Source organism: Rhinolophus sinicus, chromosome 12 (genome assembly GCF_057876585.1).
Source record: "Rhinolophus sinicus isolate RSI-liver-muscle chromosome 12, RSI-T2T, whole genome shotgun sequence".
Taxonomy (NCBI): Eukaryota; Metazoa; Chordata; class Mammalia; order Chiroptera; family Rhinolophidae; genus Rhinolophus; species Rhinolophus sinicus.
This window is the reverse complement of record NC_142512.1, coordinates 37,571,144-37,639,082: the sequence shown is the minus strand read 5'-3', so window position 1 is coordinate 37,639,082 and position 67,939 is coordinate 37,571,144. Positions and strand designations below refer to the sequence as shown.

General features: G+C 49.9%; 5 protein-coding genes, 1 non-coding gene and 1 pseudogene across 11 annotated transcripts in view; 3 read left to right on the top strand and 4 right to left on the bottom strand.

Moving 5' to 3' along the window:
- Positions 1-2,507: 2,507 nt before the first annotated feature.
- LOC141569022 (U6 spliceosomal RNA) lies at positions 2,508-2,599 on the top strand (annotated as a pseudogene).
- Positions 2,600-22,882: 20,283 nt separating this feature from the next.
- LOC141569049 (small nucleolar RNA SNORA1) lies at positions 22,883-22,990 on the top strand. Its single transcript, XR_012492443.2, has one exon. It is a non-coding gene; the product is annotated as a small nucleolar RNA SNORA1 (small nucleolar RNA).
- Positions 22,991-29,745: 6,755 nt separating this feature from the next.
- Positions 29,746-43,564, bottom strand: OSBPL7 (oxysterol binding protein like 7). 2 transcript variants are annotated; one of them, XM_019740659.3, is made up of 23 exons: positions 43,425-43,564; positions 41,945-42,095; positions 41,730-41,855; positions 41,518-41,571; positions 40,819-40,932; positions 40,394-40,504; positions 40,163-40,280; positions 39,398-39,501; positions 38,939-39,031; positions 38,722-38,854; positions 38,537-38,631; positions 38,262-38,357; positions 37,430-37,567; positions 36,740-36,833; positions 35,877-36,124; positions 35,540-35,677; positions 32,965-33,028; positions 32,773-32,851; positions 31,741-31,885; positions 31,488-31,632; positions 31,276-31,402; positions 30,943-31,065; positions 29,746-30,779 (listed from the first exon to the last, which is right to left on the bottom strand). In XM_019740659.3, the coding sequence occupies exons 2-23, from the start codon at positions 42,017-42,019 to the stop codon at positions 30,671-30,673; spliced, it is 2,529 nt and encodes an 842-aa protein (XP_019596218.3). In that variant the 5' UTR covers positions 42,020-42,095; positions 43,425-43,564; the 3' UTR covers positions 29,746-30,670. The 2 variants fall into 2 exon arrangements, 1 of the variants encoding a protein (XP_019596218.3); XR_002138080.3 differs by lacking the exon at positions 29,746-30,779 and having other exon boundaries at positions 31,276-31,358.
- Positions 43,565-45,175: 1,611 nt separating this feature from the next.
- MRPL10 (mitochondrial ribosomal protein L10) lies at positions 45,176-51,586 on the bottom strand. Of its 3 annotated transcripts, none has more exons than XM_019740686.3 (5): positions 51,468-51,586; positions 49,110-49,279; positions 47,242-47,406; positions 46,862-47,006; positions 45,176-46,098 (listed from the first exon to the last, which is right to left on the bottom strand). In XM_019740686.3, exons 1-5 carry the CDS (start codon positions 51,517-51,519, stop codon positions 45,842-45,844), a joined length of 789 nt encoding a protein of 262 aa, XP_019596245.3. In that variant the 5' UTR covers positions 51,520-51,586; the 3' UTR covers positions 45,176-45,841. The 3 variants fall into 3 exon arrangements, with proteins under 3 accessions (XP_019596245.3, XP_088658348.1, XP_088658349.1); XM_088802222.1 differs by having other exon boundaries at positions 45,707-46,098; positions 49,110-49,294; positions 51,468-51,534; XM_088802223.1 differs by lacking the exon at positions 51,468-51,586 and adding an exon at positions 51,199-51,419 and having other exon boundaries at positions 45,707-46,098.
- Positions 51,587-51,698: 112 nt separating this feature from the next.
- Positions 51,699-56,296, top strand: LRRC46 (leucine rich repeat containing 46). The gene is made up of 8 exons (XM_019740684.3): positions 51,699-51,961; positions 52,062-52,167; positions 53,485-53,593; positions 54,383-54,429; positions 54,709-54,818; positions 54,996-55,065; positions 55,379-55,518; positions 55,808-56,296. Exons 1-8 carry the CDS (start codon positions 51,952-51,954, stop codon positions 56,176-56,178), a joined length of 963 nt encoding a protein of 320 aa, XP_019596243.3. The 5' UTR covers positions 51,699-51,951; the 3' UTR covers positions 56,179-56,296.
- Positions 56,297-56,349: 53 nt separating this feature from the next.
- Positions 56,350-60,001, bottom strand: SCRN2 (secernin 2). Of its 3 annotated transcripts, none has more exons than XM_019740679.3 (8): positions 59,916-60,001; positions 59,369-59,542; positions 58,902-59,083; positions 58,160-58,359; positions 57,488-57,703; positions 57,180-57,345; positions 56,911-57,091; positions 56,350-56,662 (listed from the first exon to the last, which is right to left on the bottom strand). In XM_019740679.3, exons 2-8 carry the CDS (start codon positions 59,540-59,542, stop codon positions 56,504-56,506), a joined length of 1,278 nt encoding a protein of 425 aa, XP_019596238.2. In that variant the 5' UTR covers positions 59,916-60,001; the 3' UTR covers positions 56,350-56,503. The 3 variants fall into 3 exon arrangements, with proteins under 3 accessions (XP_019596238.2, XP_019596241.2, XP_019596239.2); XM_019740680.3 differs by having other exon boundaries at positions 56,526-56,662; positions 56,911-57,059; XM_019740682.3 differs by lacking the exon at positions 59,369-59,542 and having other exon boundaries at positions 59,916-59,984.
- A 7,458-nt stretch (positions 60,002-67,459) lies between these two features.
- SP6 (Sp6 transcription factor) overlaps positions 67,460-67,939 on the bottom strand; it is a 3,842-nt gene continuing 3,362 nt past the window's right edge. Inside the window, exon 2 of the mRNA XM_019740581.3 lies at positions 67,460-67,939. This exon is cut by the window's right edge and continues 851 nt beyond it. Coding sequence (XP_019596140.3) covers positions 67,602-67,939 — 338 coding nt within the window. The 3' untranslated portion in view covers positions 67,460-67,601.

Here is a 67,939-nt window from a genome sequence, read left to right as displayed (position 1 = left end):
CAGTGTATTAGTGGGTGTGCTGTGGGGCTCACTGGCAGTTTTCCTGGTCACTTGAGCTGTGCACTCCAGGTGTGTGTGTGAGTGTGTGCCCTCCTCTGGTAGCTGAGCCTTGGTTGCTATTTGCATATCAGTGGGAGGGATTCACCCTAGGGCTCGTTGGTTGTGAGGAGCTTTGGTGCAGGGGCTGATACTACAGAGCAAGATCTGCCTCGGCGTTCTGGAGCCTGCCCAATCTGCCCCTTGGGTGTGTTGTCCTTGGAAGTGGCTGGTTGATGCTCCAGCTCGTTTTGAAGCTGGCCACTGGGGGCGCCAGCCTCAGGGCTACCTGGGAGAGGACTTGCTGCAGGTCAAGTACAGCTGCAGGCCGTGCCCCACTCATGGCCTCCCAGCAGGAGCCACAAAGAAATCCACAGATGACCTCCACCTGTGCCATGCTTGGAATTGCCTTGAGAGGCCAAGCCAGGAACCAAGGCAGGCTGCTGCTAGTACCGGGCATAGAGTTGCTCAGCCAGTGGTACAGGACACCCTCAAGCCAGATACCGCTTGTCTGCGTTCCATGAACCTTTGGGAAACCCTAGGAAATTCTGCAGCATGAGCCAAGGCAGGCGGTTTGTATGAAAAAGCCACTGGAGGCGGCTTGGGTGCGCCAGAAAGTTGGGCGGGGCAAGTGAACGGCTTTAGCCAGCTCGATTGAGATTCAGATATGGCGGCCGCCTGCGTCTGCATGCTGGGAAGATGCAAGACTCAACAAAGAAACAACAACCTCCACCAGCTCTTCCATCCAGGAGAAAGCTGCCCCTCCAGCCCCCGTCCTGAAGCCAGACAGCTCAGTTCCCCACCATATGTCCCCGCCACCTCTCCAGGTGCTGCCCCAGTGCTGGAGCTCAGAGCCAGTGATTATGTCGGTAAGTCCTTGCGCGGTCCCTTTAAGAGGAGCACCTAGGACTCCAGCTGCCCTCTGTCTCACTCAGTCACAATCTCCGCTGGTTTTCACAGCCAGAAATTATGGAGACTTCTCTCTCCAGCACTGGAATCCCGGGCTGGGGAAGGGCTGGGACCCCTCGCTCCTCCAGGGGGACCTCCGCAGCCGAGATATCCCTCCCAATTTTTAATAGTCACACGCGAGTGTGGGACCAGCCTCATTCGCATCTCTGCCCCTCCTGCCAGTCTCAAGGTGGCTTCTCCTGCATGTACTTAGTTGTAGAGCTTTGGTTCAGCAAGATTTTAGGTGATTCTCAATACTGGTTGTTTTGTAGTTCAGTTGTCATTTTGATGTGGTTGTGAGAGAAGGTAAGCACCGTGTTTACCTACTACACCATCTTGACTGGAAATCCCTTCTCATATATACTTTAAATATACTTGTATTAATTGAAAAGGGAAGTTTTTCTTTTTCTTCTTGCAGTATCTGCTTTTTTTAAAGTTCCTTTTTTCACTTTGTTCATTTTGGACTCCTTTCACATGGGCATCTTTGCTCAAATATTTGGTGACTCTTGGAGGTTTGTTCATATTTAAGAATGAGGAATAATAATAATACACTAAAAGTCTACATAAGAGCTCTTGTGTGTATATGAGGGGAAGGGTTAATCAACCAGGGGGGCCTCTTGTCAGGGTCATATGAAAGGATGATCAGATGGGAAAACTGGCAATGGTATATTAGAGCTGCCTCATAGCAGCTTGCAAAAGCTGAATGTGCACATATTTCCTAACTCTGCATTCAGTGACATCATGGTGGTAGCTTGAAATTGTCTGTGGGAGTATTTACACCATGGAAATCAGCAAATGCCACAAGCAAGGGCACACTTCCTCTCAGATTGCTGGTTGTTAAACATTTAGTACCACACCACTGGGAACTGCCTTCTTAGGTTGGGGCCCCCACAATGTTAGTCTATAGAGAGCTTTTCTCCTGAGCTATTATTCAGTTCTGCTAAGGAGACTTACAAATCTCTCCCTGGTTGACGGCATTCTAGGATTGGGATATAAGAAGGGAAATTGGGGGTCTAGTTTTTGCTTTTACAAACTTTCATGTAAACTTTCTGCTTTCAGCTTTGCCTCAGCCCTCTCAGCCACTGTCTTTGGTATCCCCAAGTCCCATGTCTATTATTCCTATTTTCTTCAGAGAATAATACTCTGTTCTTTTAGGTGGTGTTGGTAGTGAGATGATTGCTTGGCTACTCAGGGTGGGAAGCAGTCATGAGCATCTTGATATCTCTGATTTCAGACTTTTAGCCAATCTGCCAATTTTCAGTAACATGCCTCAACTCTACCTTCCACTATGCCTGATATTCCCAGGCCTGAGCCTTTTAAGGGTTATTTGGTGGTAAGTCAGTCCACTCATTGTTAATCCTGTTTATAGTAATTTCAGGCTGTTCTTGTTCCATCTTGCTTAATCAGATACTACTTCCCTATCTGCTTTCTATATTCCAAAAATTTGTTGAAATTTATTGTCTGCCCTTTCCTCCTCTACTGTTCTTTTTGCTTCTGTGGTTCCATATATTAAGAAAATTCCTGCGCTCACTTTGGCAGCACATATACTAAAATTGGAACGATACAGAGAAGATTAGCATGGCCACAATAAAAAAAAGAAAATTCCTATATTATTAAGTCTTCCATTATTATTATTATTATTATATTCCTATAATAATAATATTATTATTATATTCCTATAATAATAATATTATTATTTTAGTAACCATTATACAAATTTTTTTTTTTTTTTTTTTTTTTTTTAACTGGGGAACAATGTGTTTCTCCAGGGCCCATCAGCTCCAAGTCATTGTCCTTCAATCTAATTGTGGAGGGCGCAGCTCTGCTCCAAGTCCAGTCACTGTTTTCAATCTTCAGTTGCAGGGGGCGCAGCCCACCATCCCATGCGGGAATTGAACCGGCAACTTTATTGTTGAGAGCTCGCACTCTAACCAACTGAGCCATCCAGCTGCCCCTCTGGAAGCTCAGTGGCAGCTCATTATCTTCAATCTAGTTGTGGAGGGTGCAGCTCACTGGCCCATGTGGGAATCTAACTGGCAACCCTATTGTTCAGAGCTCGTGCTCTAACCAACTGAGCCATCCAGCCGCCCACAAATTTTAAACTAAATACCCTTCATCAATTTTGAATGAAACCTTGTAAATCTTTTTAACCTTCATAAGCTGACCTCCACCCTCCACCCCTCGACCCCCATTTTAGAAAAGTTTTATTTCATTTTGTCTTTGATTGCTTCTCATCCAGTTACTGTTTATTTTGTTTTTCAGAGGCATCTGTAACTCTTTGACTTGATCACTACTCTCTATTTCTTTTCCTATTACTTTATGTTCATCTTTTAAAACTTGTATTCTGTATTCTGGGAGGGATTTTCAAATTTATCTTAGTAATGGAGTATTAATTTGGGGATGACTGAAAACTAACTTCTAAAGAGAAAATGATCCAGAAGCTTAAATACCTATATTTATGATTTACTTGAATGCCTTTGTGAATGTATATAGTTCTAGCTGTGTCTTAAAATGTTGTTTTATAAGAGTTAATAATAACAAGAGTTATACATAACTGGGCATAAAAGTAACTATTGGGGTCAAGATGTGAAACCAGAGATTCACACTAAAGATTAGAAACCAACGATTAAACACTAGTTTAATCTTTTCTCAGACTCAGCAAAACCCAGCCGGTTTGAGTTACTTATATCTATTACCAGAGGTTCCTCCAAGCAGGGAAAAGTGACACAGGAATTGCTTCAGGAAATATCTGAAGAAACACAACTGCCTATGCTCATATCCTTAAGTGACAAATATCCTTATGTGATGAAAGAGAAATTGTGGCATAGATATATGGCTGAATCATATCCAAACACACCAAATCATAATGGATTTTCACTACACTGATTTGGTTTTCCCTCAGTTCAGTTGTGCTCTTCAGAGACTTCATTGGAAGTTTAAATTCTGCCATTGAATTTTAATCTCCTTTTCAGTTCTGTCTTATCTCATCCTGACCTATTTATTTATTTATTTATTTATTTATTTATTTATTTATTTTAAGGAGGGCGCAGCTCACAGTGGCCCATATGGAGATCAAACCGGCAACCTTGGTGTTATCAGCACCACGCTCTAACCAACTGAGCTAACCGGCCACCCCCCTGACTTATTATTTTTGTATCTCAATTCTCTCCTAACAGATTTCTTTATTTCATTGAGGATGCTGAATAGCTCCCTGGAATTTTCTTTTGGATCTTGAAATGGCAAGATAATTGAGTGAGGCAACTTACTGTGTGGGGTTATTAGCTATAAATTAATTACATGAATAGTTGAACTATATCACTTTTTGGGCACAATAATTTTGTCTTCAGACCATACTACTTTATGAAAACTCTACCCACACCTTCTTCTTTCCAGGGATTAAGCCCCTGAAGGTCATCTTTATATGATATGACCCTGCTCCACCTCATACGTCATCATAGCTGATTGGAAAAGGGTTGACACGTAAAGGAATTAGGGTGGAGAGTCATTAGTTAGTTTGGGGTATTTCTTGAGTTTGGGTCGTATAAATTATGGTGCAACAGGGCAGCCAAGTGTATGAGAATGGAAAGAATGCAGTTTGTGGAGAGAGGAACAGAAGAAGATGTGCAAAGAGATATAGATAAAATATAAGAGAAGGAGTGAGTGGTAGAGCAAGAATGAGAGTGAGAAAGAACTTTCTGGACCCAGTTCCTCTTGAGGTCCTACTGAACTTCCTCTCTGTCCTCTGAGCCACACCCATTGTGCTCACATTTTCCCTTTAGTTTGGAGTGGGAGCCTGGGACTACTACGAGAACCTTGTGACGACATCCCTTCCCAGTCATAATAAGCAAATCACAACATTATGAGTAACAGGATGAAGACGATGCTGCACATTTTGTTCCTGTCGTGGGAGAACTTGTATCCAGCTCATCCCAAAGTAATATCAGACGATTAGGAAACAAAGTGAAAAGGTGTGGGGGTGGGTTCGCCTGGGGGACAGAGACCACATCCTCATTTTACCCTTGTGGACATTATTTTCTGACCCATCAGAAGGTTGACCCTGCCATTCCTAGGTCTTGCTGAAGAATTAAGGCGCAGGTTCTGTATGTGTAGCAAAAGCTCGAAAAGCTTAGCTGATGGGCAATTCCTGATACGAAGTTAAAGGCAAGAGAGAGCAATCAAAGCTTCTAGCGTGGTGGTGAGGACCACAATCATAGTCTGAAACGAAGGGTCATATCTAGGACGTACCTACTCTTCATGTTCAATACCAGCCAGAGAAATCTAGGACTGCAAGTGTGTGAAAAAGAGGTGGGCATTTGGATGGATGTTGTGACCTTGGGGGAACAGTAGGTTGCCTTTTAAAAAGGACAGGACTGAGTGAGATTCACCAAGTTCAGCCTGTGGGGCTGACAGCAGGTTGACAGGGACCAGAGGCCACTCTCCAAGGTAGCCCTTGAATATTACCAGGTCCAGGGAGCTTTCTTGGATGCTATACCCAGTGACTTTATTGTTTTGAAATGTTATACTATGAAACTTTTCAAACATACAAAATATACCTCAGATTTAACAGCTAACATTATACTATGTTGCTTCATCTATTTTTTCAGACATATTTTAAAGTAAATTATGAATATCATGATATTTCACCTCCAAATATTTCAGTCTGCATTTCTTAAAAATAAGGACACTTTCTTACATAACCACAGTGTCATTATCGCACCTAACAAAATCAACAGCAATTGTTAATAAGTTCCCATACTAAGCCCTTGTTCACATTAACCTAACTGTGCTCTAAATGTCTTTTACAATTGATTTGTTTGCACGGTGCCCAAAGTCCACACCTTACATTGGTTGTTATTCCTCTTAAACATCTTTTAATATGGAATAGTGCCCCTTTCTTTTCTCTCATGCTGTTGACTTTCTAAGAAGCCAGATCAACTGTTCTGTAGAGGACTACCCCACCTTCTGGATCTGGCCAATTGCTTTTTTATGGTGTCATTTGACTTGTTCTTCTATCTCATTCATTTCCAACAAATTATATATATAAGAAATCACATCAGAATTCACAGTCTGATTGTCCAGCTAGAACTTTTTGACCAACTTTATAGTGAGAAGGATTATAAATGAAATTCAAGCAGATACTGATGTCATATTTTCAAATATGGGATGCCTATATAATATATAACCTCTACTTGTGTTCACAGGTGGGCCATCTACTCACCCTAAATTTAAAGGTCTACTAGGAAAAGAAATACATTTTTTTTCTTTAAGCTACTCTACTTGAGGTCTCTTTGGTACAGCAGCTTAACCTATTCTAGTCAATACACCCTGCTTCCCACTAAGTCATCAAGGAAAATATGTGCTTGAAAGATAATGGGTAGTCATTATCATAATGCCATTTGTTGACTAGTCCATTAATTCCCCACTGATTTGCAATGCCATCATTATCATATATGAAATTCCAAGGTACACATGTGTATCTTTCTAGATATTTTGTTCCTCTTACAGTCTTGTGCCACATAACGATGCTTCAGTCAACGACAGGCCACCTATATGATGGTAGTCCCAGGAGATTATAATGAAGCTGAAAAATTCCTGTCATCTAGTGATGTCTGGTTGTAATATCATAACCATTGTAACATTGTAGTTATCAGCTATCATAATGTCATAGTGCAACACATTACAAAACTACTTGCCATTGTTTTACAATTGCCTACAATATTCAGTACAGTAATATGCTGTGCAGGTTTGTAGCCTAGGAGCTGTAGGGGAACAGAATTTGTCACCCTATAATATGTCTATTTGGCATAAGGATTATTTTAGGCTGGTTAATTTTAAGAAACAGCAGACAAATTTACAATTCGTAAATTGTAAGGGAAAACTCCATTACAATTGTAAGGGTGTCTCCCTCAGCTGTACCAGGAAGAGGGGGTGACCTTATCTCTAGAAACTCTTATCAAAGGCAGAAGAGAATAACTTAAATCTGCATAACAACCTACCCTTCTTTACTGTGCTTTTCCTGGTAACCTCCCATAATAAACAACCTGCCAGCAACGTCTTCTTTTGTCTTCAGCTGAAGATGGTTTTTAAAGTAGTGGCTTCGGCCATTTGGGGGAGATACACAGTTTTTCTGGGTCTCTCCCATGTATATGGGAGGTATACATGTTATTAAACTTTTGTTTGTTTTTCTCTTTGTTAATCTGTCCTTTATTACATGTGGTCTCAGCCAAGAACCCAGAAAGGTAAAGGGCAAAGTAATTTTCCTGCCCTACAAAGCAATAGGCTATACCATATAATTCAGGTGTGTAGTAGGCTATATCACCTAGGTTTGGATAAGTGCACTCTGTAATGTTTGCACAATGAAGAAATCGCCTAATGGTGTGTTTTTCAGAACGTATGCCCATCATTAAGTAGCACATGATTGTATTCATCTTTTTGTCTATTATTAGGCCAATAATATACTTTCTAAATGAAACATTTTACTTTGAGATAATTGTAGATTCACATGCAGTTGTAAGAAATAATACAGAGAGATCCCATGTACCCTTTACCCAGTTCTCCCAATGGTAACACTTGCAAAACTATGGTACAATAGCACAACATGGATATCAACATTGACATAGTCAAGAGACAGAACATTTTTATCACCACAAGGATCCCTCATGATGTCCTTTTGTAACCACACTCACTTCCCTCCAGACCCCATCCCCTCCTTAGCCCCTGGGGAATACCCACTACTCTGTACTCCATCAATTTTTGCTTCATGTTTTGAGGGCTTTGTTATTAGGTGCATATATATTTGTAATTGTGTTTTGTTTTTTTTTAATATTTGTAATTGTTACAGAAACTTTTGTATAATGTCCTTCTTTGTCCCTTGAAACCTTTGAAAAAAGTTAAAGTTTACTTTGACAATTATATAGCCACCCCAGCTCTTTTTTGGTTACTATTTGCATGGAATATATTTTCCATCCTTCCACCTCAACCTCTTTATGTCCTTATATCTACAATGAGTCTCTTGTAGACAGCATATAGATGGATCATATATTTTCACTCCCCCTGCCAATCTCTGTCTTTTAATTGGTGTCTTTAGATAATTTAGACCATTTCCTCTTTTCTATAAATTTTCTCTCAGCACTGCTTCATACCATAAATTCTGAAATGTTATCTTTCCATTTTCATTTAGTTCAATGTATTTTTTAAATTTCATTTGACACCTGAAACTGATAAAAAAATAATAATTACTTACAAAAATAAAATTTCCTTTGAGACTTTCTCTTTGACACATGGATTATTTAGACATGTGCTGTTGAGTTTTCAAGTGTTTGGAGCTATTCCTGTTTATCTTTATGTTATTGTTTTTTAGTTTGATCTCACTGTGGTCAGAGAACACATTCTATATGATTTCAATTCTTTTAAAATTGTTGAGTTGCTTTTATGACCCAGGATGTGGTCTATCTTGCTATATGTTTTGTGGGCACTTGAGAAGAACATGTCATCTGTTGTTGTCAGTGGAGAGTTCTGTAAATGTCAATTAGATCTTGTTGGTGGATGGTATTAAGTTCTTCTGTAAACTTGCTGATTTTCTGTCTAGTTGTTCTACCAATTGTTGAGAGAGGGATTTTGAAGTCTCCAATATTATTGTGGATTTGTCTATTCTTTTATATCAGTTTTTTATTCACATATTTTGTAGTTCTGTCCTTTGGTGCATACACATTTAGGATTGTTATGTCGTCTTCATAGAATGACCCTTTCATCATCTCTGTTTCTGGGAATTTGCTTTGCGGTCTACTTTATATGATATTAATTTAGCTACTTTTACTTTAAAAAAAAAAAGATTTTATTAGGGAAGGGGAACAGGATTTTATTGGGGAACAGTGTGTTCTTCCAGGACTTTTTTCCAAGTCAAGTTGTTGTCCTTTCAGTCTTAGTGGTGGAGGGTTCAGCTCAGCTCCAGGTCCAGTTGCTGTTGCTAGTTGTAGGGGGTGCAGCCCACCATCCCTTGTGGGAGTCGAGGAATCGAACTGGCAACCTTGTGGTTGAGAGCCTACTGGCCCATGTGGGAATCGAACCGGCAGCCTTCGGAGTTAGGAGCATGGAGCTCTAACTGCCTGAGCCACGGGGCCAGCCCTACTTCTACTTTCTTTTGATGTTTACATGATATATCTTTTTCCATCCTTTTGCTTTCGATCTGCCTATAGTGTTATATTTGAAGTGAGTTTCCTGTAGACACCATATGTTGGGTCATATTTTTTTCATTCATACTGCCAATCTCTGTCTTTTAATTGGTAGATTTATACTATTTACAATTAATGTAATTACTGATATGTTATGGATTAAGCCTGCCATTTCATTTTTTATTTTAGAATTGTTCTTTTTGTTTTTTATTTCTCTTGCTTTCTTTTTCCTGCCTTCCTGTGGCTTACTTGAACATATTTTAGAATTTAATTTTGATTTATTTATAGTGTTTCTGAGTATATGTCTTTGTATAGTTTATTTTAGTAGTCACTTTAGTTATATGTAACTAATCAGGGACAATCAGACTATATATATATCTTGTCACAATCTACTAGTGTTGTCATTTTGCCAGTTAAAATATAGAAACTTTACCTCCTTATATGTCCCTTTACCCTTCCCATTTTTAGTATAATTGTCTTAAATACTGGGGTGACCAAAAAAATATATACACATGACTTGTATTCATCTTTTTTTATTGGTATATATTGAGTATTACAATTTTAATCCCGTTCTTTTCCTTTCTTAAAATGTGTATACTTTTTTTTGGTACCCTCTGTATTTCCTCCATATACACTTAGAACTATATCAGGAAGTGTTATAATTTTTGCTTCAACCATCAAATATAATTTAGAAAACTCAAGAGAAGAAGGAAAGCTTATTGAATTTACTCATATTTTTGTTTATCATGTTCTCCTTTCTTTCCTGATGTTCCAAGTTTCCTTCTTTTGTAGTATCCTTTCCTTTAGTTGTTTTTTAAAGAGTAGGTCTATTTTTCTTCATCTGGGAATGTCTTGATTTCCCCCTCATTTCTGAAGGATATTTTTGCTAAATATACCGGGTGGCCAAAAAAATGTGGACATGTTGGTCAACGTTGCTCAAGCAGTAGTTCGCCGTAATCAGAACTGTCTGGATGCTAATGGTAACCACTTTGAGCACCTCTTGTAATTGCAGAAGTCAAATGTGACTTGTATTCATCTTTTGTTATCGTTATATATTATTACAATTTTAATACAGTTTTCCTTTCTTAAAATGTGTATATATATTTTTCGGCACCCTCTGTAGAATTCTGGGCTGACAGTTCTTTCTTTCAACACTTGGAAAACATGTCACTTCCTTTTGGCCTCCGTGGTTCCTGATGAGAAATCCACTGCCATTTGAATTATGTTTCCCCTATAAGAACGATGTTATTTCTTTCTCACTGCTTTCCAGACTTTTTCTTTGTTTAGTTTTCAAAAATTTGACTGTGATGTGTCTTGGTGTGGAACTCCCATTTGGAGTTCACTCAGCTTCTTGAATCTGTAGGTTTATGTCTTTTGCCAAATTTACAACATTTTCAGCCATTATTTCTTCAAGTACTTTTTCAACCCTGTCTTTCCCCTCTCCTTCTGGGACTCCAATAACAGGAGTGTTAGATCTTTCATTATAGTCCAACAGGTCCCTGAGGCTCTGTTCATTTTTGTTTTCAGTCTATTTTCTCTCTGTTGTTCAGCTGGGTAATTTCTATCTTCTAGTACACTGATTCTTTTTCTCTTTCCCTTCTGTATTTTGCTAATGTATCTTTGAGTTTTTTTTATTTCAGTTATTATATTTCTCAGTTCTAAAATTTCCATTTGGTTCTTCTTTATGTCTTCTATTTCTTTGCTGAAAGTTTCTACTTCTTTGCTGAAAGTTTCTATTTCATTGATGACTAGGCTTCCTGTTTTTTTATTTGTTTCAAGCATGTTTGTTGAAGCATTTTTATCATGGCTGCTTTAAAATCTGTGTCAGATAGTGTTAACATACTTGTCATCTGTATTAGCATCTATTAATTTTCTTTTTTCATTCAGTTTGAGAACTTCCTGGTTTTTGATATGACAAGTGACTTTCAACTGAAATCTGTACATTTTGGGCATTATGTTATAATATTCTAGGTCTTATTTAAACCTTCTGTTTTATCTGGCTGCTTCTGACACTGTTCAGGCAAAGGTTGACACTCTCATTACTGCCAGGTAGAGGTGGAAGCCCAGGTTTTCCACACCATCTCCTCTGACCCAGAGGGAGGTAGGACACTACTCTTAGCGGGGATAAAATTCCTAACTCCTTATTCAGCCTTTCATTGACAACACTACAGTGGGCTGAAGGAAAGGAGGGTCAGTTGTCTCCTTACAGCCTGCCAAGGAGGGATCTAGACTCCTCACTTGGCCTTTGATGGCAGATATTGGATTTAGGCCATGATTTTTTTGGTGGTGTTTGGCTCTAGTAAAGTGACTCATGTCCAAAAGTTTCCTGCATTGCTAAGCTGCCTTTTTTTCTGGTCTTTTACCTCCTGGCGCTATAAGCTTTTTTGTTCAATATCATCATGAAAGAGCAAGCTCATGTCCCAGCATTTTCAGCAAAAGTCCTGTGATTCACTCTGTTTGGGCTGCCATAGATCATGGGCTCATCCCTGAACAATTATTTTGGCTAAGGAGATGGGAACATACTGATTGGCACACCCCTAGATTTGAGGGTAGAAAACAATCCCAGATTAAATCTCTTGGCTGAGAATGGGAGAAGGATGCTGGGCAGTGAACCCCAGATGTCTATATACAAAGGAAGGATCTTAACCTAAAGCCTAGATGGGTAGTCAGAGCCCCCAAGCCTGTTGCTAAGAGACAAACCGCAAGAACCAGGGTCAGAGTCAAGTTTCGTGACTGGGCAAGATTTCTGGCATTGGTTACTTGCACATGGCATCCCTAGGAATTGAAATGGCAGACAGCCAACTAGGATTTAAAGGAGTTATGTCACCAAAGAAATCCCAAGCCTGGCAAGCAGGGGCCTCTGATTGCTCAGCTCTTTGATAATTCCAACTCTAACTATGCCAGCAGGAAGTGGGACACTTGAGCAGGACACCTCCCGAGAGGGGAATTCTCTTTAAACTCCTCTCCGGTATGGCTGTGGAGGACAAGATAAATCTAGGCAGCGGCCAAACTCAGGGACAATCAGACTTGCTAAGAGACATCTGATTTCACTGCCAGAGCAGTGAGTCTTTGCAGGTCCTATCCTTCTGCTTGTGGTATTTTTCAAACTGTGACCACATTGTGTTTTATTTTTCCTTTCCCCACTCTTTTAAAAAATACACGTTTAATTTTTTTATAAAAATAATGAGCATTCATTTTCACAACACCAAATAATATAAAAAGTTATAAAGTGAAACCTTGGTCTTTTCCCAGACTCTCCCCCATTGGGTCCACTCCTGCCCCCTGGAGGGTTACAGCATTAAGTTAGGTATGTATCCTTTAGAGGTTTTCCTACATACATACGAGTAAAAACATACATCTAAACTGTGCAAGAGAGTCAAATTGAAAAGGTGAAGTTTCCCCCATTAACTCTGAGGCCTATCCCTGAGAAGAAATTATTTTCAACCATTTATCTTTTTAGCCCTCCTGATAGTACTTCCATAATGCCTGAAAATATTCTAATATCTTTGTACCTAATTCATGAAGTTTAAACAGTATCTCCTGATTCCTTGCAATGAAAGATGATGAATTTAAGTTGCTTTCACTGCTTCTCTTCTTTCCCTAATCCCTGCCATTCAGATATTTATGTCCTCCTCCTATTGTTTACTTGTAGGGCCTTAAATGATGTATTTAGACATCGACTTCCTGACTTCTTGAATTGTTTCCTGTACAAAAATGACTATTTAGTTCTCATACTTGATTGATATTTTGGCTGGGTATAATTTCCCCTCAATATCAGTTAGGATTAAGCATCGCTGTAAATAAGAGACCCAAATTATCAATGGCTCAAATAAGTTGAAGTTTACCTTTTTCTCATGGAAAAGACTAGAGGGGACTAGGCTCCTCCCAGTGTTTTTACTTTGCCTCACATAAGATGTGATTCTTGTTCTCATGGTCCAAATGATGGCCTCATATTGGCTCTCCAGGCAGCAGGCTGGATAAAGAAAAGTGCAAAGAAAGAAAGGACAGACAGAGCTCAGTCACATGGCCACACTTAGCTTCAAGGGAAGCTGGAGACGTAACCTTGATTCTGGATGGCTACTTGTCTGGCTAAAATCCCAAATTTCTCTTACCAAATAAGAATGGGGGCACAGATGCGGGGACAACTAACAGTCTTGCCAATCCCTCCACCCTTTACAGGCTTTGCTTAATCTTCTTCTTGCACCAGGGGTTGCTGATGAGATGTCTTATGACAATCTGATTTTCATTCCTTCATAGGCAATCTGTTCTTTACCCTGAAAGATTTTAAATTACATATGCAAAGGCCTTGGGACCTGAGAGTACAAATCATTTTCTCACAATGAGCAGCTGACCTGCACCTGTTCTTTCCTCAGACTCCTTCCTGCCTGTGCCCTCTGTTCACCACTCGGCCAATGTGGGTGTTCTCCAGCTTCGTATCTTTAGCTTTCCTGTCAATCCCTCTGAGTGGCAGCCTCCTCCTGTGGCTTTAACCACCACCCATTGGGATGATCTCAGATTTGTCTCTACAGCTTAATCCTTTTTCTCAACCTCTGGATCCAAAACAATCCAGTCATCTACTGGTATCTACCAGGTTGACCCACAGCTCCCCCACAAGCTGCTCGTGTGTCAGTCTGAAGGCTCCAGTCCTTCTCACCTCACAGCCATTCCCGTGTCCATCTCTCGAGACACTGCACAACAGTGTGCCTTTTGCCCAAGCCAGAAACTTGCCATCTCTGCGTGGCTTACACCTTTCTATGTTACTCCCTCTCCCTGAAATTCCTTCTTTTTTCTTTCCTTGGCTCATTCTCATTCATCTTTCATAACCCAGTCGAGGAGCAACATATTGGGGAACGTGGTTTCTTCCTGCCTGGATAGAGAAAAGTGCGTTAGGGTTAGGGGCTCCTCTCTCAGATTCCCAAGGTGTCTGGAGAATCCCCATATCCCATCATCACTGCGACAATTTCTAATCATTGGCACCCTCATTTGTACTGGGAACTATTTGATGGTAGAGATGGGATATGATCTCTGACTCCCCAGCATCTAGTAGAACATTTGGCACACAGAAGTGACAGCTTCCTTTTTAATATTATTTTCTGTTTGGCTCATTTCCCATGCACCTCCTGATAACTGCACCCCCTGTTCTTTGGGGAACTCCCTCATTCACTCCATGTGGTCCTAAGGAACTGTGAGTCCAGGGTGCTCTCTCTGCTTATGCCTCCACTACAGAGGTGGACATGTGACTCACAATGGCTTAATCTCAGTTTCCCTGGTCCCCAGCGACAGTGTTTAGACCAACAGATATCACTAACCAAGCAGGACCAATCAGACCCTTCCGTGGGATTAATATACAAACATGGGAAGGAGGTCCTCTTCATGTTGGGACTGCTGTTTGAGATGATACAGGCGTAGTGTTGGGGGTGACCATCTTCCCTCCATGTGAAGAAAGTCTCTTGCAGAACACAGCCAGGCAGAGATGAGTAGAAATAAGCCATGAGCAGGGATGGAGTTCTGGTGGCCTTGAGTCCCGACTAATAGAGAACCCCGTTAAAGTCTAATGAAAACATTAATAAACTAAGTGAACTACCTCCGGTGCGTCTCTCTCCCCCACCCTCGCTCCCTCTGAGCATGGCAAGACACTTCCTCATCGAGGTTCTTTGTAGAAGTTGCACCATCCCTTGCCTGCACTTATGGTGTCAAGTCTGAACTCACTAGCCTGGCAAGTGAGATCTTTGCGATCTGACCCCAACTCCCCAGCCAGTCTCTGGTCCTATCCCCAGGCAGCCTCTGCGCCAGCCAGAAAAATGCTCACAGTTCCCTGCACTTGCCCTGTTGTCTCCCACCACTGCCTCTCTGCACTGGCTTCAACCTGAAATGCTCTTCTCCCCCACCAGGACTCCCAACCCACCCTCCATGACCAATCACAACTGACACCTACTTCAAAGTCTTCCCGCCCCACTAAGCAGAGTCCAGCCTCCTTTTCCATAGCAGTTACCTCCGTTGTACACCTTCGTTGTACACTGAATTGCAATTATTGTTTACTCATGTGTCCTTCCTGTACTAGACAGAGTTCCTTAAGGGCAGAGAGCTGCTCTTTATCCACCTCTGTACCCTCTTCGCCCAACACCCACAGTAGATTGTCAACTGACATGTGAGTGAGTGGGGATCTTAGGAAGAGGCTCATTTCCTCATCTGTAAAATAGTGGAAAGGGAATCTTTTGACCACCCCCAGATTTCAGGTTTCAGAAGAGAGGCAAGTCTTGTGATTACTCACCAGAACCCCATTCATGTCAAGAGGGTGGAGAGTGGGAAGGCAGTGTAGATGCCACCTGACCAGCCTGTGTCTACACTGGTGTCTGGTTCAGTTAGTAACAGGACCAGGTTGCCTGAGATTCACAGGGCTTTGAGCAGCCCTGCTTCCTCCCACTCTCTACCACCCAGAAGTGATTAAAAAACAAACCAATAAGGTCAAAGAAGGGAGGTTCTTGGAAATCTCCTGACCCTCCATTCACATGGCAGGACAGATTCATCCCCGGGAGGTTCAGAGTGAGCTTTGGGGGACTCAGAGGAGGGACCTGGGAAGATTCTGTTGCATGTATGTCCTCTGGCTATGTCTCTGTATTGAAGTATGAGGCTTCCTACACCAGTGAGAGGCAGCATGGTTGAGGGTCTGGCATCCAGAGTGTCTGTGTGACTTTAGGCAAGTCACTTAACTTCTCTGTGCCACGATTTCCTCATCTCTTAAATAGGGATAATAGTACTTACCTCATAGGGTAACTGTGAGGAATAAATGAGTTGATATTTGGAAAGCACATAACAAGTATTATGTAAATGTTTGTTTAGACTATATTAGGATTTCATGTGTTGAAATCCAGATTTGGGATCACAGAAGCCTTTTTGTCCTTAATAAAGAGACCCCTCAAATGACTGAGTGGAGTGGGGGTGGGTGGGATACGGGGTGGGGTGGAAATGGTCTTGCAACCCCTTGGAAGATAAAGACGATATAGGGAAATTCCTCAAGTGTCCACAAGAGGGCACCCAATTTCCCAAAAGAGCCCACTTCAGAATGAGGAGCCAATGGGACATACCGCCTTCATTTACTACCACTTGGGTATCTGTACCCCAATGCAGGTCAGTCAGAACCAGACCACAAAGTGTAATCATGGCTGAAGGTGCTGCTCAGTGATGGTAAATGCATCTCCAAACTCAGGCTGTGTGCACCCCAATACACACCACCTCTTAATCCTCAGAGACTCAGATACCCTCAACCTTTTGCACTGTCCTCAAATCTGCTCCTCCCAGGGCTGGCTGGGTATTTGAGAAAGGGAGTGTGGCTCAGGGCCACCTTTCCTGCAGCCAACTCTGTGGGCCCCAGATAAGGCAGAACCACTCCTGATCCCCTGGCCCCTTCACAATACCCCACATAGAGGGAGTCATGGGCAGAGGAAAGAGCACTGGACTCTATAGGAGACCTGGGTTCTATGCCTACCACTGTCATCTACTGTTGTCACTTCTCTGAGTCTCAGTTGCCTCATCTGTAAGGTGGAAGAACGATGCCACCCAGCTCAGGCAATGTGTGGCAGACTGGCTTCTGCAGATGGAATCCGAGCTTGGAAGGCTGAGTGGCAGAGGGGTCCTGCCAACTGTAGGTGGAAACCGAAAACAGTTCCTAAAATTACCTAATAGTTTAGTTGTGGCAGGAACAGAGCAGATAGTGGAATTAAGGTCCCTCTCAAAAGATGGGATCCCTCATCTCTGTGGTCTCCCTCACCATCACTCCCTGAGACAGACATAGCATCTTTTTGTCCTTAGTTGTGGGATTTCCCTCTCCAATTAAGAAGCCTCCAGCTGTGGGGAGTTCCTGCCCCACCCACCTCAGACACACGCAGAAACCTGGCTAAAAGGGGCCAGAAAGTTCTGGAAGGGCAGGAATCCCAGGCTGGCAAAGAGAAAGGTAGAGGGGGCAGAAATGGGCACCGGCCCCAGGCGTCATCTTCAGCGAGCGCTCTGGCACAGAAACGGGGTGGCCCGGAATAGGAGGTGGCCGGGGTGCGTAGGGACAGCCCGCTTCGCAGGAGCCTGGGGGCAGAACTGCGCGGCCCAGCCAGGCCGCTCAGGTGCACCTGGCCCAGGGGCCGCGGGGCGGAGCCGGAGGACCAGAGATGCCGAAGTGCGGGATCGCCCTGGATCGCCTCCGTTTGGAACGGCGCCGGGACCCGCTCCTTAGACCCTGCTGGGATCCAGGAGGGAGGGTAAGGGGGTTGGGGAGCGGTCTCTGAGCCAGACAACGCTTTGGTGGGGTCCCGTGTGTTCCCTCCACGCATACAAATTCGCGTCCCTCCCCCAACACCTGCCCCGGGCTGGAGCCAGAACCGTGGCCCCCAGCCTGCAGCCCTCCCCCTGCAGAGAGGGTAGGCCCAGGGTGCCCCAGTATTGGTGGCCCTCTACCACTTATAGTTAATTACCAAGGGACGTGGGGAGGCTATAGGATGACGACAAAAGAGGTACCTTAGGTTCCATAAATTAAAGGATTGAGGGCCAAGAGGTGGTTGGATTAAGGGAGAGGGGAGTTGGAATGTAAAGGTGGGATGGGGGTTGGAGACACAAGCCACTGCAGACATCATTTTATGGGGGAGGGGTTGGAGGGACCATCAACCCTTTCCAGGCTTAAATGCTCTTTGTATTTATTTAAATCACTGTTGTTTTTTTCGTACAGATGAAATATTTACAACAAAATTAAGATAATTGTCAATTGCTCCTAATCTATTATATATATATATATAATATATATTACTGTATTTAAATTTGTATCCTGCTTTTAAAACTTAACATTATAGCAAGATCATTTTCCCATATCATCAAATAATTTATAAAAAGCATGATTTATATTTAATTGGCAGAGTAGATAACAACTTATTTAGCCAATTCTTTATTGATGTAAAGTTAGGTTGTCAATCTCTAAATAGTCTCTAAATCATGCGGCAGTCAACATCCTTACACATGAATCTGTGCCAACATATGCTTGTTCTTCTTTTTTATTTCATATGCCTGTTCTTTTAGGATAAGAACTAAGAGTTGAAGCATTGAGTGAAATATACGAATACTTTTTCTCCAATTTATTTTAGTTCTAAAAGAAGTATTAACTCCTTGCAAAATATATAAGCAATTCTAAAGGGTACAAAAGAGAACACTGAAGTCCAGCCCCTACTCTTTGCCCAGCTCCTGGGAGGTGACACCATTCACACTTTCGTAAAATCTGTTCAAGATTTTCCTATATGCATTGACAGATACACATACCCTAAGGTGTATATTTGCATATAATGGGGGACCAGCAGAGCACACTTATAATCCTTTCTACCTCTTTTCAAAATCAAATAAGTCATTGTAAGAAAAATTCACATTGTTAAAAATACAAAAAACAAACAAACACCCACATTCATTATAAAAACAACCACAACTAATCAAATAACATTAGGAAAGAAAGCAGAGTTGGGAAAGATGGGGCCTGAGTGTCTGTTCCTGCCTCCCAGTGTTCCCATGTCTGCTTTGGTGGTCACAGTGATCAAAGCCTGGCCCACTCCCTGTGAGGGCCTGAAGCTGTGGTGCTGGAGGGGAGACCCCAGAGTGGGCTGGTGCAGATTGGCTGGAAGCTATCATCCCAGCACCGTTACAGTTTGGGAAGACAGGGGGCCCAAGGCCCTGGGGAAGGAATAGCTTCTTTGGTGGGACCTGGAACAAAGACTTGTAGGTCCTTGGCCTGCCTGGCGGGGGCCTGGCCTTCCAGAACTGAAGGGTCTTCCCTGCTATGACATGGCTACCCCTGACCCAACTGGTGTTGTTTGGGCTGAATTGCTCTCTTCCATGAAGCTGGGAAGGAACTGCTCTCCTCACACCCTCTTGTAGGAGTCTCAGGGCCCAGAGGCTTCCTTTACCCTCTTCAGGCGGAGACACACTCCTCTACTTCAACCCACAGAACAATGAAATTCCAGCCACCCGACCAGCAAACTGAGAAACCACAGGGCTTGGCATATGTGGGCAAAGAAAGGTTACAGGTCATTTAAGATGACTCAGTAGTCTGAATGACAGCTTGAATAAGAGGGTCCTGGGGAAGGCTGCACCAATGCGCCACCAGTGAAGGGGACCCCCAGGCTATCAAACTCAGAACTGTCCTCGAGGAACTACATCAAGGACTGGGGACAGACGGAGCTACCCAGAGGGTCAGCCAGGGCCACCCAGCCCTCTGAACTTGGTGTGTCAGTTCAGGTGGACCCCCCCCCCCCCCTTCTCACAGGCAAGTCTGGGCTTTCTGACGTGTGTGTGTGTGTGTGTGTGTGTGTGTGTGTGTGTGTGTAAGGAATGCTTGGCTCTGGAAAGTTTGAGAGCTGAGCCTAGCATGGTCTCAGCATTACTGGCCCCTGAGGCCTCACTCCCTGTGCCAGTATCAAGGGCAGTGTCCTATGAAGCTCTCTAAGCTCTGACCATGCCCTTCAGGCCAGAAATCCTTTTGGAAGCCTCCACTGAGTCACATTATCCACCATGTTCCAGGTGCTCCCGCCCAGTCCTGGCTCAGGATGGGGGGTTCAGTAAGACTTCTGTCACTTAGAATCACAGCTGGGACAACATCAGCTGTGGCCTCAGGGATGTCAGAGCCCTGCCACCCAGGGCTTGTATTCTGGTGAGGAGGCAAGATAGTTATCAATACAGAAAGATGAAGTAGTCTTGGGCTTGAGAAGAACATTAGCCTGGGAGTCAGGCGTCTTGATTTCTACTTTTCTACTTTTCTCTCCTGTAATACGGGGCAGTAGTGTTCACCATATAGGCTGTTACAAGGATTAGAAACAAAAAGTCCTGTAAGGTGCCTGAGACCCCCTACACCTGGGTACCCTTGCCCTCCCTCCCGCATCCCAGCGGGGTCTTCCCACTAGAGGGTGACCCGTTCTGAGGATGGCAACGGACCTGTATCTCCCTCGCGCTCGGGGAGCCGGGGGGGGGGGGGGGGGGGGGGGGGGGGGGGGGGCTTCGTGCCGCTCTGGGCAGAGGCGACCGAGGACATGGAGTGCAGGGTCTCTCCCGCCCCGCAGAGGCCCGAGCTCCCGCGTCTGTGGTCCTCGGGCTCCGCTCCGTGGCCACCGGGCCAGCTGCACCCTGGCCGGGCTGCGCGGCTCTCGCCAGATGCTTCTGCGAAGCGGACTGTCCCTACGCGCCCGCCCCGGCCACCTCCCATCCCGAGCCACCCTGCGTTGGTGCCCGAGCGTGCGCTGAAGGTGATGCCTGGGGCTGGTGCCCATTTCTGCCTCCTCAACCTTCATTTTTGTCAGCCTGAGACTTCTTGCCCTTCTAGAACTAACTACCTGGTCCCATTTAGCCAGGTTTCTCTGCGTGTCTGAAGTGGTACTACCCACAGCCCGGGGCTCCCTAATTAGGGAAGGGATCAGACATAGGCTGTTAGATATAGATGTTACAATGATACTGTGTTTTGTCTGTGGAGTACACAGTGATGGAGCCAGGGTTGAGATCTCTGCCTGACCACCAGAGGGAATTGGAGCCTGATCTGAGGTGTAGTAAAGGGCAGCGCTGAGGACAGCCCAGAATTGTAAACTTGAAATCCTAAATGCATCCAAACTAACGTTCAAGTGAGAAGGTGAAAGAAAGATTTTAGATGTGCAAACCCTAAGAAAGTTTATCACCCACAGACTCTCTCTGAATGATTTGAGAATGTGTTTGGGAAGAAAAAATAGTGAAGCCACAAAAGGGCAAGATGTGGGTAAAGAGTAGAAGGCAAAGAAATTAGTATCCTTATAGTTAAGTCTAAGTAATTGTTGGTAAGTAACAAGGGAAAAAAAGTAATGCCCTGGAGAACGCCCCCCAGGTTTCGCAGTGTGGGAGTGGGCAGCAGCAGTGGTCATGTTCTTGGCAGCGGATGACAGTGGCAGCTTCCGAGGGTCTTGTTCAGTGCAGGCCACATTTTCTGTAAATCCACGCAATGGAACATATTATGAACCTGTTAAGGTGAATGATGTAGTTCTATACATATGCAAATGAAAAGTGCCCAAATATAGTCTAGGTTCAAAAAGAAACAAAAGGGGGAAAAAAGAAACAAAAGGAAAGTCACAGAAGGATGTTTATACAATGCTCGCTGTTTTTAAATATATATATGTATATATATATACATATATGTGTGTGTATGTGTAGTTTGCACGTGCAAAAACATCTGGATGATACAACTAACATAGGATTCAGCAATTGCACTCCTGGGCATTTATCCTAAAGAAGTGAAAACATGTTCACAAAAAGTTTGATAATTGTTAATTCTAGGGGATTAGAATATAGGGGTTCATTGTATGTGCTCTTTACAGTGTCTTTTATATTTTCATAATAAAAAGGGAAATTTCATACAATAGGTGGTTATATTGTGAAGATCATGAATAGCAAACAGGTAACTTGGGATAAAATTTCCAGGGACATAATCACACATGATGCAAAAATTTTTTATCCTCAAGTAGCTCAGATGGAAGTGCTCAAACAGTGCCAGTAGTGAAAACAAGCATAAGATACCAAAGGAGCAATTTGGATCAAATAGTCTCATAAAATGAAAGAGTGACAAAGCAGTATTTCTAAACTCATCTATAAAATATTGTATTATTTTATGTAGTGTCATTTTCAATATAAAAATGTAGTAAGAGTAACAATTCACATGTTTTCAAGAGTAGCAAACAACGTGGGAGATGAGAACCCAAAAACTTTCATTTCTTTGAGTGGCCCAATTCTTCCTGCAGCATATACACACCTCCCTAGGCTTTATCTCTTTTCAAGATTCCTTTAAGGAATCTTATTAATTTTCATGATCTTTTATATTGCATTTTTGGTGCATATAAAAATACATATGGCATATACCTATGATTTAAAGTGTAATATTGAAACAAATGCCTATGAATAAAACACAAATTAAGATCCAAACAATACCAATAATTTTGCATCTATCTGTGTCCTCCTTCCCTACCCAATTACCTTGGTCTCCCCCAGAGTTTACCATTATCCTGAGTTGTGAGTTTATTGCTATAACTCTTGGTTTAAAATTTTCAATCCAATGTTCATATACTCTTCTCCAAGGTATCATTTCGTTGTGCTTTATTTTGAGCTTTGTAACTCCTTTCAAGTTTTCTTGGGATTCTAATCTATTGGGTTCAAGACAGGATGTCTCTGACTTACTTTTCTCCAGGGTGAGGATGGAGAGAGAAGAGTCTGGATCCTCAGTTCTCCTCGAGGCTGGAAGCCATAAAGCCACTGGAGCTAATATCATAATTAGCATCAAATCTTTCCAACCTGTTTGGCAGGATGGCTTGTGAGTTATCAGCACCCTGGACAGATCAGGGTCATCTTAAGCTTTCTGCAGCCTTATAAAAATATAGAAGAAAATATTTTATTTTCTTTCAGTGTTGCCATTGTGATTTTCTAGTGTCTGAAACATATGTTTCCCCATGTAACATTCATATTTAAGGTAACAATGACCTCTTCAAAATACTGTGGAATTCCACCTATATATAGGTACTTGGAGTAGTCAAATTCAGAGACAGAAAATAGAATGGTAGTTGCCATGGCGTGGGGGAGAGGAGAATGGGGCATTATTGTTTAATGGGTACAGAATTATAGTTTGGGAAAATGAAAAAAGTTCTGGAGCTAAATAGTGGCAATGGTTGCACAAGTATACAACTTTTATGTTCTGTGTATTTTACCACAATTAAAAATAACATAATAATAATGTGGCTATTCTGAGACACAGGTTATGCTTCTATCACAGTAAGTTTATTGCAGTGGTGACAATGAGACCTGTAACATTTTTTGCTATGCTCAATGAGTAAAAATTGGATGTAATAAGACTTCAATATTAGAAACAATTAAGGAATAATATATTTTAGATCATTTGTCAAAATAGCAATGTACTTTTTACATTTTAACTTCTAGGGACCTAAAGTAAACTGCTTGAAGAAATTGGGTCCCAGTGATTATGGCACTGATTGACTTGACAACTGTGGATTGAGCAAAAATTATTTTTAAAAGGGATTAAGACTCAAACTCAGGAGGAACTAAGGCAGTGGAAGGAATCACAGCATGAGAAATTCCTTAAATAAAAATTTATTAACTTAAAATAATTGTGCCTATGTTACACGTAAAATACAACCAAAATTTTACGCTTTTTGTAGAAAGTCATCATGTATTTTTGGCTCAAAGTTTCTCTAGTGTTTTCTGTGGTGGGAATAAAAATAAAATTTAGCAGTTAACAGTTGTATTGTACCTTTGACATAAATAATTGTAGAGGACCCTGTTCATCTGATGAAATCCTTTTCCCTTTCTCTGTTCTGGGCATAAGCATCTTGCTTTGCTTTCTCTTCCTTTTGCTGTTTTACTTCAGTTAACTCATTATGTAATCTGTAAGAAATCATAGGAAATTCAGAAAAAAATAATAACATAAAATTACTATTTGCATTTTTCAAAACTTAGAGAGAAGGTTCATAATAATCCTCAAGTAATAGTTGAGAAAACCCTAGGAAAATCCAGCCATGACAGTTCTGGGCAAACAGCACATGTGTTATTTAATTATGCTCACTCTAGAAATAATAAAGTTTTAAAAATAACCAAATGGTATCTATTAAAATATGAAACAAAAGGGAGGATATGAAGAGGTCACAAGAAAGGAAATTCATATTTGGGGAAAACACTGTAAAACAGAAGTACTTTTTTCCAAATTTTTCTTTTTTACTTTGTATTGAGGTAAAATTATACACAGTTAAGTGCACAAATCTTAAGTGTATAGATAGCTTGGTGAATTTAGAACATTTCCAGCACCCCAGAAGGTTCCATTGGAACCCCTCTCAGACAATATCCTTCTATGTAAAGGTTACCATTAATTGGTTTTCTGTCACCATAGAACTTTCTATAGTTCTATGTCATTCATTATGTAGTATGGCTTTGCTCAATATTATGTCTGTGATATTCATTCATGTTGTTGTAAGTAGCAGTACTTTCTTTTTTCATTGCTCTATTGTTTTGTTTTGGCTTTTTTAAAATGTTACTGGGTGATATGTTTTTTGTTTTGTTTTGTTTTTATTGGGGAAGGGGAACAGGACTTTATTGGGGAACAGTGTGTACTTCCAGGACTTTTTCCAAGTCAAGCTGTTGTCTTTTCAATCTTAGTTGTGGAGGGCACAGCTCAGCTCCAGGTCCAGTTGCCATTGTTAGTTGCAGGGGGCAGAGCCCACCATCCCTTGCAGGAGTGGAGGAGTCGAACCCAGCAACCTTGTGGTTGAGAGCCCACTGGCCCATGTGGGAATCAAACAGGCAGCCTTCGGCGTTAGGAGCACGGAGCTCCAACCACCTGAGCCACCGGGCCGGCCCTGCTCTATTGTTGATTTCCACTGTATAAACATACCACAATTTATTTATCCAGTCTCCTCTTGATGAACATTTGGGATGTATCTAGTATTTTGGTAATAATGAATAATGAATGTCACAAGTATTCTTGTATATGTCCTTTGGGGAACATATGCATTCATTTCTGTTGGGAATATGACTAGGAGTGGAACTGCTTATCCTAGGGCATATGAATTTTAGTTTTAAAAGGTATTGACAGCTTCCCACATGGTTGTACCAATTTACACTCCCACCAGCAAGGTATGAGAGATCTATTGTTCTATATCCTTTCCAACACTTCATATTATGTCTTTTTAATTTTAGTCTTCAGACAGAAATAAATTTTGAGAAATAAGAATGGGATATAATAACAGTTACTAGGTTAATGAAAATAATTATGAGTGAACAACACATACAACTACATACTGACTTGGAAATGTGGATTAAATGAGCAATTTTCTCAGAATACAGAGGAGCAAAATCCACTAGAGATGAAAGAAAAACAATTATTATTTGAGTAATATTGAACAAATAAAATTATTGTCAAATACGACACAAGGTAGGTAGTCTGAGTGAGTAGATAGTTTGAGTGAGTCTGTTTCAGTTAGAAGGGTCTAGAAGTGTGTGGTGAAGGTTAGCAATGACTGCACCACGGGGCCCAGGGTGTTTGGTTAAACTTCCCAGAGCAATAGAATGTGCCGCGGGGCTTGAAACCCACTGCATTAGATCTAATAATTTCATGTTTAGTAATTTAGCCTTAAAAAAAATCAGATGTAGACAATGTTTCAAGGATTTCCGTTGCTGCGTTATGTCATTATGATGTATTTTAGAGGTTATAAATCTAAACCTCCTATTCTACAATGGAATATTATGCATACTTTTAAAGTAATATGGGGTTTTTGTTGTTGTTATTTGTCAATTTTACAACAATGAACAATACGCTGTTTGAATAGGTGTGAAGAGGGGATAAAACAAAAAGCCTTGTGTTATGCTGTTGTCGTTTTAAAGAACTTCAAGGAGAAACAGACAACCTAGAAAGACAACCTAGAAAGAGAACTCGGTCACCACCTCCTTTCCATGACAAAGGGGTTCTAAATTATTCTGCCTTCAGACATCCCTGCCTCCTTCCTCTTGTTCTCACCCTTTGCCACTCTTCCAGCCCATGATGCCCTTTTTTCCATCCTTTTTTCCCTCGGGACACCCTTTTCCAGATGTTCATTCTGGGGCAACCCGACACCCCTTGACATGGAGCGGGAGAGTGGTCGAGGCTGTTGCGAAAGGCTGTCCAGGTTTGGGGCGCCCTGGGCCTGCCCTCTCTTCAGGGGCTACAGGCTGGGGGCCAAAGTCCCAGGTTGGGCAGCGCCCTGGTGTCCTTGTTGGGGAAGGGACCCGCATTCGTGTGCGCGGAGGGAGGGCTCAGGGACTCCAGCTGTCCCTCTGCCGGCCCTGGCGCCTGGGTCCCCAAGCCCTTCCTCCCGCATCCCAGCAGGGTTTCCCCACCAGTGGCTTACCGGGTCCGCGCCGCTCCGGGCTGAGGTGCGCCAAGTCCCTCCTGTCCTACCAAGGCTCGCGCTCCGGCGTCTCCGGTCCTCGGGCTCCGCCCCGCGGCCACCCGGACAGCTGCACCCGAGCTGCCTGACTGGCCGGCGCGGCTCTGCTTCCGATGCTCCTGCGAAGCGGGCTGTCCCCACGCGCCCCGGCCACCTCTCATCTCGGGCCACCTCGTGTCGGTGCCAGAGCGCGCGCTGAAGGTGACGCCTAGGACTGGTGCCCATTTCTGTCCCCACTACCCTCCTCTTTGCCAGCCTGGGATTCCTGCCCTTCCGGAAATTTCTGGCCTTTTTTTGGCCAGGTTTCTGTGTGTCTCAGGTGGGTGGGGCAGGAACTCTCAGTTGGGGAGGGAGGTCAGTCAGCTAAGGACATAAAGATGCTGTGTCGGTCTCAGGGATTGATGGAGAGGGGAACCACGGAGATGAGGCGGGCGGCCCCCTCCCCCTTGAGGCATGCCTGAGGCCCCCATGTTTTGTGAAGATGCTCTGTATCCTCCTTTTCCTGGCAAAAGCATTGGGAAACTTAGGGCCCCCACTGTGTATGCACATGCACCCCGGAGCTCTGCTTCCCTCTCTCAGGGAGGACTTGCTGCTTTACTGGGAGGCCCCAGGTATGGGGACAGTAGAGCTGGTGGTGACTCTGCCCAGGTCATGTGAAGCCACCCTTGTCTGATGCATCATTGCTTGGACAATGCCAAGTCCCACTATCTCCTTTGATAAAGGAGGTAAACTGTGAGGGAGCTGGGAGGTTATCACCACACCCACTCTACAGAGGCAAAACCAAAGGAAGGGAATAAACAGCAGAGCCAGGCCCAGAACTCATACTTCCTGGCTCTTAGTTCAGGGCCGGTCCCTGTCTACCCTGCCTCACAGGGGGTAGAGGGGAGTATGCTGGTCTCTGATGGCCTCGCTTGGAGGAGGGAGGTTGCCCCGAGTCTGTAATACCTTGCTAAGTGGCAGAGAAGGGAAGGCAGGCAAATACGACCTGCTCTCCCCACCTCTCACCTTCTCTAGCTCTCTCCAGGGGTCCTAGGTGAGATGGCCTCCCCCATCTGCCAAGATTTCTAGCTAAACTGGCACTGGCCTAGCTTCCTTCTCATCCCCATTCTCATCATTCCCAGGAGGGCACACTTCATATTATGTCTTTTTAATTTTAGCCTTTAATGCACGTCCCCTTGACACACACACACACAGGCATACACCCTTCAGAAGCACAACACAAGGAATCTTCTTGGGCCCCCCTACCAGTTAGAGGGCCCAGGAGTACAAACAGAGGCCCATACATATGTTAAATACTTAAATTATAAACCAAACTAACACCTTCAATAAGATGTTTTATCTTCCAGCCTTGACAAAATATAACTTTATTATGACCTGAAACACCAGGTTTGAATTTGGAATTCTCAGAATCCTCCGAGTTCTTCACCAGTGTAGGGCGACCTGGCCCTACACCAATGGCTGACCCCCAGGTCTGTCATGCACTGGGAGGGAGCACGCACACTGGCAGGCACAGTCAACCCTCAACAAGGAGTGCCTGGGAAATGCCTGCACAGTGGTCTAGAAGCCAATTGGTCAGGGATTCCAAGGTCCCAGTTACCCAAAATGTTCTGTGAGGGGTCAGATACCACATTTCCTCAACCCCACCAATTTCTGGCCCTGTGAGGTGGGGCATTGTCAGAGGAAGGCTAGAAAAAAGAACTTTTAAAGCAGAGGGTCCTGGCACGGGCACTTCTTGTCTGGACCTAAGGGTGGTCTTCTTCCTACGCTCCACTCCACCTGCCTTTCTCTTTGGAAGTTCAAAGTTAGGGTACAAGACAAAATTCAGTGTTCCTCCCCCAGTGTGATGGCTAGGGAAGCAGTACACAAACAGGAGAGGTATTAGTGGAAACTTAGGGAAAAGTTCTCTTATGAGAGCTCCATGTGTGTAAGTGTATGTGGGGGTCCTGGACCAGCTGTCCTCGGGGTGCTGTTACCTGGCAGTGAGGAGACACCACTAAAGGGGGCCTGACCACCCTCTTCCAGAATACCTGGGCAGCTTCTGGGAGTAGTTGGGGACACCTGGGTCTCCCAGAGAAGGGCTTTCCCGACCCAGTGACTGCTCTGAAAAGTGAAGGTGGGCAAAAGTTGAGTACATTGGCAATCCACAGGAATGTGAGCTGATAAGTGGTGTCTGCTGCTGTCATTTATCACTGCTGAGCTGGGCCCAAGCCACTGCCAGATTCTTGGAGGCCTCATAGGTTATTTCTGGCATGTGGTGCCAGAGCAAGCGTGTTCATTTTAACACTCTCTGTAAATAAAATGTGGAAATGTGGACCTCCGCCCCACCCCAGGGGCTGGGAGAGGGAGGAAAAGAAAAAGACTAGGATTGGAAGGGCTGCCATAGCTCAGGGGTCCCCTCTGTTCTTGCTACCTGCCCAGAGAAAGCACAACTTACTCTTGGGACATCCATCAAACCAGGGCTGGGTCTGGGGCTTGCTGTTGCAGTGGGGTGGAGTCAGGGGCTAAGAGACAACTAATGAATTCAGGAGCCTGGGCCACTCCATATATAGTCTCCTCTAAGACACAAAAGAAGCTAAATGAGAGAGTGAATTCTCTGAACAAAGAGGTAAGGCACTTGAAGATCACACAGCTTTGGAATAACAGCTTGTCTCAGCCTAGGTGATGGGGGAGCAGGAGAAACTGCAACTTGCCCCGTTCTCCAGTGCCGTCTAGTCCCTCCCACCTTTTCCTGAACACTCACTCATCTAGGGGGTGGGGGTCGGGGCACAGACCTGACCAGGGAGGCTGGGTATAGGGGTCAGCGCTGCTAGAGCATGACAGGGACTGTGGTGACAGAGCCAGGAGTTTCCAGGTTCTCCCGCTCACGTGGAAAGGTGCTGGCTCAGGTAGTAAATGGCCATTAACTGTGATTGGATGGCCATCAGCTGTGGCTAGTTGGCCGTCAGCTGTAACCAGTGAGCCATTTGCCACTAATATAACTGCCATGGCTACGCTAGCAGAAAATGGGGGCTAACAAGAAGATGGTGGCTGAGCTAGCAAGAGCGGATTGCAGTTAGCAAGTGAGGTTGGTTGTCAGAGAAGTGGACGGCAGGTTGCGGATTGTGTGGCTCCTGCTTCCTGTGTCTCCAACCCAGCTGCCAGCGAGACTATAATGGTATGACTCCCCTATCTATGGCTCCGTGGGCGTTCCTTTTTGGCCTCACCATGTCCTGCGTTCTTCTGTGGGGAGCGGGACCAGAGACCCCACCTGACACCCTGCATGACAGGGACCAGTTCTCTGGTTGAAGTGTTTGGAGTTTTCCTCTAGGCACTCAGAGTGATGGATGTATTTGAAGTAGGCACAAGGTGCTCATCTTTTCTCTTTTAAAATCTCACCTTGAAAGCCAGCATTAAAATGGAGTGACTGGGGGCTTCAAAGCTACTGCAAGCGTTGGACCCAAGCAAGGGTTGGTAAGGGCCCAGCCTAGGACAGGTACAGTCGAGAGAAGGGCCAGAGCTGCAGGGGACTTGAGGTAGTACTGACAGGATGTGAGGATCACGGGAGAGAGACAATACCGGATTTTTAGCCCAGGTGAGTGGGTAGCTGTGCGCCTTTGAACTTGAGCACACGTGTGTTTAAGTGAATAGTCACAGGCCAAAGTTTGGGACAGTCTTTATTGGGGCTCGGAATGTCAGCAATTCACCTTAGTCAGAGGCAGACTGTGTGAAAATGAGCAGCAACAGTTGTGGACACCCAGGTCCAGGCTACATTAGGAATCCTGCTCGCCTGCAAGCAGTACACAGGCACACACACACACACACACACACACACACTTCTACACAAACTTACACTCTCACGTGTGCTCACTCACTCCCGGTGGGTCTGAGGCCAGGCTCCCTGCCTGCTCAGTCTGCTCTCCGTCTCTTGGAGAGGACTTATCTGCTCTGGGGGGATCCTGAAGGAAACGACTTGAGGACCAGGGCCGAAGGAGCGGGAAGCTGCAGGCATTTTGCAGTTTGGGAGAAGGGGATCCAGGAGTACGGGAGAGATTACCAGGGACCAAGCAAAGGAAGGCCTGCTGGACCAGGGCAGCGGGGAGAAGATGCTGGAGAGGAGCTTGGGAGGGACAGGGTGAAAGAAAAGGCTGTCTCCTCTCCTTCCCTCACCCCGTCCACACAGCTGGGGCCCGAGCCCTGGGCATAGGAAGCCTGGGGAACATCAAGGGGTTCCCTGTGTCTTAGGAAGGCACTGAAATGGGGAGCAGATCCAGGAGAGCCTGGAATCTCCCCCAAGTACCCCAAGGGGGAAGATAGGGGGTGAAAGAGCAAGAAGGGTCTTACATGCCGGTTATGGGGGCAACAAGACTGGGGAAGCACGAATCCTGCTTCTCACCCCAAACATAGGGTGGGTGATGCACAGAGATGTAGCCCCTCTGGCCAGCAGAGGGGAGAGGGCTAGAGCCAGGGTTGCTCCTCTGGTCCCCAGGGCAGTAAGTGGGGGAGCCTGGCCTCACCCATGTGTCCGTGGCGGGGGTGGGGGCAGGATGGAGGAACCGGAGCCTACTGCCCCTGGGGCCAGGGCTACCAGAGCACAGCCCCATCCAGATTCCCATAGCCAGGCTCGGCCCGCAGCCGCCAGTACGTGTTGTTAGTCACCCACCACTCCTTCCCGCTGCCATCTGTCTGCCGCCTGAGGAAAGAGAACCATGGAGGGAGAAGGGTGAATATCCAGAATTAAGACTGATCCAGAGATGCTACCTCCTGCTGCTGGCCTCGCTCAAAGCAGGAGGGTCCAGGGGGGAGGACGGGTGGGGGGCCTGCATTGCAGAGACCCAGGGTGAAGGCAAAGGCACCTGAAGAAGCGAGCCTGGTGGATGATATTGTTCTCCTCCATCACTTTGCGCCTGTCTCGCTGAAGCTGCTCAATCCTTCTCTTCTGGGCTTCAGCGGCCTGTACGTTCCCCTCCTCCAGATACCTGAGCATCCAGACTGCCGTCAGCAGAACTGTCCCCTCAGGAGCCCCCAAATCCAAGGCCTCTGTCCCCTGCCCAGCTCTGCCCCCAAACAGGCCCCATTTCCCTGAGGCAATGCGAGGAAGGAAGGACACCGTCCCAGCTCTACACAGAAACCCACCCACGTAGGGGAGAAGCCTGGCAGTTCTAGGGCAGCGCCCGCCTGGCACTAACCTCTGGTCTGGCCGGAGCCGTGTGTCTGTAGAAGGCAGTGACCGTTTCAGCTCTGCCGTCAGCTCATTCAGCTCCAAGGCAAACTGAGTGAAGCCGAAGTTTCGCTCATAGTCTGGGGGCATTGAGTCTGGGGGGAAGGCAGGGGCTGGGGCAGGTGGACTGTGCTGTAGCTGCCCTCACCCTGCCCAGCCCTCCATGACCACCCCACTTACTGGGTTTCCAGATGCACTGACCACCGTGTGGGGGTCCCCGGTACAGCCCCTCGTTCCACTTCCCAAAGAGACGGTGGAGAACACGACCACTGCGACTGAACACAGCCCCCTGCACCTCGTGGATGTTGGAACTCCAGTATTTGGCCTGTGGTGGAGGTGGGGGTGAGGGTGGGGGGCTTAGGGAGGTGTCCCCTCCCCTTCCCCAGGGTGAGCTGCTGGGGGCGGCTGGGCAGGGGCAGGGACGCATGGCCACCTTGCAGAAGGTGATCTTGCAGTGGCAGGAGCTGTCCTTCGTGTTCCGGATGAGCACCTCCCCATAGTGCTCGATCCAGCGCTGGCCACTCAGGATGTTGTGAATGCAGGATGTCACCTTGTTCCATTCAAAGTGGTCCCCAAACCTGAGAGAGACAGAGCATGGGAGGGCAGCTGGCTGGCCCTAGTACAACCCTGAGCCAGAGAAAGCCTGTCTCACTGGCACAGGTCACAATGGTCCTGGTTCTGGCTATACCATGAAGGGTGACATATCGTATTTATAACACAGAGCAGCCTCCCCAGAAAGTGCTCAGCTAACACAAGCTCCTAAGTGCCTAAGTCATGGGGATAAAAAACACAAACAGGGCCCATGCCTCGAGGGGCAGAACGGTGGTAGGCCTGTTCTATGACCACATCCGTGTTACTCGTTACTCTTATTTTATAGAAGAGCAAACTTGAGGCTCTGAGGCATCAAGTCTTTTTGCCGCCTGCATGGCTACTAAGTGGCAGAACCAGGACTCCCAGCCAGGACGTCTGACCCTGAAGCCCAGGCTCTCCCTGACCCTGACCCCTGCACTGGCCTCTGGCTAACTCCTGGACCACGCTGGGTAAGTCCCTCTTCTCTGGCTGCAATCCCCACCTCTAAGGTGAGCTGGATGAAGGGGTTTCAAATGTGGTTTGTGACCAGTCCTGAGATCAATTTAGGTGTGTGTGTGTGTGTGTGTGTGTGTGTGTGTGTGTGCGTGCTGCCATGAAGTCTCAAATGCATTTCTTACTGTGAGTCATGGTCAAAAACGTGTGAAAGCCACTGCACCAGATGACCTCAGTGAGCCCTTCCAGCTCTACCATGCTAAGATTTTTCACCTTTCTTCATTGGCAACTGCTGAAAATTTGGGTACAAAGTGTACAGACACTGCCCACTCCAAGCCACTTCAGGCAAGATCTTTCTATCCTATCCCTCCCACCTCCCCATCCCAGTCTGGAGGATGGCCTGTAGACTGGGCCCGGGGGCTGAGCGCTTAGGAACACTCACCTGGGTAGGCTGACATTGACTGTTCCCACAGGCACAATCTCCAGGGATTTGCCCCAGAACTTGTTCTTCCACTTCATGTCTGGAGTTAGGTTGGGAGAAGGAGAACGACAGCAGAGATAAGACCAGAGTGTTCCAGCCCCTCTGCCATCTGCCCTTCATCCCCAGGCCCACCCCACCATGACCCTACCTCACCTTGCCAGAAGATGAAGTTCTCAGACTCTGCATGGCACGCCGAGATAGGGGGGTGGTGGGAGACCTTGGTGAGCAAGGAAGTTCTTTTGAGGCTGCCCCTAAAGACCATGAGGTCTGCTCCTGACCCCAGGGCCCCTCAGAGTCCCTTACCTCCAGCCCCAGTCCCCCTAAGAATCAGAAGATCAGTTAGTTGCAGGTCTCTTGTCCCTGTCATCCTTGGCCACCACCCAAATTCCATCATTCTCTCTGTTTTCACAAGGTCCCTCTATTCTCCCTTCTCACTCACTCGCCTCCTTGCCACCCCTGTCTATGGAGCCTTCCAGAGCCCCTGCTCAAGCCTATAAAGTCCTCTGGCAGTGACAGGCGGGGTCCAACACTCTCACGAGTACCCTCTTCTCCCACCTTCTCCCCCAAAGCTGATCATCACCCTGCAACCTCCTCCACACAACCCCTTGGAAAACCCTCGCCTTGTGCTCTTGGAAATGAATGGCTCCACATCTGGACTCTTGACCTCCTGCATCCACAAGCCTGCCTGCCTTGCCTCTTTCTCCGTTCACTGTTGCCCGTGGCTCCTGCCAAGACTTCCGACTGCTCTGCTTTGCCATGGCCTGTTACCGGCTCCATCTCCTTCCCACCCAGCTGAGACTGCTCAGTCACATCCAGCCCTCTCCCAGCACCCTCAACAACCTGCTGCCACCACTTGCCACGACTCCCAGCACTGACTGGCCGCCTCCATGCTGCCCCAACTCCACGCTCTTCAGAACACCACCCCCCCCATCACCACCTCCATGTAGCAGAGACACAGCACCCGCTGGGAAACTTCTAATTCTGCATCATGTCTATACTGGGCCCTCACATCACCTATAACCCTCCTCTGAGGGTTGATACCCAAGCCATCCTCTTAAAGCAGAACTCTCCCTCGCATAGTCAGAGGGAGGACAGAGGCCAACTCCTTCAAGCAACTTATGGGCTCCCACCCCGACCCGCTGCCAGGCAAGGACCCCCTCCTCCTCCATGCTGCCCACCACCCCTTCCTGCAGGCCCCTCACTCCTCCCCCCACCCCCCTGCACTTTAGTCTTTCCCTCTACATTTCTCTTTCGCTCTGGATAGAACTATCTCCTGTTTCTTCTATCTTAAAAAAGAGTAAAACAAACAGTGGCAGCAGCTGTCCCCTCAGAGGAGTAAGGTGGAGGGTCATTTTTCTATTGTACACTATTGGACTGTGTAAACTTGTCACCCTGTTTTCAAAAACATCTAAACAAACAAACAAAATGTCTCAACCCTTTATCTCCCCCTCTGGCTGCCACTCTCTCTCCCTCTTTTTTCCCTCAGGGTAAAATTTTTTGGAAATAATCTTCATTTTTCTCTATTTTATTATCATTTGTTTTTTACTTCCAATTTACACCAACTGTAATCCAGCCTCAGCCCCCAGCCTTTGTCTGAAATCTCCCTTGTCAGGAAGCCAATGACACCCCACTAAGCGCCCCCCCTTTGCCTCAGAGCTCCTCCACCTTTCCTGCCTGCCCTCCTCTCCAGACCCTCTCCTGGGAGCAGTCCATGACTTTCCCCGCCATCTACACTGGTGACTCCGTGATCTGTCAGCCCCACCCAGAGCTCTCCAGGGAGCTCCAGGCCCACATCCCCCAGGGCCTACTGGACATCTCTCCTTGGAAGTCAAGTCCCCATGACAAAGAGCCTCCCTAACGCAGTGACTGTCCTCACATTCTCTCCATCTTGCTGACTGGCACCACCACACACCCACCAAATCCCCCAATCCAGAAATTCGAGGCCACCCCAGACTTCTCCCTCTCATCAACCACCTCCCCGACTCCTTACTTGTAAGAACATTCTGTTGACCACTGAGTTCTGTCAAGGGCAACACATAAATAGCTCTTGAATCCTCCGTCCACCCAATCCAGCTGCCACGGCCTAAATGCAGGTCCTCATCAGCTCTCAGGGAGGTGACTGAAATGGCCTCCTAATGGGCTTCTCTGACCTGTCCGTACACCACTGCCCGAGTGTTCTTTATAATTCTGAGCATGTCACTCTGTTACTTAAAACCCTTCAATGACTCCCCATAGCCTTCAGGATTTAAAAAACAAACAAACTCCTCCTTACCGTTACCTACGGGGCTCCTCGGCGTCTGGCCCTGCCTTGTCTTCCAGCCGCGTGTCTAGCTCCTCCCAAACATGCTCATCTGTTCCTTACACTGTCTGGGACATCACATTTTCCCCACCACCTTGCACTCCTGGCGAACTCCAATTCAGCCTTCAAGACTTAGTTCAAGATCACCCCCTAGAGCATGCCTTCCCAGGGGAGCTGACTAGCCGCCTGTAAGCCTCCATGATCCCAGCTCTAGATCATGGCACAGTAACTCCTTATTTCAAGTCTGTCTCCCACACTAAATGGGGAGCTCCTTCGAGTAGAGCCCTTTGCACTTCCCGCATACGGCCCAGTGTCTAGCACTGAGCCAACTGTCCTGTGTTCTCTCCCATGCACTGGCCCCTCTGGAGCCCAGGTGCTAATCCTGCCCCAGACACCCATGAGGCCAGCCCTGTTCTCCAGGGCCCACACCTGCTCACTGATGAAGCGGAAGCCTCGGTCAGGCCGCTCACACTCGTAGGTCTCCCCCAGGACAGGGTTGAAGGGTTTGCAGCCCGCTCGGTGGTACGTGGAGGAGTAGGCAGAGACAGCAAAGGCTGCAATGTACACCTGTGGGCGGAAGGGCAGGAAGACTGCTAATGGGGGTGGGGGTGGGGATCAGAGAAGGAGACACTGTCCCACCGCAAGCAAGGACTGGGGAACTGGGGTGGAACTTCAGCAGCAGCCCAGCCAGGATTTTCTGGGAGGCAGGGGCCCTCAGGAGGAAGAGGTAGCCTGGCTGGGCCCAAGGGTGGGTGGGGGCCAGTACCATGCGCTCGCAGGGGTCGGCGATGCGGCTGGCCTGGTCCAGGAGGCTGCTGTACTCAAGCTCCTCACAGAGCCGCTGCAGAGTGTTGAGTGGCTCGTTGAGCTGCACAGGCATTGACACCTTCGACAGGTCCTTGCCGATGTTGTTACGCAGTATGTTCCACAGGCTCACGTCAGCCCCAGGCCCGCTGGCCGCAGGCAGGCAGCGGCGACGGGGTGGCCCCGGAGCTCTCCCTGGAACACACACCCCTGGGGCCCACCACAGCCATCACTCTCCCAGCATCCAGACACAGCAGGCCCTCAGGCTGGCCCACAGCCCTATTGCCTCCCAGCCAAGACCCAGTCTCAACTCACTGTGGGGCAGGACAGCTGGGGATCTAATTCTCAATGAGCTCCCTGATGGGCAGCAGGGAAACTGCACTCCAAAATCCCTTCCCTAGTCCCCACCCTTGCTTTCCGTTCCTTTCATAAACACAGAAATCAAAGTCAGGATGCAGATTATTCCATCCACTTTATAGATGAGGAAACAGGCTCCAAAAAGTAAAATGACATCTCCAAAGCCACAATGCTAATAAGTGCCAAAGTGGGATCTTTTCCCTCTCTATCAGGCCCTATGCAAGCCTTCTCAGAAGACCAGCTAGCCTCGAGGCCTGAGCCTGACCCACCTCTGCAGCCACTGCTGGAACATTCTGTACCTCACAGCTTAGCCTTCCTTACCTCCTGGGGTCACCTCTGGAGTCAGCATCCAAAGCCCTTACCCCACCAGTTACCACAAGGGACTGCCTCCCCAAAGGGCCTGGGCCATGGACAACACTATCTCTCTACCCACCTCCAGCCTCCCCTGCCCAAACACCTGGCTGGCACCTTTCTGATAGCGCTCAGCTCCCCTGAGGTCCAGCACCTCCTCGGACAGGCTGGTGGTGATTTCACTGGTGCACGACTCCTCTTCCTCTGAGCCCTGGGCCGGGAAGATGACAGGCCGGGCATACTGGGCCTTCCCCGGGCAGCTGGGCAGTGCCCAGGGCCTGGCAAGACTCTGCCCAGCTAGCCCTTTGGTGGGAAGGGGAAGAGAACATATTTGGGGGGGGTCTGAGCCCTAAGACACTGCCCCAAAAGGCCTGGCACCACCTGCCACCTTGGGAGAAGGAGGGCCTGGCCCTACGACTGCGACTGCGACAGAAAGATCAGGGACTTGGTGAGACAAAGGAACGGGAAGTTGGGAGTTACCAAGATTCAGCAGGGATGGGGGTTAGGGATCAAGGGAGATTTAGATCTGAAATGGGGTCACAGGAAGATGGCTGGGGTGGAGCTGAGGCAGCAGTTTCAGGAGAACCCAACAAAGATAAAGCACATTAAACTGGAAGAAGGGTCGCCAGCAAAGATTCCTGAGCAGGGCCACTCAAACCCAGCAGGGTTAGACATGTTCCCAGAGATAGCGGCTGAGGCGGATAGAAAGGATTTGGGAATCTACACATTCTAGTCTCTCTGAGCCCCACCCCCACCCTATATTCACGGGGTTCCTCTCGCTCACTGCCAGCTTCCCTCCTCCCTCACCTCATTCTCAGAAGAGCTGGCAGACAGGAGAACCTCGCAGGCATCAAAGAACTCTGTGTGGGAATCAGCGAGAGACAAGACGCTGCTCTGGGACAGCTGGGGGGTCAGCTCTCGCCCCTTCATGTACAGAGCTTCTTGCTGTGGAAATAGGACAGGTCAGATCCCAGAGGCCAAGCCAGGAGAGTCAGGCAGGGCTCCCCTTGCCTGACAGCTCCCTTGAGAGGGACGCATAACCAGGACTTTCACTGTCTGAGTCTGAAACCTGTTGAGCAGGAGAAGATGCAGGGGAGGCGAGCATAGTGGAATGAGCACCAGCCTGGGAGTAAGGAGACACAGGTTCCATATAAGTGCTTACACTTCCTGAGTGCTGATTCTGAGTCCAGCTCCGAGCCCTTTGCTTGCATTAACTCAATTAATCCTGCTACTCATCCTATGAAGTAGGTGTACTTATTACCCCCACTTTGCAGATTAGGCTCAGGGTCACAAAGTTGGCATGCAGTGAAGCCAAGTGCAAACCCATGGAATAGGGCCCCCGAGTCTGTGCTCAGAATCCCTGAGTCCCAGCTCAGCCGGTCCACAAATGTGGGAGGCTGAGCCCAACAATTAGACTCTTTGAGTCTCTGTTTCCTGGTCTATGAACTTGAGAGTAGGAATTACTGTCCACAGGCCTCTGAATTAAAAGTAAAAGCAATCTGCACACTGTGAAGGAATGACCGAGACGCAGCTGCTGCCAATGTTATGAGCTAGGATTTCTGGGCTGTTTCAGGTCTGAAAACCATGCCTTCACTCCTGCTAGGACAGAAATGGTCCCCACTGCCCACCCGGCTCCTACCTCCTCAGGGTTGAGGGAACTGAAAGAGTCTGCCGTAGTGTCCGAGGAGATGGACAGCGAATGGAGGCGTCTTGGGCCAGCTGAGGCCTCAGAGACCTGTCGGGGGAGGGGGAGGGGACAGGGTACCAGGAGGATGAAGCCCTTCCCTGCCCTGCCATGCAGAGGCTACCTCTGTCAACCCCCCTTCCTGGCCCAGATCCACTATCACCCCCAGGCTTGCAGTACTCAACTTCAAGGCCTCTCCTCCCACCGGCCACCTTGTCCCCAGGCCTCACCCCCATCCTGGACAGCTCTGAATCCTGGTGCAGTTCCCTCAGTTGATCCCGTTCAGCGGTGAGGGCAGCTAAGACGCTGCTGAGGGAGCTGTGCACTGTGGGGGCAGGGGCAGGCCGTCACACTCCTGTCCCTCCCCCTCCCCCTGCCCTTGCCTGCCCCTCGTCTCCCTCCCTCACACACTCACCCTTCTGGGCCAGGGCCCAGAAATTGCGCTGCAGGTGGGCATAGTCTGGGGGTGGCAGCCCACGGGATCCTGAGTGGTCCCGGGACTCCAGGTAGCGAGACAGGTTGGGAACAGAGCCATGGAGACGCCCAACCTGTGGGTAAAAGGGAGGGGTTGAAGGAGAAGCCTCCTTCAGAGCGTCTCACCCCCCGTCACTCGAGTCCACACCCCACCTCACCCGTCCAATGGTGTCATCCTTGGCAAAGCTCTGTGTGCACCACATGCGGCTGGTCCGTTTCCCCTTTTTGGGTCTCTCGGTCGTCACCGAGGCCTGGCAAGTCAAGGTGAGGGGAGTTTCAATCTTAGGGTGGGGAAAAGGGCAGCAACCATCAAAGCTGGAGAGAGGCAGATGGCCACAGAGGAGTGCACAGAGACAACTGACATCCCAGAGGAAGAAGACCACCCCCCTGGCAGAGGCATGGGCCCAAGAGGAAGGGGTCATTCCAATGGAGCAGAGAGACAACCTTGAGGCAGTCTGGACATGGAAAGAGAGGCAACTAGGAAGATATGTGGCTCTCCTGAAAACAACAGTGACATAAGGGGGACTGGGGACCTGTCCCAGGAAAGTGATGGAATGAAGGCGGCAAGCAGGAGAGAGACCCCTGGGCAGGAGCCTGCCTCCTCCCCTGGACCTCACCTGGTGTGTGGGGATAACGGGGGCTGAGGGGATTCGGTGCAGGGACTCCAGGCTCTGGAGGAGTCTGTGTAGTTCCTGGAGCTTCCCCTGACACTCAGAGAGCTCTGCGGGAAGAATGAATGAGGAAGACCCTCTCGCAACACTGGCCGAGCACCCCAAAGTCTGTCGCCTAGCTTACCTTCCTCCAAAGACTTCATCCAGCAACCAGAGAAATCCTGATACTATCTCCCCATCCCCCGCTTGTGAACCCAAAGCAGTCCCCAGTTCCCACCGGCCTCACACTGGTTTCCCAAGAGGGCCAGCACCCCAGTCTCCACTATCTCCAGACTACACCTTACCTCTGCTATCTCCCCACAGGTGGGAGAGGGGCCTCATTCTCTCAACACTTGGTCTGCACCCCCCCCCAGCCAACATCACAGCCCCTACTCCAGGAACCCGATGCCAGAGCACCCTTCCCAGGTACTACTCCTCAGGACCCCTCCCTGCATTGGCATTCTGTGCTGTTTCATGAAGCCTGGCCCTGTGTCCGAGTCTGTCCATGCGCCGAGGGCACGAGCCCAGTTGCCCTCTGTAAGATTAGGGCTCCCAGGGCAGAGCCTGGGTAGACCCTATCAGATTGGAGACAGAGGCTGTCCCCCCCATCAGCCTGGGGCACCCTGAGGCAGGGATGAAGGTAACAATTTCTCCTCCTTGTGACTGCAGATGTCACCTAGACCTGACAACGTGGACCCTACCCATCGAGGCTTGGTGCCAGGGGCCCCTCACCATGAGAGCAGCGGTCTAGGCCATCACTGCCCCTCAGCCAGGAAGACACCTTCTCACGAGGTCCAACCCCAGGAAGAGCTGAGGCATTAACCACTGTGGGAAGCTGGGCACCCGGAATCTGCGGGGTAAGTCAAGGGTCAAGAAGGATGGTACCCGCCTCCCTGGCTGTCACAGTTCCCTGAAGCCGCCACCCCTGAATCCCCACATCTCCTGGCCCAGGACCCATCTTACCTTCTGGTGAGTGGTGCCAGGCAGTGGGCCGCGGGGCATGTCCAGGCGCTGGGCCAGGCGGTGGGCACGCAGCTGGGCCACCCAGCTCTGGAACAGGTCCTGGGATTTGATCTGCAGAGGTGACAGAGAGTAGGGGGAGGCTACATGAAAGGAAGACTGCTCTCCAGGGACAAGAAGTCGGGGCTCTGGTCCCCAGGCTCGCAGGCTCGCTCCCTTTAGTGCCCAGCTTCCCCAAGTGTCGGAGCCCTTAGCTCTGTGCCTGTTCACGTCAAAACCAACGGGCGGTTTGCCATTGGCTACGAGATACGATTCCCTTCTTGTCAAACTCAGGGATAGAGACCCTCAGCCCATCCCCCTCTCTTGTGTGCCCCAGTGCCTCTGCCAGGCTGGGGGCCAAGCCACCACCTGGCTCCCAGGGATGTCACCTTGAGGTGGTAGATATTGTCTTCGGTGTCAAGGTCAATGCGCTGGGCCTTTTTGTTGATGGACATGACAGATAGTCGGACGTCAATGGAGCCATGGAGCTTCCCCTTGGTGATCTGGGGTGAAAGGGTAGGGGGGAGGAGGGGGCTGCTTTTAGATCCCTGGGCCACAGAGCTACCATCTCCCTGAGGCCACTCTAGGCCCACGGCCAGGCAGTAGGTTCACCCTCATGCCCAAGTAACAGTAGCTGCAGGGACTTGTCAGTTGTCCTCCTGTGCACAGAATTCAGAAGTCACATTCTGAGCTCAAGGGAGTCACAGAGCAGGGAAAACTATCCCCACCGTCGGGCGTCATCCAGGCTGAGGAAGAGAGAACCCAGGAGGCTAGGCCTTCGATTTCTCATTCCCAGCATGAGAACGGGACAAGGATAATACAACTCCCCTTTGTGGACACTTTTGTGCCAGGCACAGTCCTGAGGGCCCTTGCCAAGAAAATGACCCTACAAGTGGGTGATGACACTCTCCTCAGCTTAGAGACGAGGGAGCTGAGGGCTAAGGAAGACACTTGCTCAAGACCCCACACCCAGGAATGGTTTGCCTGGGATTCAGGCCCTGCTCTGGAGGATTCCAGAAACCCCCTGCCTGCCCAGAGCATTCTGGGGCCAGACTCCTCCCACCACCCCAGGCCAGGGCCTGACTCACATCTTGCTGAGTGGTTGCATAGCGAAGGATCCCGTCCTCCAGCACAAAGTATCTCTGCGACGTTGCCCAGGAGGTACAGGACCGGGATAGCCAAGAGGAAAGAGTGTGGGGAGAGAGCAACCCCTCACATGGACTTTTCTTCTTCGCAACACACCCACCCCACCCCACTCCATCCCCGTATTGCCCAACCCACCAGCATCTGCCCACCCTACCTTGTGCCAGCCCTTCAAAGGCCACTTTCTCTTCTTGAGCAGGTGGCCTTCCTGCCTCTCAGGCATGATACCCTCTGCACCCCTCCGGCCCCGAGGCTCCTCCATCACCTCCCACAGCTCGGAGGCCTGCAGTCCAGGACAGAGTCAGGGAGCCGCTGGTGAGGCCCCCTTGGGCCAAGTGAGGCCCACCCACTGCCTGCTTCCTACCCTCAGACCTGCTGAGCACCACTGGGTTTTGCAGATTGAGTTCTCTCCACCAGCGAGGGAGGGTCTCTCTCTTGGAAGTCCATGGAGAAGGGAGAGGCTACTCCCTCTGAGGACCAGAGCGGGTGCCGGGGAAGGATGTCACCTTGTCCCGAAGGGGCTCTTAAAGCAAGAAAGAGACCCCATTAGCATAGACCCTGCTATCACCTTCACCACCATCCTCTGAGATGAGCTCACCAACACATCTGCTCCCCGGTCTCGCCTCTCCTGAGTCTGTCCCTACCCCACCTTGGGTGGGCCTCCCAGTCTAGACCCTCCCGCTGCAGCCACTGTGTGCTAGTTCACTGAAAGGTAGACCTGAGGGAAAACCAGGAAAAGTCCACCCAGCCCCACCCTAAACACACATTCCTGGGCTCCAGGAAACACTTGGTGTTATCTCTGGAGGATCCCCTGGGGGTGATCAGAGGTGAGGCAGGAGAGTGAAGAGGAATTCAGAGACTAGATAAAGCAAGGTCTCAAACCAGCTGCTCTTCTTTCAAGACCCCTGTACCCCCACCACCACGGCTTGGAGTCTCCCCTGTCATGGCTCCCCTGCAGAAACTCCCAACCCCTTCATCCCAACTCCCCACCAGTTGGCCCCCATATCCTCCAGTTCTTGGGCTCCCATTTTCTACACAGGGAAACTGAGGGCTGAGACAGCCCCCATTTTTCCCTGTGCCTCCTCCCATCAAACATCCCCTTAGGACACCCACTTTGGACCCTCAGTGTCCCCCCCAAAACCTCACCATTGCCTTTCTACCATCCCATTCCTTGGGGCACCCACCCAGAGAGGGGAGGGGACTAAGCTGATGGAGACACTGTCGGGTGGAGAAGCGGCTAAGAACATGCCGAGGTCCACACAGGTCCTGCAGTGGTGCCCACAGGCACCCTTGGCACCAGCCCTGGCCATCCTGGCTCCACAGGGAGATCAATAATGCATGAGACTGTGTGTGTGTGTGTGTGTGTGTGTGTATGTGTGTGTGTGTGTGTGAGTGATGGGGGAGGGGACGGAAGGGGCAAGGTTGGCCAGAGCCTGGGGAAACAGCTCAGATCGTCCGAGGGAGCTTGTAAGCACCTGAGGAATTGAAGCTAGAGGGAACAGGGACTGGTGGGGCAGGCATGGCCAGGAGATCAGGGCAGAGGGGCCCATGCTGCCAGAAGCCGATCCAGGTGAGGAAACTCCTGCATTCAGCCATTGAAAGTTCCGAAACTCTCCTGGCGTTTGGGTATCCCTGTGCCCTTTTCCTGCCCTGTGGGACCTCGGCCTCTCACTGCTTGAGGGTAGAGGGGAAGGCTCTGTCATTAGAGGGTGCAGGGTCGAGATAAACCAGGTGGGTACCCCCTCTCCACCTCCATTCCCGCCCCCAGTCTCCGGAGGAGCAGACCGGCCAGCTTCAGGTAGGAGGAAGCCCTAGCCAGGAATGTCAGCTGATGCCAGCGTGGCCCCCTTACCCCAGGGTCCATGGACGCCAATGCTCCTTGGCCCGCGCGCGCCGGTCTGCCTCTGAGTCACCCTCTCCGAGTCGCCCGCTCCCTCCTCACAGAGCTGAGCAGTGGCAGCAGCTGCTGCAGGAACCAGGAAGGAAGGAGACGGTGGAGCCTCCCCTCTAGCCGGATCTCCCCAACCTTCCCCTCCCCCGTCCCTCCTCCCGCCAAGCTCCGGGCGGCCGCTCAGCTCTGCCCCCCTGCTCCCCGGAGGACTCAGAGCTGAGTGACTCCCCAACGCCAAAGCTTGGGAATGGGGGCAGAGTCCCCACTGGGCACAGTTCCAAAGGGATCACAGAGGACTGGGGAGCTGCTGGCCTCAAGCCAGTGACGGTAAAGCGTTTACTCAGACTAGCATGGCCTTGACCCCAGTTAGTACCCAAGGCCACTTCCTTATTAACTCCTGCCTCTCGTTTTACATCTGAAAATAGATTGCAAAATTTGGAACCAGCATAGGTATCAAGTTGATGGGAAAGGATGGATGCCCCTTTGGGACCACAATAGACAGTGCCAAGAGCAGTCAGCAGCGCAGTCAAGGCTCAAATGGGGCAGCTGGTGGCCCCTACAGAGGCTGTCACTGGTCAGGCCTGATGGCGTGGAGGGGCTGGAAGCACCTATGCAGTAAGACAAAACCCCAACCTGCTGAGTCTCTGCACCAGGAGCCGGTCTGGGGCAGGAAGCAGCTGGCTGTTAAAGGGCTAGCTGGAGCCAATTTGGGTACCCTCCTTTTCTGAGCACTTCTGCCCTTCTGCTGGAGTACTGTGTTCAGCTGCTCCATTCTCATTTTCAAAGTCAGCTCTTGAGAAAGGTCTAAAATTCATTCAAACGAATGTGAAACAAACAGCTTTAAGTGCCGTGAAGCCACTTTCTGGAAAAAGGGATTTTAGTGGTGGGGCCTCAAGCACCACCAGCAGGGAAGGGTGCAATGTGGGGTTTTTCCTTGATCCAGAAATGACTTAGGCTACTCCCCCCATCCATCTCATTCCCACATGGCCTTGGCTGACCCTCTGGGATCTTACACATCTCTCAGGAGAGCCTGCTTGCTCTCTGTGCCTTTCAGAACCTCAGCACTGCTCTGACTACCCCAAGAGGATGCTGTCAGCACTGATGATTCTGGGGGTCAGGGAGAGCACCGAGAAGCACTGGCCACACTGACTCTGGCATCTCAGGCGCCATTTCACATCACATTGGGTGTCCGGCACGGAGCTGGGCACTGTGGGCGGTTGTCCCCGGACCAGGCCACGGAAGAGCTGCTGGTCACCACTGCCAGGCAGGTGCCTGTCCAGGACTGAGGCATTGCTCCAAGTCCAGGAGGAATGCTCAACAGCCACTCTCCCCACATCGCCCGTTCCCACCCAGAGCTCCAAGGACGAGGGTGGGCTTCTAGTTCTACGCCCTCTCCTTCATCAGGAACTTTTGTTCCCCAAGACTTCGATGAGGCCTTCTACTTGAGAGCCGTCAGACCCCCTCATTAATATAGAATCCCGGTTTTCCCCCAGCTCCTTTGCTCAGAACCAGCTGAGACATGTTAGCTACTGTGCAAAGCTGGCAGCTGCCTTCAAAAGGACAAGCATGAAGAAATGTCATCTGTGAAAGTAGGGACAAGGAAGTAAAAGGCTTGGACATGGGAAGGAGGATTTTCTAAGGGAAGTGAGAATCAGAGACGACCCTGAGAATACGTCTACAGGGAGAATAAGCTGACAAACAGAAAGACAGACTAAAGTAACCTGCATTTCTTTTTATTATAAAGCAATGTTCCCAACGTTTCCACAACATGGCACAGGGTGGAGAGCTTCCTCTAGTGTAGAAATCCAGGGCATGAGCTTCAGAGCAGAGAGCCAGGTTCAGGTCCTTGATCTGCCACTTACCAACGGTACGACCTTGGACAGGCTCTAACTTTTCTGCCTCTTAAGTTTTCTTCTCTGTGAAATGGGGCTAACATAGTGAGAAAGAAAAGAACTAATATGGAAAGTGGTTAGCACGCAGCCTGCCACAATAGGCTCCCCAAAGTAGCCATTCTTAGCACAATTATTCAGTTTTGCTATTTTGACACATGAGGGGACAGGCTGGAGAGACATGTGCAAGGGACAGTGAAGGGGCGATGTCCTCATCTGTTGAGCTTCTCTGCCTTGGACATGGAGAGCTGAGACTTCGCTCTTGTCAGGTCCCAAGATGGAAAATGTAAGGACAGAGACAGTGATTAAAAGCCTCCAAGGAAATGGACTCCTTCTTTATCTCCAAGTGGCCCTGTGTCTGAGGAGGTCATCGTCAGTAGAAGGCAGGGAACACACGCCACCCCCACCCCAAGTTCTTCCACATCTCCGGAAGGACAGCACAGCCCATGGGGCAGGGTGTGCTTATGGGCAGGCTGGGTACACGGCTGGCTATGAGTCCGGAACAGGGTCAGGAGGACTGGGCTGCCCACTGGCTGGCATGACGGGGTCCCCCTCGTGTTGCTGTCTGACGTACTGATCCAACAGGGCCGTCAGCTGGAGGGGCTGGTACTGAAGCAGGGAGTGGGTCTGGGCCATCAGGAAGCTGAGCCCTCCTACCAGCTCGCCCTGCACCAAGGCCAGGCTGGGAAGCTTGGAGTAAATGATGAAGCCCTGCCTGCTGAGGATGGTGTCATCGATGCAGCCACCTGGAAGAACACAGGGTCAGCTGGGCGCCCCGCAAATGCCCTTCTCTGAAAACAGCATTCCAACCCAGGGACCGTTGGCACTGCCCTTCTCTAGCTCCCCGCCTTCCGCCATCTCGTTCCCACAGTGCCCTGCCCCAGGCCTACTCCAGCACTGATCCCCTCCCCTTCTTCCTAACTCTGCCCTAGAACACCCTTACAGGAAGCATCTACCTGGCCTGACCCCCACTAAGTCACTGTTTCCTAAACTTTCTTAAAGAACCATGGAGTGTGTGTTTGTGTGTGTCTGGGAGATTGGGGCGTTATAAGCACAGATTCCTGCCTCCTCCCACAGAGGCCGACAAAATCAGTCTCTAGAGAGAAGCAGCACCTCTGGGGACTCTTAAAATCAGGGGGTTCTGGAGAACATTGCTCACTGTCCTTCAGCACCCTTTACTTGGGCTATCTGTTTTAAGTATCTTTGTGTGGGTTTCTGCACCTACTACCTCACTGCTAGACTCAAAGAGTCTGAACTGCCTCCCCCCAGTAGAGCCCTCTCTCCTTTCCCTAATCTTCCTTCCAGTGCAGAAGTGATGCCAGGCAGCTGAGCCAACACAGGTGTAAGAATGACACAGGCCGCCCTGACAAATGGTGCTGTGGGCTCAGGTCCCCTCTGTGACAGGATGTCCACGGTTTCACTCACTCATGCCCAGCAGACGGCAGGCACCCGGCTCCTGTAGCACCTGCTCCCTTTACCTCACCAACCGGCGGCAGGGTGCTTACTCACCTAGCAGTGGCAGGAAAGGCACACCCTTCAAGATTCGCATCATCTCCTTGACCTTGGGCTCTTCACTGACCAGCAGGAGGTTGTGCCCCACAAAAAGGGGAAGCAGGTTTTGGTACTTGGAACTTTCCAGGAAGGGCTTCAGCACCTGGAAGGCCAGGAAAGAAGGGTTTACTGGGGATGAGTGGGAGGAAGAACCGCCCACCATGGTCACAGACGGTATCAGGCTGAAGGTCTCCTCCCGGATTGCAGTTTAGGCCCCAGACTAGACGTTTGCTGGTACAGTGGAGCAGCTGAAGTGCCCTATGGAGGGAGAGATGCTGGGGTCTGAGCTGGCGGGGGGCGGGACACGGGCAGGGCCCATGAGTAGGGCCGCTCCCTACCTGGTTAGGGAAGACCTTCATCAAGATCTTGTGTTTCCGTAGCCGGTGCCGCATAAGAAGCTTGTCCTCTGCACTGAGGGCCACATTCTGGCAGACAGCTATCATTCGGTTGTCTCGGAAAACAGCTGCGATCTCCCGACGGAGGAGCCGGATGAGGCCAGTCTCCTGAAGTCAGGAAGGGATGACCAAGGGGACGTAAGCTACCTCTTCTCCTTGCACCCCTTACTCCCTCAGGGCTGGGTGCTGGACTTCCAGTGATGCCAAAATGTGGGGCAGATCAGGGTACAGGTAGGACAGTTGGGCCCCTGACTCTGAGACACGTTCCATCTCCCTCTCTATCCTTTCACTTTCGTTTGATAACTGCAGTCTTTAGAATGGGGTTTCTCAAACTTGAGAACACTCAGTCCCCCCAAACTGGTCAGTAGTCTGACCCAGTCAACATTATTTGACAATAATGTTGTCAAAATTACTTCAATTATCCCTCTGACACTATACTCATGTTGAGTTACTTTACCAACTATAAATACAAAATAACTCCTTTGCAGTGTTAATTCAAAATTGAGGCATTTTCACAGAACAAGACTTCATTTTCTTAAGACACTGTTTCTCAAAGTTGAGAACTTGTGAACCTGAGAATATATTCACAGATCTCCATAAACGCTGTGTAAGAGATTTTTTTTTTTTCGTACCACAGCAATGATTCTAAAATTTATTGAACCAGTGGAGTACCTGGAAGTCATGGTGCTCTTTGCAGAATTCCATGAAAATATTAATACATACAAGGTAAAATATGGAAGATTCACTATTGTGCTAAATCTAGATTCTAGATCTTCCCTGTCTAATACAGTAGCTGCTTGCCACATGTGGCTATTTACATTTAAATTAATTAAAATTAAATACAATTAAGAATTCAGATCCTCCGTCACACTAGCCTCATTTCAAGTGCTCAACAGACAGTCAAATGTAGAATATCATCCCAGAAAGTTCTACTGCATGGTGCTGTTCTAGTCTTCTATAATTATGAGGTAGCAAGCACTACTGGCTTAAGAAAAGTTATGGGGGGGGAACTTGTGTAGGAAAATTCCACCTAATGACTTCACTGTTGTCTGAGTTGGGGGCTATCAATCCATTTTTCTATCAGTCACTTCTGGTTGGGCAATAGCTAAATCCTGCTGAAAGAATTCCAGACATTAAAACATGGTTTGTCCAGCACTCTACAGGTTGACCTTTCAGGGCTCATTTCAGATAGCTCTTTGCTTTCATGGGGAGAAAACCCAGATGCGTGGGTTCTGGCCAACCATTAAGTCCTTGAGGAATCTCGGCCAAACAACTCATTAACCTCTTGCATCAGTGTCTGACATCTGACCTACCCACATCCCATCCACTGCTGGAGAGGACAGCCAAATAGTCCTTATGCAACAGTAGCCAAACAAAAACTAGAATTTCTTAGTTACTACAATAACAGGAACCACTGTAAAGTCACAAATTCCCCACTGGTCTTTCTGTTCTATTATAAGAACAGAAAAATCCCTATCATTCTTCTAGGAAAACATGGAAACTTCAAGTACTTCAAGAGGGGACAGAGATACTATCCCCTCCCTCCACCTGCTTGAATAGCTTTCACACACATATTTCTGGAGACAAGTAAAGACTGAAAGAAATTTAGGAGGCCCATCCAATCCACAGAGCCCAAAGACTAATGCCAAATCAAGCGCAAATTCCATTTTAAAGCATCTGGGTCACGGGGTCAAAGTAAGTAATGATGTGGACGATTGTGTCCTAGAGTCCTACTTCATTACGGCCACAGAGACAAGATCACTTTAATCCACCATCCCACCATCAAGTGACATGACCACTCTCCTCCTCACCTCCTGTGGGGGCCTAGAAGGACGTGTTAGGCATCTTGGATTGACAGCAGGTTTGGGGGGGATATACTCAGTCACAGCCATCAGCTTTTGCCGTTCAAAGTGCATCACACGACGGTGGCGGGTAACAGCCTTGGAGCCACAACGGACAGTCTGAAGGGTGGGCAGCCGGCCTAGGAGGAGAAATGCTAGTGCAATGAGATCCAGTCCGCCCCAGATGGAGACAAAGCCCATCCTCTAGGCAGAAATAACCATGGCTCACAGAGCTAGACTCAGCGTTAGAGTGAGATGAAACATTTCCTGCCAGAAATACTGAACCCCCAAACCTTCTCTTTTAATGGATGACCGTAGGTCAGTTGCTTGATCCTTTGAGGTTCCCATCACTCCAGTGCTTCTTTATGCACAGAGATGAGGAAAAAAGATGAGAACCAAAGAGAAAGTATTTTGAACACATTAAAAAAAGGGAGATGGGGAGAGAATTGAGCAAACTTTTTCTTAAATGACCAAATAGCTAATATTTTAAGTTTCAGAGCCAAACAGTCTCTGTCACTACTACTCAACTCTGCTACTGTATCACAAAAGCAGCCATAGGTAATATATAAACAAATAGATGTGGCTAAGTTCCAATAAAATTCTATTTATAAAACATGGACTAGGGCTGGCCCGGTGGCTCAGGCGGTTGGAGCTCCATGCTCCTAACTCCGAAGGCTGCCGGTTCGATTCCCACATGGGCCAGTGGGCTCTCAACCACAAGGTTGCCGGTTCAACTCCTCGAGTCCCAACTCCTTGAGTCCTGCAAGGAATGGTGGGTTCTGCCCCCTGCAACTAGCAACGGCAACTGGACCTGGAGCTGCGCCCTCCGCAACTAAGATTGAAAGGACAACAACTTGACTTGGAAATAAAAGTCCTGGAAGTACACACTGTTCCCCAATAAAGTCCTGTTACCCTTCACCAATACAATCTGAAAAAAAAACACAAAAAAAACCCATGGACTAGCCCTGCCATAATCTGCCAACCTCTGGTCTAAATCAGTGGTTCTCAAAGTGTGCCCCCACCCCCAACCAGCAACATCAGCAACAACCGGGAAAGTCTTAGAAATACCAGTTCTCAGGCCCCATTCTAGACTTCCTGAATCAGGAGCTCTGGAGTGGAGCCCAGCAAACAGTGTTTGAACAGGCCCTCCAGGTGATGCTGATGCTGAAGTTGGAAAAACACTTCTCTAAGCATTGCTCTGAAGTCTTCTCCCATGATTTGAAGCAAAAGGGAAAAAAAGTTACGCCGCCCTCACAGCTCCCCCAAACAAGTCTCCCTTCCCTCCACTCTACTTGTTTGCAGGCATTGCTGGAGAGCACCCTTCAAAAGACAAAGGAACCGCTGCAAAGTACTGAGCCAAAGTGACCCCTTCATCCTCGACAAAAAAACCCAAGCTAGAGCTTCCCCCTTTCAGTCCTTCCCAAGACTAGGGTGGGATCTCTGGGAAAAGTTCAGCTAGAAGGTGGCTCTAACAGTCAGAGAGTCTGGAGAGTACCAGCGGTCACAAAACCTAACTGTTAAGAGCACAGGCTGTAGATCGGGTGGAATCATATTTTAATCTCTCTTCTGCCACTTACTAGCTGTGACCTTGACCAGTCACTTGACTGGTCTAAATTTGAGTTTCTTCATCTGTAAAAAGGGGATGAGAACGCCCTCTTCATAAGATGCTTAAGATTTAAATGAGATAATACATGTAAAGCGTTTATCACTATGCCTGGCCTGTAATAAGTGCTCAATATCATTCATTAAACAAATACCTATTGTATGCCAAATGTCAGGCACGAATACACCTGTTAGCTATGCTGAATGAACATGGTTCTGCCCTGATGGAGTTAAAATGCTAATGGAGAGATAAATAAACAAATGCAAAATTATAGCTTGTGATGGGCTAAGGGGTCAATAAACAGGGTACAAGGAATTTAACAGGGGAAACCTGCTTTGCAGAGGGTGGCGAGGGCAGGACTGAGGTGACATTTAGGCTGAGACCTTAAAAAGACAGGTCGGGGCGGGGAGTGGTCTAAGCAAACTGGAAGCGAGCAAAACCTGGGTGGTGGGTTACAAAAACCCAAAGAAGGCAGGGGGACTGCGGCGTAGAAAATACGGTTGTCGACAAATGTGGTTGTCGACGCTGCTGCTGTGTCGCGGTTATTACTAGAGTCTGTGGAGTCACAGGGAATTAGATTGGGGAAGGAGGCCGGCGATCCAGCTGAGGTCATCGGGAGTTGTCTGGGGTCAGAGATTACGGAGGGGATCAGTCGTAGAAATGGGGAGACGAGGATTAGAGAGCACCAGCCGTAACGTGCCGTGATGACCTGGGCCGCTCCTTACCCGCCTGGGGCAGGAGACCCCCTCGCAGCATCCCAGCCACCGACGCAGCCATTGCCACCGGAAGAATAGACGAGTCCAGCGAGACGGAAGGGGCTAAGGATTGTGGGGCCGGAAGTAGTGGGCGGACCCGCCGCCTGGAGCAGTAATCCGCATGCGCTGAGCCCCGCAACTGAGAGCCCTCCCCCCACGCCCCACCTGGCGTCCTGTCTCCTAGCAACGACGCCTGAATCCACTGAGCTGCTCTCCTGCAACTGCGTACACCACCCTCCCGCAGCCTGCGGCCAGCAGGGCCCCTCTACACCCCTCAAACTCCAGACTCTCCTCTTCGATTTACTTTTGTCTTCTACCCCACCTCAATAATTCGCTCTAAATCAACCCCTGTCCCCTAAGTTTCTGAGCTTCTCTCTTCATATCATCCTGGATTCCATCCCCAGGAGCTGTCCAAGCTGCTCTGCTCTTCGTTCCAATCCCGGCCCAGGCCATCATGCCCGGAGGTAAGTAGAGAGGCGGGATGGTGAGTAGAACAGTTGGATAACAGTCGGGTCAGGTCTCCAAGAATAAGGAAATGTAACGGTTGGACCCATCTTTTCACAGCCAAGCTTGCCCAGGGTCCAGAGGAAGGGGGCGTGTGCATTACTGAAGCCCTTATCACGAAACGTAACTTAACCTTCCCTGAGGATGAGGATCTGTCAGAGAAGATGTGAGTGCACGGGCGAGATAAGAATGCTGGAAGATTGAAACACAGCATGACCAGTCCCCTGAGCTGTGCTGTCTTGCCAGCTAATCTTTGTCCCTCTCTTACTCCACATCTAATCAGTGGTAATGTCCAATTGATTTTCCCTCCTTAAAAATCGTTCTATTTCTTTTCCACCATGCCCACTCAACTGCCTTAAATAAGGCTGTCATCACCTCTTGAGAAACTCCTAATTCGCCTCCCTGAGCATAGTCTAGGCTCCCCTCACTGTTGCCAAAGTGATCCTTTCACATGACAAATCTGATCAGGCACTCCCTGATAGAACCTTCCAAAATAAAATTCAAACACCTTAGCATGAGTTGACCCTACTGCCCCGTTCAGCCTTATTTCTTGCCATTCTCCACAAGTGTGCAATTCCTCTAAGACCCCATGTTCTCACACCTTAGTACCTTACTACTCAGAGTGGTGCTGGAGGGGAGGGAGGGGCACAGCAACATCAGCATCACCTGGGAGCTTGTTAGAAATGAAAGCCCTCAGGCCTATGCCAGACCTACTGAATCAGAATTTGCATTTTAACAAGACCCCCAAGGGATTCATGGGCACATTAAAGTTCGAGAAGGGCTGGATTCGCACATACTATTCCTTCTGTTTGAAATGCTTTCTCCTCATCCCCCTCTCATCTTGCTGGCTAACTCCTACTCGAGTCACCTCCTCCAGGAAGTATTCCCTGATTCCCCTACTCTGGACTCAGTGTACAGACTATGTATTACCTTAGTCTCTTGTATTTGGCTCTGTCATCCACTTGTCATAGATGTTTGGCCTGCTTCCCTAATAGTAATGGGCAGGGGCTCTCTCATTTATCTCTAGTGAGCACTCAGTAAATGTTGTAGAATTAATGAATGGGTGGATGGAACAACTGATTTTTCCCTCCATGGACCACTCAAAAGGGAGGTGAGAAAGGGTCTTCCTGCAAAGATTGTCTCATCTCATCCCAGCCCCTGCCTCCACCATCGAGGAAGGCTTCCTTTGCCTCCGAGTCTCTCCAGGAACTATAAGCTGCCATCACCGAGGTTCCCAGTTAAAGGGCCCTGACTTCTCTCTCACTCTGATCCTTCCAGTGCTACTGACAGAGACCCAGGTCTCCAAATCAATCCAATTTCATGATCTGGGCACCAGCTCATGAGTCAAGAAGGTGTTCCTGACATCTGATCAAAGTCACTTAGCCATCCAGTCCTCCTTGAAACACCTCTCTTCCCCTCTTCCCATCTTCCCTGCTAAGAGACCACACAAGTGGCACTGTCACCCTACTGCCCCTTCCCCCAGGTTTCACACTCTCGCTGAACTACAGACTGTCCGCCTGGACCGGGAGGGGATTACCAGTATCAGGAACCTAGAAGGCCTCCAGAATCTTCATAGCCTCTATCTGCAAGCGGTAATTTCTTGCCCCCTGCCCTTCCTCCCCACTTGCTCCCTGTGGTTCAAGTCTGTCTAATCTGAAAGGAGCCAACCAGGTCATCTTGCCCATTCCCTGGTGTTTGGACAGGCAGACTATCATAGAAATCGTTCCCAGATAAACAAGGAATTCTCCTGAATTGAAAGACCAATCCTCCCAAAACAGATCTTGATCATGTTCTTGAGTCACTGTTTTTTTGTCAGACACTTTTCTTAGTCTAAAAGCTCTTTTTGGTGTCTACCATAAATCTCTCGTTATCTAGCTCAAGCCCATTTCCTATTTTGAAGAAGAGGGAACCAGAACCTTCAGAACCTTGAAGGCTGTTTGTCAGTGGGGGTGGGGTGTTGATTGACCTTTCTGCCTCACCCAGGTTGAATATACCCAGCTCCCTGAAACTTTCCCCAGAGACACTTTACAAATCGAAATGTTATATGTTCCTTGTTCCCTCCGTGTATGCAATCTTCCCCCTACCAAGGCCTTTTCCATTTCCCTGTGGAGCTTTGGTTTCCTTCTCTTATTTCTAGGTCACTCTTTGGTTGTGGGGTGAGCAGGGTATATTTTAATCAAGTTTAGCTAGCCCCAAGTTTACGCCCTTAACCATCCACCTGGAGAAAGCAAATCATATCGAGGCAGTGACAACCAGTTCAGGGACTTGGGTCATCATTCCCCAGTGCTAGAGTAGACATGGTCTTGGGGCTTTGTCCCTTTAAAGGTTCCCCCACCCAGCTAACCTCAGCTTGGTTTCCCCACCTTGGTTTCTTCCCGCAGAATAAGATCCAGCGAATTGAGAACCTGGCCTGCATCCCCTCCTTGCGGTATGTGGTGCCAAGATTCAGGCAGGGTGGTGGGGAGAAGGGAGAGGGTGAAGGGGAAGAAACCTGGTAACACCCCACATAACTGGTTCAAACCTCTCCAAGCCTAGCTTATCAGCTGAGGATCCAGTGAGCCTAGCTCTGCTTCTCATCCCAGAAGGCCATGTGTCCCACCTTGTCATCCAGCTGCCTACCCAGGGGCCCAAGTGCCTGGTGCCCTCTTCCTTTCCTCAGCTGTTCTGTGACTCAGCTCTTTCTCTGCACCCCTCCCTTCCCCTACAGCTTCCTGTCTCTGGCAGGAAACCAAATCAGGCAGGTGGAAAACCTCCGTGACCTGCTACACCTCCAGTTTCTGGACCTTTCTAAGAACCTGATAGAACAACTCAAGCTGGGTAGGAATGCCCTCACCCTGGCTCCATGCAGAGCCCTCCTTCCTCTCTGCCCCCATCTCCCTGTGCTTGCACTAACGGCACAACCTCCAGGGGTTCTGGGGGCTGTGCAGAGACAGTGGCTTTGGGCTGGACGGTGGGTATGAGGACCTCATTATTCCCCCACTTTGGTGTGAGCAGATGAGTTCCCCCAGAGCCTTCTCATCCTCAACCTGGCTGGAAACTGCTGCACCAACCAGGATGGCTACAGGTGAGGTGGGAAAAAAGGGGTGATGGCTGAACTCCTCTTACTATCTCTGTGTGGGCTCCTTCTCAGCCTACAAACGTGTAGTCCTGGCGCATGGCACCTTCTCCACCCCCACCCCAGCTCAAGTCAGCCACTTTTTCTCTTACACCCCCGTAACTCCAAATGGAGCCAGCCCTTAGCTCTTTGGGGATGACCACAGGCCCATCTTCCCTCTCACTGTGGGGAACACTGTGGGTGCTGTAACTGTGTCTGCGCCTCCTCCCAGGCTCCACACCCTGTGTGCCCTCCAGCGTAACCTCTGCTTTCTTCTCTGCAGGAAGCTGGTGACAAGAGCCCTGCCACTGCTCCTGGACCTGGACGGGCAGCCTGTGTCGGAGCGCTGGACCTCGGACGAGGAGGATGAAGCCTCGGATGAGGAGTTCCCGGAGCTGAGTGGCCCGTTCTGCTCAGAGCGAGGTGACGCTGATTTCTAAGGCTTGCAGCCTCCCCAGAGCTTACCCTTGCCCTGTGGGGTCTGGGAAAGTGGCCCCAAGCCCAGATCAGCATCTGGGCTGGAGGAGGACAATGCCAGGGCCAGGTGTCAGCCTGGGCACGCAGGTGACTCGTCCTCCCCACCTCAGCCTCAGGTGCCTTCCTGTTAGGGATGGCAGTTTGCTCAGCTCAGCCAGAGACCTTCTCCCTCAGCCCAGGGGCCCTCCCGCCGGGACCAGGCTCTATCTGACACCCACCATCCTGGCCCTCACAGGCTTCCTCAAGGAGCTAGAGCAGGACATGAGCAGGCACAAGGAACAGAGGCAGCAGGCAGCCCTGACGGAGCACCTCCTGAGGATGGAGACACAGCCTGTCCTCACTGAGCTCCCCCTGCTGCCCGGGAGGTCCATGGCTGGGGACAGCAGCCCTATAGTCACTCCCAGGCAGAGCAAGGAGACATCCCATGAGCCCACCTCCTTGCCACAAGCCTCCTGTGCCACCAAGAAACTGTGCCGTCTGGTTTCCAGTGGCCCCCAAAGCACTGTCCAGACAAGGAAGGGGGCCAGAGCAGCTGCAGCCCCCAAGGCCTCTCTGGCTGGGGCCCCTAGCACAACCAAAACTATGACCAGAAGAATCAAGAAATGAAGTGCAGCCACAGGAACAAGGACTGGGCCAGAACAAGGAGCGGAGTGGGCCTTGCCTCCTCCTCAGAGCCCTCACCCATGGCAGGAGCCAGTCCCAATAAAGTGTCTCCAGGCCCTGAGGATGTCTTTCACCTCACTGGGGCATCTCAGGGGGAGCAATCAGTAAAACATGTAATAAATAAAACACATTTATTAAGGCAAAGGCCAAGCTGGCCCCTCAGAAAAAGGCTGGGGGCATGAAGAGAGCTCTGATCCCACTACCCCAGGGGACCAAGGCTCACCCCCAGCCTCTTCACCCCACTGCAGGCTGGGAGGGATGGCGGTGCTCAGGCATACGCCTGACTCTCCCTCTCCACAAAGGCCTGGAAGAGGCCACCCAGCTCCTGGGGGGGTGGGGCCCACTCCCCAGCCAACAGACCCCGCACAGCCTCCAGGCCTTCCTGTTCCAGATCCTGCTGCTTCTGCTGCAGCTGCTGCCCCTGATCCTGCCCGGGAAAGGCAGAGATGAGGCCCAAGGACAGGCTTCCCTCCCGATTAAGGGAGGCATGTCTGCTTTCTCACAGAGCCGGAGAAAGGACAGACCGCTGGACATCCTCCCGGGCAACTGGCTTTGAAGGGACTCCCCAGCCTGGAGTCTCTCCGTTTCCAGGTCCCTTCATATTTCCAGAGTCCCATTAGGGGGTGGGGAAGGTGAGTTATCCCTCCAGGGCGGCTCCTATTCCCTTGGGGTTACCTGGTCACGCTCCATCAGCCCCAGGGCCTCCTGGTGTCCACGGTAGAGAGTGTGCCGGCGATCCACCTGAGTCTGGAATCGGGGCACGGTCCGAACAGGGTCCTGTGCTCCAAAAGTGGGGGACAGCACCTGGGGGGCCTGGGCCACTCCTACCCCGAAGATGAAAGGTTTAAAAACTGACCTAATGGGACACAGATGGAAGGATTGAGGGCTATCACGTCCCTCCATCTCCCCTGCCTGGCACACTCTCCCCAGCCCCATTCTCTCACCTGGATGGGTCCGGTGTGGCAGTGAGGAAATGGATGCAGGGCTGTGTGGGATCCCGGGGCAGAATGGACACCATGCTGGCTGTGGTGCGGAAGCCCCCAGAGTCCATACAGATGCCACTCTCCTTGTTCCTGAGGATGCCCATCATCACCTCTGCCGTGATGCCCCCTGCCAAGGAGGACAGGATAAGGGGGCCCCCAGGGCAGAAGGGGGACCTCCGGCCTCAGACCAAGCCCCTAGAATCTGTAGGAGGGGAGAGAGTCTGGCACTGCCATGGCCCTCCTGGCCCTCATCCCGTTCACTCTCTGACCTTGCTGTTGCTGAAGCAGCTCCTGCCCAGCCCGGAAGCGGGCCTTGGCAGCCTCCATGCGCACGGGTTGCTGGGTCAGGGAGAAGACCTGAGCGAAGTCAAATGTGCCCTGGCCACCCCACCAGCCCTGGGCCTGGGCATGGGTCCGAAGCTCCGGGTGTTCGGCTGAGATGTCTGTGCCAATGCTCAACTGGTTGGAGATGTTGCGAGCCCCCTCTGTGGAGGAGGTGGGGGTCACTCATTTATCGTTAAACACCTACTCTGTGCCAAGCGCTCAGCGAAGAGCTGAGAACACAATGGTGAAGAGAACAAACCTACCCTCGTGGAGGGGGAGACAGACAAAAGAATCACAGAAATAAATGTGAATCTGCAACTGGTGAGTGCAATGAAGAGGCCCCTGCTTGCATATAAGGGGGAAACTTGACCACACGGGAGTCCAGGAAGGCTTCCCAGAGGAAGCAGCAGGCTGGAGCACAAGGAGACTTAACTAAGTGATGGGGGAGGATAAGTTCTCCAGTGGGCTCATTTCCCATCTCCCTGGATGGCCCTGCCACATGAGAGGTTTACATCTGGATTGGGCCTTCCCTGTCACCACCCTCTTTCCCACCCCCACCCCAAGGCTAGGAGAAGGGTACACTTTTAGGAGACAGGCCCCAGCACTGGGCCCCTTACCCTGGATCCTCTGTGCAGCCCACAGCCTCCCCGCCGTCTCCAGCACCCATGCCTCAGTCCGGTCAGCCAGCAAGAAGGTGTTATGGTAGCAGAATGGCGTGGTGTCCTCCCGGCAGCTACCCCCCTGCCCATAGTGTTCCAGCAAGCCTGTGATCACGTGCAAGGCCTCCTGAGCTGAGCTGCTCCGTTCTAAAGCCAGCCTGACACAAAGAGAGGGCAATGGGATATTAGTGGCTGGTGGCAGAAACTACTGTGGACCAAAGAGACCCAAAGAGATTTGGTGACAGACACAAGTCACATAGAGAATTTGCCAACATTGCACAATTATTCCAGTGGTTTTCAAGCTATCTCCGAGGGTTCCATGAAAAGGCCTGAAACAGTCTCGGAGAGACTGTTGTGCCCCCCCAACCTCTCTTCATTCAGAGCTGCTCCACTTTTATTGGTTTTATAAATCTGGACTCTATGTGACAAACACTTTACTTCTATTGAAATTTAAAACCACTGCCCTATTTCTGGGCCAGGAGAGGCCCAGAGGTGGCCACATTTGGGAGCTCTTTACTAGACTGTGGATGGGGCCAGGAGAGAGGAGGGACAGGGGCAGCCTTCCTGGCAATGACACCAAGGCAAGGTGGGCATAAAGGAGGCCCTTGTGAACCTGGCTTGGAGGAGAGAATAGCCTGGGTCAGTACTCAGCCCCAGACTTCTGGTGTGTCCACAGGATGAGGGAGGGCAGGGGCCACACCTGAGTAGATCCATGCCCAGCAGGGCTTCCCCCTCCCCAACTGGTTCCTTGGTCCACACGGCCTCGTTGCCAATGCAGACACCATGCTCATTGGCGCCCATCTCAGCCCCCCACAGCCAAGAAGGGCGGCTCAGGATCACAGCATGGGTCTTCGACACCTGTTCCACCTCAATGTAGGTGCACTGCAAGTAAGGGAGGAGAAAGGGAGAGTCCACTTAGAAAGGAGGAGGTAACAACAAAGTGCTGGCCTACACAGCCCTTTAAGGAAGGTCTTATTATCCCCATTTTGCAGATGAGGAAACTGAGGCTGACAAAAGTTAAATAGGCTAGGTCCAGGCTGGTAGACTTGAAGCTCATGCTCTTTCTACCACATCTGGCAGTTTCCCAGGTGTGGAGAGGAGAGGAGAAAGTTCTTAGAAGAATGCCTGTATCTGCCACCTCCTGGCACCCCATAAGGCCTAACCCACCTGGAGTCGGCTCCCAGGGGTGTGAGTGCCTGCTGGTACAAACACCACCTCCTGAACCTCGTCTCTGGGTCGGTCTGAGTTCTTGGCAAAAATCACAGCTGGGATGGCGGAGGCCGGAGGCACCGAGACAAAGCAGTCGCAGGAACATGGGGTGTCAGGGCTCCACAATGCCATCTGGGGAGAAATGGGGATGAGTGTGTCCCTCTCATGACACCTCTCCACCATCCTGGGCAGGACTCAGTCCTAGGGAACTCCTCTCCCAACATGTGCAAACAGACACTCAGGGAAGACACTTCCCTCAAGTTCTGGATGTTCAGCACCCCACACACACTCGATGCGCCGTGTGCTAACGAAGGCACCCACTCTCTCCCCAAACTCCAGGCTTGGGAGTCAGCAGGAGGGCACAGACCCTGCATGCTCCGGGGGCCTGCCCTACTGAGAGTCCTGGCCCTTCGTGGGATCTCCTAGCTATCACGCCCCTCTCCAAGAGTCCCACGCCCCCTTTCTGTACACTGGTCTGGCTTCCCTAATACTCTATGTTCCTCACCCTTTCTCCCTCCAAGATCCCCAGCTTAGTCCCGGGCTCCACTGCTTCCGTTTAGGGACAGGTCCCTCCCATTGGACAGAGGCTCCCAGGTGATCTAGAAGGCCTTGACCCACAGGGGCGGAGCCGGAACCGAGCACTTGCAGTTCCGCTGTCTACCACTAGGGCGCAGGCCAGCACCACTTCTTGGAGTGGAGCGGACTCCCAAGACCTGCCTGGCTGCCTGCCCTTCCAGGGAGCAGCTTTCAGGCCGGATAAAGACTGCGAATCAGCGCCAGTGGGGATCACTGTAGGGAGTGGGAGCTGGAGGTAGAAGGGAGCCCACGTGGAAAGGGAGGAAAGAAAAACCGGCCTTGTTTAATAGAGAGCTGGGACTGCTGGGACACCTGGAGATTAAGATAGAACCTCAGCTACTTGTGCCCTGGTTTGAATTCCAAAGGCACAGTTCCAGGCTGGTGCCCACCCACCTCCCCAATAAGATCTATAAAAGTGATCAGAGGCCGGCCCCGGGGCTCAGGCAGTTAGAGCTCCATGCTCCTAACTCCGAAGGCTGCTGGTTCGACTCCCGCAAGGGATGGTGGGCTGTGCCCCCTGCAACTAGCAACAGCAACTAGACCTGGAGCTGAGCTGCACCCTCCACAACTAAGACTGAAAGGACAACAACTTGAAGCTGAACGGCACCCTCCACAACTAAGATTGAAAGGACAACAACGTGACTTGGAAAAAAGTCCTGGAAGTACACACTGTTCCCCAATAAAGTCCTGTTCCCCTTCCCCAGTAAAATCTTTAAAAGAAAAAAAAAGTGATCAGACCAGGAGGTGTAGGTCATTTCCCTCTATAAACCATCTCCATAACCAGCTGTGGGGACAGAGCCCCACAAAGCAGTTTCCAGGCTCTTGGCCTCACGTAGGAAGGTGCTGGCTCAGGTAGTAAATGGCCATCAACTGTGATTGGATGGCCATCAGCTGTGGCTAGTTAGCCGTCAGCTGTAACCAGTGAGCCATTGGCCACTAATATAACTGCTGTGGCTACGCTAGCAGAAAAAATGGTGGCTAGCAAGAAGATGGTGGCTGAGCCTGCAAGTGGTGCAGTGAGGGTTGCGAACAGTGTGGCTCCTGTTTCCTGTGTCTCCCACCCAGCCGCCAGCGAGAGTATAGTGGTATGACTCCCCTACCTATGGCTCCGTGGGTGTTCCTTTTTGGCCTCACCATATCCTGCGTTCTTATGTGGGGAGCGGGAGCAGAGACCCCGCAGGCCTCCCTGCACGTCAAATGGCACAGCGAGCAGGGTACAGTGCCAGTGCTGGCTGAAGCTCTCCGAAGGACTGTGTAGCAGTTTGTGTGTGTGAACACTCAGTCTCAGGAAGACCAGGAGGAGCAGCTGCCGGAGAGCTGGACCCCCGTGGAGGGGTGGAAAGACGTGGACGGTTCCCCAACCAGCAAAGGCCGGACAAAGCGAAGGTCGTTGCGGCCCTGTGGGCTGGGAAGTTCTTGCTGAGGCAGCCCGGATGCAGGACTTGTAGTTCTAGGAGGAAACGCTTGCTGAGTCCTCCGTGGGAGATGCAGGTGAGGTCAAGGTCATCCCTCACCCCCAGGACAGCCCTGGTGAATGACTATGGACTATGGGGAATTGCCTTCCATCCCTAATTTAATGGACCGCTTGACTGTTTGCTTGGGAACATACCACCATGTAGTGGAACTGGCAGATGTTTGCTTTTGTGTCTTGACCGGCCGCCATCGAGAATATGTAAGCACCTTGACTGTGAGTCGCTGTTGTTCCAGCAGGGTACCCCGAGAGGCCCAGAGAGAGTGGCAGTGCCCTGAGAGCCCTGGCTGAGTCAAGGAAGTCTGGCTGAGCCCAGGGAGAGTGGCAGTGCCCTAAGAGGCCCTGGCTGTGCCCGGGGAGACTGGTGGTACCCTAAGAAGCCCAGGAAGTCTGCCTGTGCCCAGAAGCACTGGTGGTGACCTGAGAAACCCTAGCTGTGCCCAGAGAGCCTGGCTGTGTCCAGGATATTGCATTCACCTCCAGGCTCCTCGCACAGGGCCCCTCGCGGAAGACACTTGTCGCGTAGATTGTGAGGCGAGAGCCTGTAGGGGTGAAATGTGGGGACAGAGCCCCAGAAAGCAGTTTCTAGGCTCTCAGCCTCACATAGAAAGGTGCTGGCTCAGGTAGTAAATGGCCATCAACTGTGATTGGATGGCAATCAGCTGTGGCTAGTTGGCCGTCAGCTGTAACCAGTGAGCCATTGGCCACTAATATAACAGCTGTGGCTACGCTAGCAGAAAAATGGGAGCTAGCAAGAAGATGGTGGCTGAGCTAACAAGAGCGGATTGCAGAGAGGTCGCCAGAGAGAATATAGTGCTATGATTCCCATACTTATGGCTCCGTGGGTGTTCCTTTTTGGCCTCACCGTATCCTGCGTTCTTATGTGGGGAGTGGGAGAAGAGACCCCGCAGGCCACCCCACATGACAAATGGCGCAGGGAGCAGGGTCTCCCGCGCATGACACCAGCATTTAAGCCAATGCATCTCACACCCTTTTGCTCTGTGGAACCCTCCAGGAATTGCAGATTATTTACTTCTCCCACGTCCATCTGCCAACAAATCTGGGCTGCTGTTCCGAGTCCTGGCCACAGCATCTGAGCTTGTGGTCACTCCTGGGATGGGAACGAAGGCAGAGGCCAACGCTTTCCCAAGAGTCAGGCTATAGGCTTGGTGATGGCTGGAGACCTGCCAGAGAAGGCTGTTGGGGGGTTCTGAAATCTGAGATATTTCCTGACTGACTCCAGACATACAAGACTGAGTACTGAGAAGATGCTGTCTCCAGGGATATGGGCTTCACTTTCACAAAGGGGACTGCCACTTGCAGAGAAGAATCACCTAGAAGCTGGGCTGGAGGCAGGGAGGAGCATTACCTAGAACTGCATTCTGCCATCTCATCTTGCCTCTCTTACAGATCTGTGGGGTCTCTTCAAGCAAGTCACTTCTCTGTGAGGGCCTCAGTTTTCCCAGTGGCAAATGAAGGCATTGGACTAGATCAGTGGTTCTCAACCATGGGTGGAGTGAAGAAGGGTTATTTTTCAACCACACAACTCCCACTGCACAACACAATACGTTAATACTCTGCTATCAAAGTGTTTTCAGACTGCCATTACCAGCATCATCTGGAAGCTGGTGAAAATTGTAGAATCTCAGGCCCCATCTCGGACCTATTGAATCAGAAGCTGCATGTTCACAAGACCCAGGTGTGAAGTTTAAGAAGCACTGCTCTAATAGACCCCCAAAGGGCATGGCCAGGTGGGGTGTTGGGGAGGGAATTGGGATAGCTTGAAAACCTCCACAGGTGATTCTAATATGCCCTCTACTGGGTGGGAACAACTGGACTGTTTGGTTCCCGAGATTCTTTTCAAATTACACTGCTGGGATGCTGAGCAGTCAGGCTCACTAAGATTAATAGGGAGGTGAAGGCTGCTTGGGTGAGATGTTGGGGAGGGGTGGTGGGGTTGCCATTGGATGTCACCCCAGGAGCAAACACCAAGGCTGTGTGCTAACATGAGCACCGAAAGGGCCAGCAGGAAAGCTGGTTAACCTCCTGCACTTCCCCAGCCACCCGCTGTGGGGCATGAAAAGGCAGGAGGAGAGGCGTGGGTTGGCTGTCGCACAGCTCCAGGCAGCAGTTCCCAGGCTGCCTGCTTCTCAGTCACTTTCCCATTCCTGATTTCACTCACCCACCTTAGAGGAATTCTACTCCCACTGTCCAGGAGAGGGGATGGCGGCCAGGAGATGTCGCCCAGAGGGTCAGTCCAGGTGTTCTGATTTCCCTCCCTCCCTCCCAAACCCTCCAGGATTGTCCTGCGGAAGGCGCCAGATATGAGGGGTCAGAGGTGGCCCTGGGCTCCATCAGGGGGCCAGGCCAGCCAGGCAGCATTGCTGCCAAGGCAAAGAGCGTAAGTGAGCGTCAGAGCCCCACCAAAGGCCCCTGCTAAGAATGCAGGTCAGCGGGAGGAGCTGCAAGGGGAGGAGGGGCAGCCCCAACCCTGCCCAGACAGGCCCAGCAGGCCTCACAGCTGCCCTTCTGTCCCTGGGGGCAGTGATGGGGGAAAGGGAGGAAAGGACTCACCAGGTTCCTGGGGTCTAACTCCTCCAGAACCAGGAAGACAAAAGAGGCACCCCAAGGAATGGGGCAGGCATGAGGTCACAGGAAAACACGCCTGTCCCTCCTCCCTTCTAAATGCAGCAGCAGATGGAAATAAGCGTTTAGCCCCCAGACCAGTCTGGTTTCCTCTGACCCCTAAATCATTCTGATGCCCCATCCCAAGGTGGACTTTGACCCCAAACTCTCCCAAACATGTGATGGGGTGGGCTACACTGGGTACCAGATTTGGCTCTGAGAAATTGGGTTAGAGTGGGGGAAATAGAAATCCCACTAGGGGAAAAAGAATAATCTTGGCAAAAAACAATGCAGGATAGGAGGGTAAAAGAACACAATAACCTACCCTGCCCCCTGGGAACCCCCAAATGATCTACCATCCACCTACCTAGCTTTGGGACTCTGGAATTGAGGTTTTTACTCATTGACATGAATTAGGCACCAAATGCATACCAGGCATTGGGCAGCCTGGGAAAGTGCACAGATGGACATTTCTGCACATCCAAGGGTGCTCCATGATCCCGTGAGGGCGCATTTGTGCACAGCGTGGTTGTGTAACTGCGGCAGGTCTCTAGCTGGGAGTTGCAGTAGGAGCCTTTCCCTCATACTTTCCAGCTGGGCGGGAGCCCATCAGATATCTTGGCTGCCTTTCATCGCCTTGTTCCTGATAGGGATCACTCCGAGTGAAGAAATCGCTGTCAGTCACCCCCACCTCATTCACAGCCAGAGGGACCAGTCGAAACACACACCCCCATGGGGGTGGGGTGAGGGTGCCAAGAGGCTGGCTATCTCTGGGAAGGCAGGGAACCAGCGTTCTTGGTAGGGGAGGGGAAAGAGGGGGCTTGTATGTGGAGGAGGAAGGAAATATCTAGAACCTCCTCATCCCCATAGCTGAAGACCGGGGAGGGACAGTCTGCACAGCTGCCAACCCAGCGGGAGCTCCTCCCTCCTTCTGCACCAACCACCTCGGGGGCAGGATCGGACCCTTCAGTCAGCTCAGCTCTGCCCCAAACAAAGGGAGAGGAGGTTGCCCAGGGCTGCAAGATCAAAGGGAAGTGTCCACCCCACCCTGCAGCCGGCCTGGTCCTCACTGCTGAGGGACACTGAGTCAAAAAGCAAACCAGAGCTGGAAGACAAACGAAGCAATGATGTGGTTGATGACTTTATTATGGCATAAAAAACACAGGCTGTTTCTTCCTCTTCCCTCCCTCCCCCCCCACAAAGTGGGTTCACAGCAGTTAAAGAAAAAATTCCTACATTTCTCCTCTAGGGGGCTGCCTAGAAGGGGGCAGACAGCCAAGCAACCTAGATCTATAAAAGGGGGAGCAGAAGAAAACCTAACCAAAGTCCACACCTGACACCTTAGAGCTCAGGGCCTCCACAGGGGGAACTCCGTGTCCCCCCAGCACTAACACCCATTCAGGAGTTCCCCTTAGAATGGTCACTGAGAAAGGCGGTCCTGGTGGCACAGGGAGGGGGTGGCTGGTTTCGATGGGTGGAGGAGAAAGACATCCCACACCCAAGTACCCTCCCTCTCTCCCCCTCTCTCCACTTGGCCAGGCAACCTACAGGCACTGCCAACTCTCCTGCCCCCAACCCTCTCAGCAAGAAGAGGGACCTCTTATTGGGTTAGCAGGAGGTAGGGAAAAGAGGGAGCATAAAGAAAGAGCATTACTTCTTAAACTACCCCAGGCCCACGAGTCCTTCAGGGAGAGTCACCCTGACCCTTTCAAGAAGGGCTCCCTTCTACACAAACACATATTCCCACCCAGATCCCAGCCCCATTTCCCGTAGAACTCCCAGTCCTTGGACTGGGCTCCAGCATCCCCAAGGGAGAAAGAGACACTGCGGGCCTAGGCCCCAGGACCTTGGACGGGGAAAACAAGATAGGGTCTCCCTGGCTGGAGACCCCAGGCTCAGTAGAGAAACACACATGCACACACGTACGTACACCCAACATGCACACACACATGCCCTAATATTAAATAAAATACCCTTTGCTTATAACTTAAAAATCAATACACAACTAATCCTCACATAGGGCCCTGGGTGGAGAAAGAGGGCTGGGGAAGGGGAGTTCGGGGGAACCTTGTGGCCTCTGCCTCAAGCCTGGGAAGGCACACTAGCTCCAAACCCTTCCATCAGCTTCCTTCCCTATGCTGGGCTCAGCCTTCTGCTGGGCTTCTCCCCTCCCCCTTCCCCCACTCGTGATCACAATCAGGATGTATTTCTAGCATCTAAAGAAAGGAACAGAGACAGCCTCCTAGACATCACCTCAGAAGGCAGACCCCTTCCAGCGGAAGAACAACTCCTTCATATGGAAGGTGGGGAGGAAGGAGCCTCTTAACACGCACTCTAAAGGAGGGTCAAGGCTTGCAGGTGGCGGGGAGGAGGGGAGGAAGGGGAGGGTCCAGCTAAAAAGGGGAGCTTAAAAAGAGTGAAGCTTAACCTCAGGAGAACAGGAGATGACCAGGCAAAGACAGAGTCTTCCACTCTGAGTGGGAATCACTGGAGGTCCCTCTGCTGGGACACCCCCAGCAAACCAAGGTGACCCTCTTCCATCCCCAAGGGAAGGCAAATGATGGGACACCTGGGATGAGGAACTACATCAGTTCTAGAGAGGGGGCTTCTGGCTGCCTTGAAAGCTTACATGGGATGGGGGGGTAACAAATGGGGGGTGTGGACTACTGAACTTTATTTTTTATAAAGACCAAGAGTTAAGGACTGAATCCAAGTTCAAGAGGGAAGGGGTTAGTTCCTTCCATTTCCCCACCAAATCCCTTTCTCTCATTTTAGAAAAGGATTTCCTTGCTCAACCCCCTACAGCTAGCTCTCTCCTCCACCCCATAGTTCTGGCTGGGAAGCTGTCTCAGATTCTGGTCCTTTCCCCCCTCTTCCTTCATGGCTCCATCAGACTGGATCTGGAAGGATTAATAAGGAGGTGCATCAAAGGAGTTATTTCTACAGCAACAACCATCCCAGCCTGAGAGAGACTCCTCCCAAAGGGGGACGCCCAGCCTTCCCTAGTCCATCTCAGCTCTCCCTCTGGAAACCCTACACAAGAAGTACTATGAGGGGGATGAAAGGGACCCGGGCCACCGGGCGGTTCCGGAGGTGCTTTTATGTCCGGGTTCCTAGGTGCTAAGGACGTGTCCAGACAGCTACCCTCAGCGCCCAGGTCGGCCCCATTCCTCTTTGCTGGGGGACGCATAGTCTCCTCCAGCGGGTCTCCCTCCACCCTCCTTGGGGGTACCCCACCCCAACGCCCAGCCCAGGGTCGTGAGTGAAATAGTGAAGCAACGGAAAACAGAGGGGTATGCGCGGCTCCTCCCAGCCCAGCGAAACAGTCAAACGCATCCGTCCAGCCCCAGAGACTAAATCACCCCCCCTAGTGCCCCCTCTCCCTGGCCCCCCACCACGTTTCCTCCCTCTCAATAAATAACCACCTTCTCCTCTTACTTAAGCCTTTGCCCAAGGGCATCAGGCCAGGGAGCTCTCCTCCGATGCCCCCAGGGGAGATTGGGGGAGGCAGTGCCGAGCTCAATTGGAGGGAGCTGCACTGCCCTCAGCCTCCCGTTTGCCTTTGCCCCCGGGGGGCTCCACCGCTCCGCCGGCCTTGCCCTCTCCTGTGGCCGCCCCAGCAGCCTCTTCTTTGGCGCCCTCGTGGGTTTTCATGTGTTTGGCCAGGTGGTCGCTGCGCATGAAGACCCGGCTGCAGACCGCACAGGGAAACTTCTTGGTGCCTGTGTGGGTCTGGAGGTGGCGCTGCAGCTCATCTGAGCGCGTGAAGCGCTTGCCACAGAAGAGCCAGTTGCACACGAAGGGACGGTCGCCGCTGTGCCAGCGCAGGTGCGCCTTCAGGTGCGACGTCTTGGCGT

What these genes read in the sequence shown, in the direction of transcription:
- SCRN2 (XM_019740679.3), bottom strand. Translation starts at nt 59,542, where the DNA reads ATGGCATTGTGGAGCCCTGACACCCCATGTTCCTGCGACTGCTTTGTC. An exon ending in GCCACACCGGACCCATCCAG is followed by an intron (nt 57,092 to 57,179) that starts GTGAGAGAATGG and finishes GTGTCCCATTAG; the next exon opens with GTCAGTTTTTAAACCTTTCA. An exon ending in GGCTGATGGAGCGTGACCAG is followed by an intron (nt 56,663 to 56,910) that starts GTAACCCCAAGG and finishes TTTCCCGGGCAG; the next exon opens with GATCAGGGGCAGCAGCTGCA.
- LRRC46 (XM_019740684.3), top strand. An exon ending in ATAGCCTCTATCTGCAAGCG is followed by an intron (nt 53,594 to 54,382) that starts GTAATTTCTTGC and finishes TTCTTCCCGCAG; the next exon opens with AATAAGATCCAGCGAATTGA. An exon ending in GCCTGCATCCCCTCCTTGCG is followed by an intron (nt 54,430 to 54,708) that starts GTATGTGGTGCC and finishes CTTCCCCTACAG; the next exon opens with CTTCCTGTCTCTGGCAGGAA.
- MRPL10 (XM_088802223.1), bottom strand. Translation starts at nt 51,355, where the DNA reads ATGACCTCAGCTGGATCGCCGGCCTCCTTCCCCAATCTAATTCCCTGT. An exon ending in CCTGCCTTCTTTGGGTTTTT is followed by an intron (nt 49,280 to 51,198) that starts GTAACCCACCAC and finishes TTCTCCTCCTAG; the next exon opens with GCCGGCTGCCCACCCTTCAG. An exon ending in GCCTTTCCTGCCACTGCTAG is followed by an intron (nt 46,099 to 46,861) that starts GTGAGTAAGCAC and finishes GTGTTCTTCCAG; the next exon opens with GTGGCTGCATCGATGACACC.
- OSBPL7 (XM_019740659.3), bottom strand. Translation starts at nt 42,019, where the DNA reads ATGGACTTCCAAGAGAGAGACCCTCCCTCGCTGGTGGAGAGAACTCAA. An exon ending in CCTAGACCGCTGCTCTCATG is followed by an intron (nt 39,502 to 40,162) that starts GTGAGGGGCCCC and finishes TTCTTCCCGCAG; the next exon opens with AGCTCTCTGAGTGTCAGGGG. An exon ending in CAGAGCTGTCCAGGATGGGG is followed by an intron (nt 38,358 to 38,536) that starts GTGAGGCCTGGG and finishes CTCCCCCGACAG; the next exon opens with GTCTCTGAGGCCTCAGCTGG.